Source organism: Vitis riparia, chromosome 13 (genome assembly GCF_004353265.1).
Source record: "Vitis riparia cultivar Riparia Gloire de Montpellier isolate 1030 chromosome 13, EGFV_Vit.rip_1.0, whole genome shotgun sequence".
Classification (NCBI taxonomy): Eukaryota; Viridiplantae; Streptophyta; class Magnoliopsida; order Vitales; family Vitaceae; genus Vitis; species Vitis riparia.
In genome coordinates, this window is record NC_048443.1 from 23,199,046 (window position 1) to 23,252,652 (window position 53,607).

Consider the following 53,607-nt stretch of genomic DNA (forward strand, 5'->3'; position numbering starts at 1 on the left):
AAAAACACAGAGAATCCGTTGATATGGACAATATTCATGTTGAGACAACCCAAATGGAGACACCACCATTACTTCCTCGCCCAGAAATCTGTTTGCAGTACTCGTGGCAGCTCTCCTCACATGCATGAATGGTTGCCCCTTCCACTTTCAGACACACCGGCATGCAGTCCTTGGCACACAGCGGAACTTCCTCCCCTGGGGCCTCATGTGCCACCACAATCGCCATTATAGAGATCAGAAGAACAGGACTTGTCCTCTTCATCATGGCCATGGCATTAGCTAGTTTTCTCTCCATTGTTGATCACTTCTTTTGTCAGGGTAGAATGGCAGGTTCCTTTATGCGTAAATGGAGGCAAGAAGGTGGAGCTACCCGCTATATGCTAGGAAAGAAATCTGCCATTCCTCGGTTTTAGGTGGATTGGAGCAAAGCATGGAGAAAGCCCAAAACATACAGATTTGTGGTGGGCAATTTTTGAAGGTTTCTAACTTTCTAAATAAAGGCTTTGAGTTAGGATTTGAAATAATTAAGCGTCAGATGACCAAGTAAACATGATTGATTACAATGCCAATATTGGAACAATTTGTTTGTATAACTTTTATTGAGATAGCAATGACTTTGCAATCCTTGTTATGTTTCCTTCAGTGAAACCAAACTTCTTGAAAGTATCCAAATAAGCCCCACTGGCACCAAACTCCTCCACCCCAACCACCACTCCTTCCTCTCCCACATACTCCCTCCACCCGATGGGGGAGGCTGCCTCGACGCTTACCCGCTTTGACACGCTTGGTGGCAAGACAAACTCCTTATACTGTTGTGGCTGCATGTCAAAGAGCCGCCAGCAGACGAGGGAAACCAACCTCACTGTCCTCCCTTCTTGTCTCAGCATTTTGGCACTCTCATAGCAGAGGCACAGTTCTGATCCGGTGCCAATCAGTATTATGTCTGGCAACTTGTCTTCAGAATTATCACTCACAATGTAACCACCTCTTTCAACTGAAGCTCTTGATGTTCCTTCCAAATTTGCAGCCACCTTTTGCCTTGATAATGCAATGAGGCTTGGTACATTGCGATTGGCAACAGCCACTTTGTATGCTCCAGCAGTCTCATTCCCATCTGCAGGCCGGAAAACTAGGAGCTGTGGCACTGCCCGTAGGCCAGCAAGCTGTTCCACTGCAGGTCGGTGTGTTGGTCCATCTTCCCCCAGACCAATAGTCATGGGTCATGATGTAGATGACCCCAGCATGGCTTAGAGCAGAAAGTCTAATGGAGTTCTTCAGGTAGTCGGAGAAAACGAGGAAAGTGGCTGCAAATGGATCAAGCCACTTCCATGCAATGCAATACCATATGAAATTCCAGCCATTGCATGCTCTCTAACCCCATAGCGAATGTTGCAGCCCCATGGGGAGTTAGGCTGGCTGAAGTCTTCATGGCCGTGGAGGTAAGCTTTGTTGGAGGTTGCAAGGTCTGCACTACCACGGATCAACCCCGGGAGCACTTTAGCAAGCTGGTTTAAGCACTTCTCAGAGTACCCTTGAGTGGCATCCACCGGATCCGATGTAGGAAACTTCTGTTAAGATCATAATAGAAGTTGTTACACAAATAAAACCTGTATACTATTGGCTTACTAAGTATAAAAGGAAAGGAACTGCAACAGGTTCCTCCAAAAGATGTGAAAGGGCAAAGGAACTGCTATAGCTTATACTTATACAAATCCAGCTGACTAGAAGCATAAAATTGGTAAGTGTATCTGAAAATAAATTAAGAAATATTCCAACTATCTTAACATGGAAAACTGCTTGTCTTCACATAAGAAGATTTCTAAGATACATCACCTGAAATCGGACTTGAAATCACATGGTGAAGATAGATTAGAACCCATCGGATTGAGACCCACACCATTAAATATGAGGCACCTTTGATGGAAGTGAAGAAAACTCCATGGAGGAGTAATGAAACTTGAAAGGACTCTAATCTGGACTTCATTCTATCCATATGTAAATGTGACAAGATGATCATGAGATGAACCCCATCGAATAATGAAAGTTCCACTACTGAATTTATTTATTTTTCTGAGGATGCATAGCATGAACCTTTTGAATTTGTCTGAGTTTTAAGATCATAACTTTTGACCTTACTATTACTAATGTTCAAGCATTATGAGAAAGTGAAAGAACATGTCATAAAATTTGAAATATTCAACTTCACTGTTCTTCTGCCTGTTAGAGTCTACTTGATGCGGTCCATTATGACCAGAATCCATGTTTTCAATAAGTCACTTCCAAGTAAAATGTGTTCAAGTTCGCTTACTTTGCAAGTGCAACAAGTGATCGAGAACATGGATGGTAAGATCAATAAACCCTCCTGGTATACTCTGAAACACAAATTTCCTTCAAAGTTGCAGATCAATTACCGGTAATGAGCTTTCCCAGCCAGGAAGCAAACCACCATCAAGGAGAATCTTGAATTCTACAAACTCTTGTGGATATTTGGTCTGGTAATAACATAGCCTTGAATGCCATTCTTTCCCCATACTCTGTTTGTATCTGCATTTCCCTGCAGCAGATTTAAATACAAGCCTCATGACTGTTTCTTTCAAAGATTAAAATGCTGAAAAGAATTAATTAAATAAACTCAATTTTCGCAACTAAAAAAACCTATAGATCATAGGAATGACATGGAATGGTTCTCGATCACTCCAGTTAACTTTCCGTCTCATTTTCTTCACATCCTTTTCATCAAAAGTACCATGATGAGCTTTGGAAGTTCCTTTCTTTTCAGACAATTTACCTATCAGTCTTCACCTGTGAAAAATGAAAAAAAAGTAAATAAATATGCACATATGCCTCTAAGGAGAGAATTCATTTTCAGATAATCCCACAAACCCTTATGAAAGTTGGTTTCTCTGTTTCCCTAAAAGCAGAGAGAAGGGCATTCTTGATGGCTTCCATGTCATTGTGTGTATCATCCACTGTGATTGTGTTCCACCCAAGAGCCTTAAATCGTGCCGATATATCTTCAGAAAAAGCTAGGGAGGTGGCTCCATCAATGGTATTAAGGTTATCATCATAAATTAGTGTAAGCTTGTTGAGTTTCCAATGTGCAGCCAAAGATGCAGCTTCATGTGATATCCCTTCCATGACACATCCATCACCCATGATGCAGAATCTACATTCCCAAATCATCATCATCATCACAGAAAATTACTACCACTTACATATACCGAGTTACTAGCCATCCAGATAAACTAGCCAGTTCACTTACGTCCTGTGATCAACAATGACAGCATCGGGTTTGTTGAATCTAGCAGCAGAATGAGCTTCTGCCAGGGCAAGGCCAACTGCGTTAGCTACACCTTGCCCAAGGGGGCCTGTCATTGGAAACATGTGTGAAATATAGAGCAACTTTAGAAATCAATTAAATAATATTCTCAAAGATGTATCAGGACACTAAATTTCCCTAATTACTTTTCAAGCATTACTTTTTGTACCTGTAGTGACTTCAATGCCATCGGTAACCACATTCTCAGGGTGACCTGGGGTCCTACTACCAAGCTTGCAAAGCCTTTGCAGGTCTTCCAGCTGAAAGAAAAAAAAAATGTCCAGAGAAAAAAAAAGGATCATACAATTATAGGAATCACCAATTCTATAAGCAATCAAGGAGTTAGAATAATTCCTCAGAAAAATTAGATATAGAAGAAGGAAATTGCCCACATACTTGAACTGATTGAAATCCAGCAAGATGAAGACAGATATACTGGAGGAGGCATCCATGGCCAGTGCTCAAAACAAACCTGTCCCTGTTAAACCATTTAGGATTTCTGGGGTTGTACCTCATCACATGCCTGTACAGAATATACCCAACTTCGGCCATGCCAAGAGGCATTCCCGAGTGCCCAGACTTGGCGGTTTGCACTGCATCCACGATCAGCATCCTAACATTATCCACGCATCGCATGTCAACTAATTCCTGGAAGAATTCGTTGTCTTCTTCATCATCTGCGTCCAAGTTTTGGTTGGATAGTTGGGGTTGGAATGCATGTTTGAGCTCTTGTAGCCAGGAGAGCTTGTAGTCTTTGCAGAGGTTGGCGGGTTTGCCTATGGGAGCATGGTTGGCTCTGAGACTATTACGTGGTGGGGGTGTCAACCCAATTCTGAATCTGTGATTTCTGCTGTTCTGGACTGTGGGTGTGGGGACAGAGAGAGGTTGGAAGAGAAGAGAGGAAATGATGGCTATAAGGGGATTGGTTTTTCCGGGGAAAGAGACGGTTGTGTTGGCGGCTCACAGTGGCTAGGGGTTTTCTGATGAGTGCGTGGAGCCATGGAGGTGAAATGTGATGTTACTTGTAGGTCTGTGGCTTTGACTGGTTTCCGTGTACATGGCACGCATGCAAAGCAAGAAACAGGTGCGTTGGCTATGCTTCGACTTCACTAGTAAAAATAATATCTTAAGCACTCTTCGTAATTGTTTTCGAATATCTATCCGTTTTCAAAAACAGTTTTTATAACTGATTTAAAAAAATCTGTTTGATAAGTTATGATATTTTCACCTTGTTTTTTAATATGTTTAAAAATAATTTTTACATGTGGCTTAATTATTTTTTATATTTATAAACATTTTTTTAACAACCAAAAACAAGTGAAAATAATTAAAAAATATTATTTAAACATGTTATTTTTTTATTTTTAAAATTAGAAAATAGTTTTATGTTTTTTTGGTGTGAAATGTGTTTTCTTATTTTTTTTGTTCCTAAAAATAAAAAACTATTTCCAAGAATAGTTATCGACAGGCTCTAAGATTTTAAAAACACTCCTCCTTTCCCCTCCCCTCTCTTGAAAAGTATGTCAACAATTTTCAAAGTAATCTTAACTTTCTATGGATTCTTAGATCTCTAGGTTGTGATTGATGGTCTCTCATATCTTTCAAGGCCTTCTTAGGCTTAAGGGTTTATCATCTTAGGCTATCCTCACTACAAAAGACAGTTCAAATGTTCAAAAGACTGCTCCATCTATAATTGGGACTTGATAAAAAGGTATCAAAGAGCTCTTAGGGGCTTATAATTCTCATTGAGCGCTTGAGGACTAATCCAGGTTCTGGTGCTTTGCTAATGCTCCCACTCATGCCAACAACTATAAATAACCTTTTAATGCCCCATTTCTCATATTCCTTCATCTCAAATCATTGCTCATGCTCTGTCTTTAGGCCTCTTTGTGTTCTAAAGGCTTTTCATGTAAGTTTTCATTCATTTCAATTCCATAAGAATGTTTCTAACTACCTTTTAACCTCTTCCTGCGGTTTTCAAGTAGCTTTTTGTTTTCTATGTCTTTCCACTTTTCACTTTAGGACTAGTATCTTAGGTCATAGATGCCTAAGGATCGGAGCCACCTCCTATGCCTTCATCCTTTGAGCCTATCATAAGCATCCCTATACAAGGTCCTTTTGACTTAGATGATCTTCCAATTGAGTGTTTCTTTTTTTAGGCTCCTCAAGACTGGTACAATGCTTAGTTCTTTATTTATAGGCTTGAGATCAAGTATGGTATTACCTTAAATGCTTTTCAAGATACTGATCCTCCTATTATTTTCCATGAGAGAGGTTGGGAGCCTCTCACGTCTCTTAATGGGGTTGTGTATCCTCACTATGTCTACATGTTCTATGCAAATATCCATTCTGATGTGGTTTGGCTTACATTTCAAGTCTCTATGTACAACCAAACCATTCTGGTTACCCTTTATTCTATTCGTCGAGTTCTTCGCATGCATGCCTTATTGGAGACTCTACCTCAATTTTTTTTTTGGTTGAGGTTCAAGCCCTTACTCACTCTAAGCTTGTCACCATTCTCATTATGCTCCTAGGTGAGCCTCATTTGCTCCATACCTATATTTCCTTGGTTGACTTCACCAAGTCAACTTTAGTCCTCGCCACATATTTCTCCTATGCTTTCTTTCCTTCCATTGAACGTAGATTAGGCTATTAGTTGCCCACATCCATGTCATTCTCTTTGGGCAACCGATCAACATCACTTAGGTCATTCTTAACATCATGGCCACATACTATAGTCTTCTTGTCCTCACAACCTTCCTTTAGCCCTTATCATCTCCCACATGACACCAATTTTGAGATTGATCAATAGTTAGGTATGTCTAGCTTGCGTGATCTCATTAGCGACAGTTCATGGTCCAAACATGTGAGCCATGTCTTCGGGCTAATTGCTCCAGAGGTTGTGCAAGAGAAGGAGATCCATGCAATGGGGTAAGATCCACTTATCGAGTCGAGTGACAAAGCCCGTACCTAGAGGGAGCAATAATCTATGGAGAGCAAGCTCTTCATGATCATCCTCTAGCCCCTAGGCCCCAACCTTTAGCGACCTTAGGCTTTTGTGAGTGAGAGACTCTATGGACCAACTCCACTTGCGGACAGATGCATGGAACACTCACATGGACACACACCTTTGTGAGGTCACAAAGCATATGGATGTTCATTTTAAGAGTCTCAAGGGGTAGCTCTTGTCTCTTACTTCATAGCTGATGTCTCGGGGTTCTTCTAGTTCTACACTCCCACCTCTATTTGATTTAGATTTTTAGTTGCTTTATGGTTTTTCTTTTTCTTTTTCTCTGTGGATCAGTGTTTTTTTGTACTAAAGTCATTGACCTAGTTTATCATGTATTTTGTTGGTCTGGATGCACCTTTATTTCTTTATCTCTTGTATTTAGAATAGTTTGATTATATATGAGTATTAATTTCCTTCTTCTGTCTATATTTTCCTTGTGTTTATTGTTTTATGATTATCATTTTTGCGACAAAAGAGGGAGATAATTTATTCTCGATTGATTGATTGTTAGATATCCATTGCATGCATGACTCACATTCATCTTGATTTGATAGAATTGATGAGTTATCTTTTTTCCCACAAACCACTTTACTTTGGTATTTTGTTGGTTGGTGTGTACAGACTACAAGTATTGGGGTATTGCTAACTTTTGGATGATGTTTATAGTAATTGGCATGTTAGAGAATGAATTGGTTTAGATGAGAGTTATTGAGACATTTGTTTACTCCATTTGAGAGTATTGAGGGTTTATATAATCAATATTCTATCCAATGTTTTCAAAACCGGACCGGTCATCGAACCAAAAAAGTTACCGGTTCACATTTCATTGGTCGAATTGGTGACGTCATTAATATATATTTTTATATATTATTAAAATTTAAAAATAATAATAATAAATAAAAATAATAAATTCTATCTAAATTTTGACAGTATCTATTATGTTTGTTGATTTTTTTCACAAAATTTTTTATCTATAGTTGTCAATCAACCTAATATTTTCAATAATTTCAATAAATAAAAATGTCAATATGCAATAAATAAAACAAATATTAAAAAAATAAATATTAAACATATCACAACAATTATAATCAATAAAAAATTAATAAATTAAATATAAAACATCAAAATTAATTTCCAGGGAGGGGGGGAGAGAGAGAGAGAGAGAGAGAAGTAACCTAACAATAATATCAAACCCAACGATCAAAAAGAGAGAGAACCAGCAAAAAGCATAACCAGAACATCAGAACAGAACCATTACACTAAAACACCCATCACCAAATTCTAAATCTAGTTCCTCTAGTTGCCACCCGAAGAACCACCACTCCTAGAGTAGCGAGATCCACCATCTTCGTAACTACGGTCCCGACTACCACCACCATAACCACCACCGCCGCCATAACCTCCACCCCCACCATGGATGTATCCACCATCGCGGCGACCACCTTCACCGTAACCACCACCACCGCAGCCGCTGCCACTTCCACTGGACTGAGCCTCGTTTACTGTTATGTTACAACCATCAAGGTGAGGAGGTGGTGCGGGGTTCCCAGAGCCGGGGGTGCTGCCAGCGGGATAATGCTCCAGGTGACAGTGGAGGTATTGCTTCCGGTTGGATGACATTCAAGGTGATAGTGGGGTACCAACCGCATGGGGAAGGGGAAGAAAATGAATTGCTGGGTCCAGAGGGAACCGACCGGTTCTTATTTTGGCACTTTTTATTTATATTATACTAAAACATCTTGGTTGTAATAAAATTTGAGAAAAAAAAATGAAAGAAAGAAAATAAAGAAAATAAAGTAAAAGGAAAGAACAAATGAAAAAAAAAAAAAGTTTCTATTTTTATTTTTTTATTCTACTTATTTAAAAAAATGATTGAAAAAAATAAATTCGTAGTCAACAAATAAGAACTAAAAAAATGCAAACAGCCAGGCACAAGGAAATAACTCAACCAATTTATAGAGGATTTATATGAAAACTCGGAATGAGTACAAAGTAAAAATTCAGGAAAACAAAAGCAACCTACACCCAATAAATGGATCCAGGAGCTAATAATGCACGATGCATGATCATTGGGCAGGGAGTAGAACCCGCCACAGGAAAAATAACTCTACTATTATTACTTGTGAAATGGAGAAGATCCCGGGTGAGAGATAATTCTAACTGAAGTCGGGCTTCTCTGGGTAGGTGCAGCCAGACCTTTGGATTATAACATGTGAAGCATAGCAACCAGCTCTCACACATTCTTCAATAGGCTTCTCTTGAACCAACTGAGACAAAAAACCTCCAACGAATGCATCCCCTACCACACAGGAAAAATCAAATTAAAAGAAAAAAAAAAAGCAAAGCAATGCATTATATTTATAACAAGGGGCAGCCTAATTAGCAGCTTCCACTAGAGGTGTCCATGCTTGCTTCTTAGGAGTTTACGTATTTAAGGGATCGTTCCCCTTGTCAAGTTTGACAAGGACAAACCTCTTGAGGTTGCACGAGAAAACACATTAATAAACAATTACAACTACATTGCTCATAAGCTCATCCTAATTCAGTGCATGACAATACCATTCTCACTAACCCTTCTTCACACCCTAGAAGACAGGAGCACTGAATCTCAATATGATGCAAACCTTTATGAAGGTTGGTCATTTTCAGCACTCTAGGCATGAATAATGAGATAAGAGAGTTCATACCTGCTCCATTGGTATCAACCAGCTTCTCCTTGGGCAGCAAGATCACAGGGAATGACTTCACTTTTCCATCCTCTGCAACTACAACAGGATCTGCACCTTGAGTGATCACAGTAATTCTCTTGTGTGTCCCTGATGCTTTTGGCCATTGAGATATTTTTATTGCAATCTCCTCAACGTTATCAGTCTGATCACAAAAGACAGCCAAATGAGGAAATTCCATTTTTTTCCTTCTTGTAGGGGGCAACAATCATCAAAAACAAATCCAACACCAAGTAATCCCTACCTCCCAGCCATGAACCCTGGAAAAGGTTCTTGCTTCCGTTTCATTCCCAAATACATAATCCATGTACCTTTATCCAGAAAGTATCAGTTTTGCAATTTTAGCTAAGAATATGATAAAAAAAAAAGGGGGCATAGAGCTTACGGTAGAGCTTTCTCCTGTTGATCCTTGAAGAATTCACAGATGAATGGAGCAGAAAGGTTCATCATGAAGACCTGCACATGAATGAGAAGATAATGGACATTGGGTTGCAGAAGCTATTGAAGAAAACAACTGCGATGAATCTGACTTAAAAAGAATTACCTTATTGTTTGCAGCTGCATGTTCAGCTACGAGTAGAATTGATTCAGGGGACACAGTCAGGAAAAAACCAGCAATATAGAAATATTTGGCCTTTTCAACTGTCAAAATAGGAGTTTAAATAAAAAAGAAAGTTCACCATATTATATAGCAACAAACAAGGAATAGAAGCATCAAGAAAGAAAATAATACCTAATGCCCAGTTTTCAGGCCTCTTCAAGTGTTCAGACTTGTAGCAATTTGCAGCCGATAAGTTGGCAATGAGTGACCTGCATAAATGATAAATATAGGACTTGATGCAGCAAAGTTTGGCAAATAAACAAGTGCCAAACAATCAATACTCGGTTTCTTGCTCTTCTTCCTATTAAAGATTCTAAAATCATCGTGGGATTATCAGAGGCTTGGATGCAAAATTTTTTTTTTTTTTGATTGGAAACGACACAAAGATATATCTTGGATGCAAAATATTGTTCTCAAACAATATGAACGCCCAGGAGAGACAGTGGTATTTTGTACCAAAGCACTTGGGAATATGCATAATTAACATGGAATGAGATGAAGCAAACGGCCACGTAAGGTTGAAATCCAAAGAAACCCAGAACATAAATAAACTAAAAAATACAAGTGGGTGTGTTTGCAAAGTATATACTACTGCAATCCACCCATCAGATAACAGACAGTCTACAGATTCAATGAAATGATTAACCAACATTCAACTAGTCACTAGAGGCTTAAAGAGTAGGAGCCGATTTTTATAGCATGTGCTGTATGATAGAAATTTTGGAGCACAGACTAGCCAAAACTTTGTTCTTACTTTTTGGATTTTATGAATGAACTGGTCCATTCCACACCATAAAAAATAAACTGGGGAGAGGTGAACAAAAATCATACAAAGGAACATACTATGTTCATCAAGAAGGAAAATCAATTACATTCTTTAAAGCTTTTTAGAAGAGAGCACATGGACAGGTTGCTGGCATATGTTCTGAAAAAATCACAGGAAAATATGATGACCCTTGACAATGACATGGGAAGCTCAAATAAAACCAAATGAACACCTCAAATGGACTTGTCAAGGAAGATCTTGCATTCCAAAAATAAATAAATTGATGGAGTATTGTAGCTATTTGAATTCTACATCTCACTGATGGATATTACTTTCTTCCAAATTTGTGGGTTAGGAACTCACCTCTCACCACCAACAACGCAAACTGCACATGTACCAGTTGGTGCAGTCTCATCCTCACGATAGTGAACCTGATCATGGATTGTTAAGAGGTCTCAGTAACAAAACAACTAATCTAAAATGGAGAGATGGATAACCATGGAAAAGCTGTAAAAGATGTAAAGAAGTGAAAAAACTTACGTTAACACCAGCAAGTTTTGAGTTTTTCTTCATTTCCTCCCCAAACTTGTCCTTTCCAATGCATCCCATATAGCTTGTTGCTCCAGGGATTTGAAGCATCCACTGCAAAACACACACAAGGCAAGGTGAGAAAATGAATGAAATTTCTTAATTAGAAAATACAGATGAAAGCTAAGCTCAATAGTAAATATTTTATGTACCTGGCAAACTCTAATCGAATTTTGAGTAGCACCTACACATAACATCATGGAACAAAAATGATTAGCATATAAACATGAGCCATCAGAGACATATATCATCCTCGAACTAGTTGGTATATCAATATGAAATATGAAACCATTACAGATCCAAATCAGAGATTTTAAAAATACCTCCAGCAATATACTCCACATTATACTTGCTAGCCATTTCATCGTACCTGAGAAAATCCATCCACATGAAATTGATTCAAATATGCAGTACTACAGCATGAAGCAAACCTTATAGAGGACAAACATACGGTTTAAAGCAAATCATAGAGAAAGTTCACAAAATGTTATGTAGGCCAACACAAGGCAGAATAAGGTGTTTTAAAATCAAAAACCATAGAAGAATAATAAAGAATTCATTTTTCAACAATTTGGGTTAAGGGATTTTAAAATCAAACACCACAGAAGAAGAATAAAAAATGCATTTTTTAATAATTCATGTTAATCAAACCAAAAGTTAAAAACAAATAAAAAGTTTAAGGGGAAAAATGCAAATAATTAGAAAAAACAAACTTACATGGGCAAGTGTTTGTCCTCAGCAAGAATAGCATTATTCAACTTGATGTCATATCTGTTAACATGCCAGTAATTTCAGAGTCACCAAATGATAAATTCAACAGTAAAGGAACAAAAACTTCATAGGAAACAAATATAACAAAATTCATATTAAGTAACTTTGTGGATGAAAAAACTATATTTTGTATTCAAGCATGATGATGATGAAGACAAATAATTGAAAAAAAGGACAAGTAATGAAAAACAATCATAAATGAAAATCACCACATAAGCCTGAGATATAATAAAATAAACAATAATTATCAATCATTGTTTCTTCTAAAAAGACAGTCTCACAACATATCAGAGAAAATAAATGAAACCACACAAGTAAAAGCTATAAACAACAGTATGACATGATCATAACCTTTGGTTCCATGGACCATTGGCTCCAGATCCAAAAATAAAAAGATAAAACAGTGGAAATACTTATATTAGAGAGTGAACTCTCAATATTGTATGGACAAATAGATGACAAAAGAAAATTATCGTGGCAAAATACAAGCTCCAGGAATTCTAAATACCATGAGTAACCAAGATAGATCTTTAAGAAAATCACAATAAGAAGATACAGAACAGAATGCAAATGAATTATTTGGAAACAGAATTGAGAATTCATAGGTATTCATGTAAGCCCCAACAGTAGATTAAATTTTTCCTGTTTGCAACTTACAAAGCTCGTATTATAAATGATTTGAGAGGAATTCAATGATTTCTGCATCCAATTCTTATGACCCAAGGAGAAGATGCAAAATTGAGAGAATATATTGTCCTTATTAAGATTATTTTTCCATGTCTTTCCCATTACACTCTCCCATGGGCTCCAATTGGAAAGTGACTTTAAAGTTCTCCAAAAGAGCATTGTTCCTGACATTTTACATTAAAAATAAATGCAGATTGCAAATAAATGGATGGCATGGCATGCTAATCCAACCATTAAAACTTTGATTTTCCACAGAAAACCCATTTCTCCATATTTTCCGTTGTGCTCATATCAAATGCAATGTAAAAAATATCCCTAAAACACATTTTTGGAAAGATTTCTATAGGAGGAGCAACCTCTCAATCTCTCCTCCCTGCCTATCCCAATTCTCGATATGAAGTAATTCTTCTATAGCTAACATTAGCACAGGTCTTGACACCTCCAGTTTTCTCTCACTTGGAATTTCCCTTTTTCAAGAAATCACATTTCTCACCTGCCTAGCATAAAGAGCTCTTGTTTTGTCATTTTCCTAGTTCCTGATGTGACCGAGAGATAAAGATGTTAAACTACGCATTTTTGTTGAGCCTAAATATATTATTTTTGGGTCATCATCATTTTGTGATAGAGTTCTATCATAGTTACGATTCTTTATATCAATATTAAAATTAGTCCCATACTAGGAATTAATTTTCTCTTGACTTTGATTAATAATATTCATAATTATTTAGATTTTTTTTTTCTACTTTTATTTCACTAATCTATATACTTTTCTCTCTATTGTCCTACATTCCAATACTTCCTCTTCTCTCACTTGGAATTTCAAGTTTCTGAGAAATCTGTTGGTCTCACCTGCCTGACATATGTATTAGGCATTAGCATAGTTCTGAAAGGCGTGCCTAGGCTCAGGGCGGCGCGACACCATCCTCCGGCGCCTCGCCTAAAGGGAGGCGACGCCCCATCACGAAGGCGCCGCTTAAGCGCGCAAGGCGCGAGGCGGTCGCCCGAGTCGCCTCCAAGGGTCCGACCAGGTACGCACTCTTCCTTTCCCTTCTCCTTCTTCTTCTTCTTCTTCTTCTTCTTCTTCTTCTTCTTCTTCTCCCTCCTGCCGTCGAGTTGTAGAGAGGAGGCGGGGCCGTGGGAGCCCTAATTTTTTTTTTATATGCAGGGCCCAAAACGACGCCGTTTTGGACCCTGTTCATTTAAAAGAACAGGGACCAAAACGACGTCGTTTTGGGGCCTGTTCTTTTTTTTAAAAAAAAAACAGGCCAAAACGACGCCGTTTTGGCCTGTTCCTCCCATCCAGCCCCCCTTTTCTGGCTTTCTCAACCCGAGACCACTGCCATTCTTTGCCCTAGCCTCTTCCATGCTGGAGAAGTGAAGAAGAAAAATAGGGGGAAAATAGGAGAAAAATAAAGGGGAAATAGTCATGTACCTTCCGGACCTCGGTATTTTTCTTTTTTCTTCACTTTTCTGCCTTTTTTTCCATTCTTATCTCATAACTCTCATTGGTAATTTATTTTTTTTTAAATATAAATATTATATTTTGAGTTTTTGACATGAAAATTTTACAAAATAAAAATAAATAAATAAAAAGCACTCATATGCATATTTATTGTTAATGTGATATTTGATAATGTGATATGCATTTTTTTTTCAATTTTTTTTCTTAATTTAATTATAATTATTTTCTTGTAGAGCATAGATAATTTGTTTGCAAGATGGATAATGAGAGTGAAACTCAAGTGGACTCTAGTGCAAGTGGAAGAAGAGATCCGGGGTGGAAATATGGTGGTTTGGTTAATGAAAAAGATTTGAACACCATCATATGCATTTTTTGTGATAAAGTAACCAAATGAGGCATATATAGACACAAACAACATCTTGTTGGTGGATATAGAAATGCTAAAAAGTGTAGAAAATGTCTGGAACATGTTAGAGAAGAAATGGAAGAGTATATGAGTTCCAAGAAAAATCAAAAAGAGCAAATGAATATGGGGAGCGAATATGTTAATGAAGATTTGTTTGGTTTGGAAGATGAAGATATTGGTGAGGAGATTAATAGTAGAACGAATGTCACCAACATTTCTAGTGGAGGTAGTAACCGAGGAGGAAGTGGTGGTGGGACGTTTTCTTCAAAAAAACCAAGACAAAAAGGTCCTATGGATCATTTTTTCACTCCTAATGCAGAGATGGTTGTTCAAAATCGAAGGAGTGGAAAGATGAATCAAACTACCATCAATGATGCCTACAAAAAGGAAGCAAGAGAAAGAGCTTGTATGCTTATCACAAGATGGATGTATGAGGCTGCTATTCCATTTAATGCAATCACATATCTGAGTTTCCAACCAATGATTGAGGCTATTGGCCAATATGGTGTGGGTATGAAAGGACCAACTTTTCATGAGGTAAGAGTTACTAACCTTAAGAAAGAATTGGCTCTCACAAAAGATTTGATGAAAGATCATATAATGGAATGGGGGAAAAATGGATGTTCAATTATGTCGGATGGATGGACCGATAGGAAAGAGAGAACTTTGGTGAACTTTTTGGTTAATTATTCAAAGGGAACCATGTTCATGCAATCCATTGATGCTTCTTCAATGATTCAGACGGGAGAAAAGATGTTTGAGTTACTTGACAAATGGGTAGAGCAAGTTGGTGAGGAGAATGTTATTCAAGTTATAACAGATAATCACTCAAGTTATGTGATGGCAGGTCATAAATACTATTTCTTGAATTTTTATTTACTTTTAAAATTTGAATTATTTATCTTGAGAACTTACGTAAATTTATTATCTACAACTTCATATAGGGAGGTTGTTAAAATTAAAGCGCCCACATTTGTATTGGACACCATGTGCCGCACATTGCCTTGACTTGATGTTGGAAGATATTGGAAAGCTACCAAACATCAAGAGGACATTGGAGAGGGCTATATCATTAAATGGGTATATTTATAATCGCTCAGGGATACTCAACATGATGAGGCGGTTTACTAGACAAAGGGAATTGCTTAGGCCTGCTAAGACTCGGTTTGCAACTGCTTTCATCACATTATCACGATTGCATGAACAAAAAAACAATTTGAGGAAGATGTTTACAAGCTCAGATTGGTCAGATAGTAAATGGGCAAAAGAGCAAAAGGGGAAAACTATAGCCAACATAGTTCTAATGCCTTCATTTTGGAACACTATTGTGTTTTGCTTAAAGGTTTCGGGTCCCCTAGTTCGTGTGCTTCGTTTGGTTGGTGAAAAAAAAGCTCCTATGGGATACATCTATGAGGCCATGAATAGAGATAAGGATGCAATTGTGAGAAGTTTTAATGGAAATGAAGAGAAGTACAAAGAAATCTTCAACATCATTGATAAGAGGTGGGAGATTCAGCTTCATCAGCCTTTGCATGCAGTAGGGTACTTTTTGAACCCAGAATTCTTCTATGATAAGCCAGAAATAGAGCATGATGCCAAGATTATGAGTGATTTGTATAAATGCGTCTTAAGGCTAACAAGAGACCCTGCTAAGCAAGAAAAAGTTGTGGCCGAAGTGAGTTTGTTCACAAATGCCCAAGGACTATTCGGGAATGAGTTAGCTGTTAGGACAAGAAAGACTAGAGCACCAGGTTAGTTATTTAGTTTTGTTTATTTAAATGATTAGATTGTATTTTTGCTAAAATAGGTGAATTGTTTCACTAAATTGTTAATATCTATACTACAGCTGAATGGTGGGCTGCATATGGAGCTTTGGCTCCAAATTTGCAAAAGTTTGCAATGAAAGTCCTCAACTTAACATGCAGTGCATCAGGTTGTGAACGGAATTGGAGCATCTTTGAAAATGTGAGTAACCAAATCCAAAATAATTGAGTCTTGAATGTAACTTAAAAGTTAAAACTTTAAAATATATTTATGAGCTTATGAATTTTTACAGATTCATAGCAAGAGGAGAAATAGGTTAGATCATCAACACTTGAATGATTTGGTGTACATCAAGTATAATCGAGCCTTAAAGAGAAGATACAATGAACGTAACACCATTTACCCAATTTCCTTGAAAGATATAGATGATAGCAATGAATGGTTGATAGGGAGAATGGAAGATGAGGATTCTCATGGAGGTGCACAAGATGATTTTGTATTTGATGATGACAATTTGACATGGGGTGATGTTGCTAGAGCTGCTGGAGCTGAGGAGGCCAGGTTTGATATTAGAGCTAGAGCTAGAGCAAGCTCAAGCATAATACCACCAACAAGGGGGATAGCTTCAAGTTCTAGAACTTTGCCTTCTCATTCACTAATAGATGAAGATGAAGATGGAGACATGGTTGATTCAGCAGATCAAGAAGATGGGGAAGGCTACAAATGTGGTGATGGAAATGATGATGATGATGATTTGTTGATTTAGAGGAGGAGTGATGATTGCTTGTTGTGGACAAATTTGTGATTTAAGTGTTTTTTAATGATGTTTTTGAATTGTGGACAAATTTCATGTTTTGGACCTTTAAGTTTGGAAACTTTGGATTTGGATATGTATTAGGCAATTAGCAATATGGATTTGGATTTGTTTTTATGCTTGGAGTTCTTTATTTTTATGTTTTTTGTTTATTAAATTGAAGTTTTGGATGATATTTGATGATTTATGTGTTTAGGACAAATAAATGATTGTTAAATTTGATTATATTATATAAAAATATATATGTAAATTAGGGTGCGCCTCACTTCACTAAAGCCCGCGCCTTGAGCCTTAGGCTCCAGGACTACTTTGCACCTTGGTGCGCCTTGAGCCTTTTAAAACTATGGGCATTAGGAATCTTTTAGGCTTTATTTAATTCATGGAATGACATTATAGGCTTGCGTTATCCATTCCTAGAAAGTAGAAACTAGGAATCAACTTTTCTTACTCAATATACAACAAGGACAAGATTCAAAATCATAAATTTATTTTCCATTTCTGTTTCAATATTTGTTTGTATAGGAATGAAAACAAATTTATGCTAAATTTCTACGAATATGCTTTCAAGTCCACATGCTCAAATAAATAAATTATTCAAAAACCTATAAAATACAATGTATGCTATTATAGAATATCACATTATAATAAAACCATTTAACAAGTCTATTTACAAAAATACCTTTAAATTTAAATAGCCATTTAAATGATTATAACCCCAATACCTATATAAACATATAATAAAATATAATAATATCCATAATTACCTAATGCATAAATATCATCCTAGCATTTTCATAATAAAAACCAATTGACAATGAAGAATAAAAAATAAAAATTTCAAAAATAAATTCAAGATTAAACATGTTATAAAAATCAACAAGACTTCACAACTTATATTTCGTTCCATATACATTAAAATGAGTTCAAATTTTAATAGTAATTATTAAGGATAATAATAGTTTTTAGGCAAAAAAAATTGAAAAAGCAAAAGTGATTGATAATAACACCATTGATATTTTTTTCATGTAAAAAATATTCTAAAAGTACGATTTATAGTAATAATAGAGAATAAAATGTGAATCTACCCAAAATTTGTAAAATCCTCTCATTTAAATTGTCTCTCTCCCTTTCTTTTCTTTTTATAACCGAGGAACTTTCCATGACCAAGCTCTTAGGACTCTCCATGGGGACTCAAACCTTAGGGTTCTAACCGCTCCCACAACAACTAGCATCGAGTAAATTTGGGTATCATCTTATAATTGATTCACAAATGAGTCACAAATGAGTAATTTATCTTAATTGATTCATTGTCTAGAACATCTTATAATTCTGATTTATTCTGATCTATCAGTATGCAAATGAAGTTGACTTGATTGGTCAGCTTGAATTATGATAAAAACCTTTCCTAGTACTCCTTTTAGCAAATTCACATCCCTTGATGAATTTCAATCCCCCCAAAAAACCAAATGTTTGTGCACGAGCCACACACTTAAATGGCTGGAATAAGAATTCAACAATCATTCCCAATTCACCATTTCAGTAACCAAACATGGCCTTAATGGAAGGGATTATATGGTAATTTTCATAAATTTCTTCAAAGAGGGAAGGACCCAGAGTGCTGGTTAAAAAGGATACAGTCCTAGGGGAAGGGGGTTTGTTTGTGCATTTTTCATGTTTACATAGAGCACCCAATCAGGTACCGAACTGATTGACCAAGAGGAGAGCACATTTTTGCCCCTTGACAGATAATCCCATCCAATTTTAGCTTTTAAGATTTCAGTATCATCTAGGTGTTTTTGTATCACCCTTAGTTTCACCAAAAAGAAAAATAAAACATAATAAGTACATGCGTATATATATAAAATAACCAGCATATAGTAATTTATATGACCTAGAAAAAAACAACAGACGATATCTCAATCATGTCAAGTTAGCAAAAGGCTATGATTAAACCATGGTAGGAATAGAACGGATCATAGTTCCTTGTGCACCAACATCCCATGAACTTGAGACCACTGTAGAGTTTATATGTAAAAATTTTAGCAAGCAGAGCACACATGGGTATCCTAAATATTTACCAACAGTAATGAATTCCCTAAGGAATAAAAGATGAGCATGATCAAATTGATCACATGTAGCAGTATGTCCATCATTTACCAAAAGATTGGTGTTCAAACTAAACTAATCCTTAGGATCCTTCATTTCCTAAACTAAATAAAAATAGAAACTAGTCCTAAGGATCCTTTATTCCCTAAACTAAATAGAAACTAAAGATTGAGGTATCAGATCCCTTAATCAGGCCGCAACACCAATTTGAATGGAATCTATGTTAACCATTGAAATCTTTTAAAGCAACTCTTAAATCTTTTCCATATAAAAAGGAAAAAATATACAAAGTGAATATCACTATCTCTACATCGATTTGATCCCGCTAAACTCCAATGTCATTGTCCTCACCACCACAAAAAAAGGAGAGCAAAATGCAGATCCAAGCCTATCAAACTAATATCTATAGTACCAATTCAAGCAAAAATATGGAATTCAGATCCATCATTAAAACAAATAATAATCGAATAAAAATAATCTAGCTTAGTTTCGGTGATTACTTCACTCCCCAAAATATTTCATTTCAATCCCTTTCCCTTTCCTCAGTACTCTCAGCCACCAACCAGATCTGAGAACGCTACCAAACACATAACCCCCAACCAGTCAGATCTAAAACACAACCAAAAGAACGGATCCAAGAACAAAAACAGAATCAAAACGCAGCATTTGAAAGCAGAGGACGACGAACCGCAGAACAAAGGAGAGTAGAGTTACCTTTGAAGGAATTCTTCGTCGACGACAGAAGAAATGTCGAGAAGGGGGTTGCCCATGCCCAGGAGGATTCCTTCGTAAGCCATTGAAGAGATCCAAGAGGGGGTTGGCACGAGGCGAGAGTGGCCGAATAGAGGAAAAGGAGGAAAGGAGGCAGTGGTAGTTGGAAATGCGATCTGTAAGGGGTATTTATCGGTGAAATGTTGGTAAGGGGTCGCTGCGTCACCAACCCCAACTTCCCCCACTGGATTGAAAAATCGGAATTTATGGGCGATATTTCGCCGAAATATCGGATATCGGTCGGCCTTTAACCCCGATTATCAATTTCCAGGAATATCGTCAAACAAAATCGGAAAATTGCCGATATTTCGGAGAAATATCGGTGGATGACCCATAAATCGGAGATAAATCGCGAGTGATCTGACGTGCGGAGCAACCGGAGGTGGATTTCAAAATATCGCCGATATTTCCTACCAGTCCAGCCCGCGCACAGGATACAGAATCTGTCCATTTTTTTTTAAAACAAAAAAACACAAGATGCTATTTGTTAATCTGATCATGATTTGCAGGCAAAGGTTGTGTTTTTCAGTCTGGCTCAAAAATCGTGGTTTTAGGGTTCGTGAAATTTAAATCCAATGGCACAACAGCAAAGAGACCCCTAAAACAGATCCAGAAAACACAGGGAGCAAAAGAAAATCAATTTTTTTGGTTTTCCTTGGGGTTTTGCATGGATTTTCTCGGAAATCAAACGAAGATGAATTTTCCCGGAAATCGAATGGGGGATGGATTTTCTTGGGAATCAAACGGCGGTTGCAAAAAAAATAACAACAACGTGATTAGATTAGTACCTGCGAGGATTGAGAGTGGCAGAGGAAAATAGGTCTTTTTTAGGAGGTTGGAGGAGAAGAGAGGTGATGATGGCCATAAGGAGGTTGGTTTTTCCGGGCAGAGAGACGGTTGTGTTGGCGGCTTACGGTGGCTAAGGGTTTTCTGACGAGCGTGTGGCTTTGATTGGTTTCTGTGTACGTGGCACGCATGCAGAGCAAGAAATAGGTGTGTTGGCTATGCTTTGACTTCAGTAGTAGAAATAATATCTTAAGCGCTCTTTGTAATTATTTTCGAATATCTATCCGTTTTCAAAAACAGTTTTTATAACAGATTTAAAAAATTCTGTTTGATAAGTTATGATATTTTCACCTTGTTTTTTTATATATGGTTTAATTATTTTTTATATTTATATATATTTTTTTAACAACCAAAAACAAATGAAAATAATTAAAAATAGTTTTATGTTTTTTTTTTTGTGAAATGTGTTTTTTTCCTTAAAAATAAAAAAACGGTTTCCAAAAATAGTTATCTCTAAGATTTTAAAAACATTTCCCCTCCCTTCTCTTGAAAAGTGTGTCAAAACAATTTTCAAAGTAATCTTAGGTTTCTATGGATTCTTAGATCTCTAGGTTGTAATTGATGGTCTCTCATATCGTTTTTACATATTTGGGTTATCAAAATCATATATTTTCCACATCGATAGGCCAAAACCTAACTTTCCCCGGCTTATTATATTATATAGGGAGAATTATGTTTTGATGGGCCAATTTGAGAATAATAACATTTTCGGAACCCAACTTTCCGCAAGATATGTCCACTGTTGGGAAAAATATTAAAGGAAACCTGCATTCTGGTCTGAGGTGTTATTTTATACCGAAAATACCCCTCCATTGTTCATCGTCCCTGTGAAAGGTCCCGATATTTCCTACCAGCCCACGCAGGATGCAAAATCTGTCCAATTTTTTTTTTTTTTTTTATATAAAAAACATAAGATGCTATTTGGTAATCTGATCATGATTTGCAGGCAAAGGTTGGATTTTTCAGCAAGGCTCAAAAATCGTGGATTTAGGGTTTGTGAAATTTAAATCCAATGGCCCAAAATCAAAGAGACCCCTAGATCAGATCAAGAAAACACATGGAGGAAAAAAAAAAGCACTTTTTTTTTGTTTTTCTTGGGGGTTTTGCATGGATTTTGTCGGAAATCAAACGAGGATGGATTTTCTCGGAAATCAAACGAGGATGAATTTTCCCGGAAATCGAATGGGGGATGGATTTTCTTGGGAATCAAACGGGGGTTGCAAAAAAAAAATTAATAACTTGATTAGATTAGTACCTGCGAAGATTGAGAATGGCAGAGGAAAAAAATAGGGCTTTTTTTAGGGATTCTCTCGTCTGGAGGCCAACTTCAGAAAAGGGCCTCGGAAATCAAACGAGGATGGATTTTCTCGGAAATCAAACGAGGATGAAATTTCCCGGAAATCGAATGGGGGTGGATTTTCTTGGGAATCAAACGGGGGTTGCAAAAGAAATAATAATAACTTGATTAGATTAGTATCTGCGAGGATTGAGAATGGCAGAGGAAAAAATAGTGCTTATTTAGGGATTCTCTCGTCTGGAGGCCAACTTCAGAAAAGGGCTCCTTGATGCCCGAGTGAGAGACGATGTTGTGAGAGACGGTGGCTGCTGACAGGGACAACTAAAGGGCAATTTTGGAATAGCATTTTAAAACAGTAGATAGTGCATGTTTCCTTTAATATTTTTCCAAACAGTGGACATATCTTGGATTATGGAAAGTTGGGTTCCGAAATGTTATTATTCCCAAATTGGCCCATCAAAACATAATTCTCACTATTATATAAGGTAAAACTGTGTATTATACTTTTGAATAATGAATTGGTAATTTAAGGTTTCTAACCCGTGATTTTTACATTTTCATATTTTATAGCTAGTTTTTCATTTAAAAGATTCAGTGCATCCTGTGTTGATTGTTCTTTGAGCTACCCAAAATTATTATTATCATTTTTTAAAAAAAATAAGTAAAATAATTAAAGCTATTTAATTTTGGGCTAAAAGGAAACACTTATTCATTTCTCTCTAAGTGTTACCCATACTTAGATCATATAACTGTCAACCTTATTCTAGTCTACCTCTATTATATATAATTAAAAAATAATTTAGCTTTATTTATTTTTCTTTTTTAACACAAAATAATAAATTATTTTTTATAAAAATAAAATATAAAAATTAATAACATTCATTTATTTATAAATTTTATTTATTTTTTAATATAATTAAATTTTGAAAAAAAAAATTAAATTTTCCATTGTTATCCAACTCATCCCTATGTCATTGTATTTGGTTATAATAGAAATTATTATCCCCATTGGTTTTAATGATGATAATAATAAGATAATATTTTGGCACTTTTTATTTACATTATACTAAAACATCTCAGTTGTCATAAAATTTTTGAAAAAAAATGAAAGAAAAAAAATAAAAGGAAAGAACAAATGAAAAAAAAAGTTTTTATTTTTTATTTTTTATATTACTTGTTTAAAAAAATGATTGAAAAAATTAAATTCGTAGTCAACAAATAAGAACTAAAAAAATGCAAATAGCCAGGCACAAGGAAATAACTCAACCAATTTTTGGAGGATTTATATGAAAACTCAAAATGAGTACAAGTAAAAATTCAGGAAAACAAAAGCAACCTACACCCAATAAATGGATCCAGGAGCTAATAATGCACGATACATAATCATTGGGCAGGGAGTAGAACCCGCCACAGGAAAAATAGCTCTACTATTATTACTTGTGAAATGGAAAAGATCTCGGGCTACATGAGAGATAATTCTAACTGAAGTCGGGCTTCTCTGGGTAGGTGCAGCCAGACCTTTGGATTATAACATGTGAAGCATAGCAACCAGCTCTCACACATTCTTCAATGGGCTTCTCTTGAACCAACTGAGACAAAAATCCTCCAACGAATGCATCCCCTACCACACAGGAAAATCAAATTAAAAGAAATTAAAAAAAAAGCAAAGCAATGCATTATATTTATAACAAGGGGCAACCTAATTAGCAGCTTCCACTAGAGGTTTCTATGCTTGCTTCTTAGGAGTTTATCTATTCAAGGAATCGTTCCCTTTGTCAAGTTTGACAAGGACAAACCTCTGAGGTTGCATGAGAAAACACATTAATAAACAATTACAAGTATATTGCTCATAAGCTCATCCTAATTCAGTGCATGACAATACCACTCTCACTAACCCTTTTTCACACCCTAGAAGATGGGAGCACTGAATCTCAATACAATGCAAACCTTTATGAAGGTTGGTCATTTTCAGCACTCTAGGCATGAATAATGAGATAAGAGAGTTCATACCTGCTCCATTGGTATCAACCAGCTTCTCCTTGGGTAACAAGATCACAGGGAATGACTTCACTTTTCCATCCTCTGCAACTACAACAGGATCTGCACCTTGAGTGATCACAGTAATTCTCTTGTGTGTCCCTGATGCCTTTGGCCATTGAGATATTTTTATTGCAATCTCCTCAACATTATCAGTCTGATCACAAAAGACAGCTAAATGAGGAAATTCCTTTTTTTTCCTTCTTGTAGGGGGCAACAATCATCAAAAACGGATCCAACACCAAGTAATCCCTACCTCCCAGCCATGAACCTTGGCAAAGGTTCTTGCTTCCGTTTCATTCCCAAATACATAATCCATGTACCTTTATCCAGAAAGTATCAGTTTTGCAATTTTAGCTAAGAATATGATTAAAAAAATGGGGTATAGAGCTTACGGTAGAGCTTTCTCCTGTTGATCCTTGAAGAATTCACAGATGAATGGAGCAGAAAGGTTCATCATGAAGACCTGCATGTGAATGAGAAAATAATGGACATTGGGTTGCAGAAGCTATTGAAGAAAACAACTGCGATGAATCTGACTTAAAAAGAATTACCTTATTGTTTGCAGCTGCATGTTCAGCTACGAGTAGAATTGATTCAGGGGACACAGTCAGGAAAAAACCAGCAATATAGAAATATTTGGCCTTTTCAACTGTCAAAATAGGAGTTTAAATAAAAAAGAAAGTTCAGCATATTATATAGCAACAAACAAGGAATAGAAGCATCAAGAAAGAAAATACTACCTAGTGCCCAGTTTTCAGGCCTCTTCAAATGTTCAGACTTGTAGCAATTTGCAGCCGATAAGTTGGCAATGAGTGACCTGCATAAATGATAGAAGAGAGCACATGGACAGGTTGCTGGCATATGTTCTGAAAAAATCACAGGAAAATATGATGACCCTTGACAATGACATGCGAAGCTCAAATAAAACCAAATGAACACCTCAAATGGACTTGTCAAGGAAGATCTTGCATTCCAAAAATAAATAAATTGATGGAGTATTGTAGCTATTTGAATTCTACATCTCACTGATGGATATTAAATTCTTCCAAATTTGTGGGTTAGGAACTGACCTCTCGCCACCAACAACGCAAACTGCACATGTACCAGTTGGTGCAGTCTCATCCTCACGATAGTGAACCTGATCATGGATTGTTAAGAGGTCTCAGTAACAAAACAACTAATCTAAAATGGAGAGATGGATAACCATGGAAAAGCTGTAAAAGATGTAAAGAAGTGAAAAAACTTACGTTAACACCAGCAAGTTTTGAGTTTTTCTTCATTTCCTCCCCAAAATTGTCCTTTCCAATGCATCCCATATAGCTTGTTGCTCTAGGGATTTGAAGCATCCACTGCAAAACACACACAAGGCAAGGTGAGCAAATGAATGCAATTTATTAATTAGAAAATACAGCTGAAAGCTAAGCTCAATAGTAAATATTTTATGTACCTGGCAAACTCTAATCGAATTTTGAGTAGCACCTACACATAACATCATGGCACAAAAATGATTAGCATATAAACATGACCCATCAGAGAGATATATCATCCTTGAACTAGTTGGTATATCAATATGAAATATGAAACCATTACAGATCCAAACCAGAGATTTTAAAAGTACCTCCAGCAATATACTCCACATTATACTTGCTAGCCATTTCATCGTACCTGAGAAAATCCATCCACATGAAATTGATTCAAATATGCAGTACTACAGCATAAAGCAAACCTTATCGCGGACAAACATACGGTTTAAAGCAAATCATAGAGAAAGTTCACAAAACGTTATGTAGGCCAACACAAGGCAGAATAAGGTGTTTTAAAATCAAACACCATAGAAGAAGAATAAAGAATTCATTTTTCAACAATTTGGGTTAAGGTGTTTTAAAATCAAACACAATAGAAGAAGAATAAAAAATGCATTTTTTAATAATTCATGTTAATCAAACCAAAAATTAAAAAGAAATAAAAAAAATTTAAGGGGAAAAATGCAAATAATTAGAAAAAAACAAACTTACATGGGCAAGTGTTTGTCCTCAGCAAGAATAGCATTATTCAACTTGATGTCATATCTGTTAACACGCTGGTAATTTCAGGGTCACCAAATGATAAATTCAATAGTAAAGGAACAAAAACTTCATAGGAAACAAATATAACAAAATTCATATTAAGTAACTTTGCGGATGAAAAACTATATTTTGTATTCAAGCATGATAATGATGAAGACAAATAATTGAAAAAATGGACAAGTAATGAAAAACAATCATAAATGAAAATCACTACATAAGCCTGAGATATAATAAAATAAACAATAATTATCAATCATCGTTTCTTCTAAAAAGGCAGTCTCACAACATATCATAGAAAATAAATGAAACAACACAAGTAAAAGCTATAAACAACAGTATGACATGATCATAATCTTTGGTTCCATGGACCATTGGCTCCAGATCCAAAAATAAAAAGATAAACAGTGGAAATACTTATATTAGAGAGTGAACTCTCAAAATTGTATGGACAAATAGATGAAAAAAGATAATTATCGTGGCAAAATACAAGCTCCAGGAATTCTAAATACCATGAGTAACCAAGATAGATCTTTAAGAAAATCACAATAATAAGATACAGAACAGAATGCAAATGAATTATTTGGAAACAGAATTGAGAATTCATAGGTATTAATATAAGCCCCAATAGTAGATTAAATTTTTCCAGTTTGCAACTTACAAAGCTCGTATTAGAAATGATTTGAGAGGAATTCAATGATTTCTGCATCCAATTCTTATGACCCAAGGAGAAGATGCAAAATTGAGAGAATATATTGTCCTTATTAAGATTATTTTTCCATGTCTTTCCCATTACACTCTCCCATGGGCTACTAAATAGAATCTAAGTAAAATGGAAACTAATCCTTAGGATCTTTTATTTCCTAAACTAAATAAAAATAGAAACTAAAGATTGAGGGATCGGACCCCTTAATCAGGCCACAACACCAATTTGAATGGAATTTGTGTAAACCATTGAAATCTTTTAAAGCAACTCTTAAATCTTTTCCATATAAAAATGAAAAACGAAAATATACAAAGTAAATATCACTATCTCTACATCGATTTGATCCCGCTAAACTCCAATGTCATTGTCCTCACCACCACAAAAAGGCAATGCAAAATGCAGATCCAAGCTTATCAAACTAATATCTATAGTACCAATTCAAGCAAAAATGTGGAATTCAGATCCATCATTAAAACAAATAATAATAGAATAAAAATAATCTAGCTTAGTTTCGGTGATTACTTCACTCCCCAAAATATTTCATTTCAATCCCTTTCCCTTTCCCTTTCCTCTGTACTCTCAGCCACCAACCAGATCTGAGAACGCTACCAAACACATACCCCCCAACCAGTCAGATCTAAAACACAATGATAAGAACAGATCCAAGAACAAAAACAGAATCAAAACGAAGCATTTGAAAAGCAGAGGAGAATGAACCGCATAACAAAAGAGTGTAGAGTTACTTTTGAAGGAATTCTTCGTCGACGACAGAAGAAATGTCGAGGAGGGGGTTGCCCATGCCCAGGAGGATTCCTTCGTAAGCCATTGAAAAGATCCAAGAGGGGGTTGGCACGAGGTGAGAGTGGCCGAATAGAGGAAAAGGAAGAAAGGAGGCAGGGGTACTTGGAAGTCCGATCTGTTAGGTGTATTTATAGGTGACTGCATCACCAACCCCAACTTTACTAAAAAAATATTATTACCAAAAAAATAATATTTACCATTAATTACTAATATTAAGATTGAACTAAAATTAAAAATTAAAGGAAATCTAATTTAATATTGGTACTTTTTTTTTGCTTATTCAATATTTTTATTTTTATACTTATTTTTTATGATTTTATTTTTTTGGATTTAACTAAATCATAAAAAATAATACTTTTAAGCTACTATTGTTTTAGTGATGATTTAATATACCAAACATAAGTTTTAAGTAAAGGATCAACTATCTTATATTTAGTTATTTAAAAAAAAAATATTAAGGTATTTATTTGATATTTATAAAAATCTTAATCTTCACTTTTGAAAATACATAGAAAAATTTAGGTTTCTAAATGTAGTTATAAAGAATAAGACTAAGGTATAAATAAATAAAATTAAATTATAAAACATAAATAAAATCAAATTATAAGACAATGAGACATTAAGGTGCATATCTCTTTCATTTGAAAAATATCAAAATTTATGATAAAAATGATTGAATTCTTTGAAATAATTTCAAGGGTTTTTGCTACAAAATGATTCAAATTATTGAAAATTTCTAATGGTTTTTCTTTCTTTTTTTATTTCTTTTGAAATTTTCCTTCCAATGTTTAAGAGTATTTAAATTTTTAATAATAATTACCACTAATTACCTTAACTATAATATAATATTTTTCTCTTTGCCCTTCTAATAGATGTCTCAGGCTCAACCACTATTTCATTCATTTATTTTCTATAAGCTGAATCATTCATGTTGGATTAATATTCCTTTTGTGGTTTAATTCTTGTCAAGGATGAAAATATTGGTTTTGATAAATATATCAATAACTCAAGTTTACAGGTATATAAAAAAAATATCATCGGATATTTTGACACAAAATATCGATATGACAAAAATTGATCAAAACTCATAAAAATATTGAGAAAAAACTCTAAAAATGATATAATAAATAATAATAGACATTTTAAAGTTATTTTATTAAATAAAATGATATATGTATGATATAATTTATCATATTTGATAATAATATCATGTGTGTCGATAAAAAAAAAATATGAATTTTATAAGTGTATATTTATTATTAAGTTATATAAGATATTATTTAATAATAATATTGTGATATTTGATTATAATATGTCTAATTTTAAAATATATTTAATATTGAAATTATGATCCATTTAATTTAATTGTATTTAATGATATAAAATAAATGATGATATATGAATTATTTTTTAATATTAAATTAATATATTAATGATATTAATTTTCCCATCCGCATAAAGTTGAAGTCTTGACTGCATTGACTAGTGGTGAAAAATTGGCAAAATGAAGATATACCATCAACATTTTTCAATATTTTAATTCTTGATTCCCAATGAGGCGTATGGGTGAATGGATGGTACATAAGGAAAAAATACTTCACGTACTTGTTTCGATGGATCAACAATACATAACTCAGTTAGATGAAACAAATATCGAGCAATTATGATTTTCAACAAGATACTAGAAACATTTTGTGTGATGATTCTAATATGATTAGTATGTCCAAAAATCTTGTTACTTTTCTTAAGATAAAAACACATTAAAATTAGAGATCATTTTATTTGGGATCTAATAGAAGACAAAGTTATCTCTTTAGAATATATTGTTATTGAATGTGAGTATGTTGATATCATGCATCTAGGTTTAAATTTGTTGGAAAAACTTTAGGTTTTTGTTCTTTGGATTGATGTCATTTATATTGGGTTTAACATCGTCAGTTTAAGGAAATAGTTAATTTAGCATTTGACAAGATATGATAAGATAAGATATGTAAATTTTAGGATATCATATCTCATTTGATATAAAATACATATCTAGAATATGATTTCAATGGGATATGATATGATATTCTAAAGTAGCATATCTCATAGGACATATATATAAATAAAATATTTACACACACACACACATATATATATATATATATATATGAAAGTTTTCTTATATGTAACAATATTCATAATTAAAATATTTAAACTTTATAAATATTTTTTTTTATATTATATTATTTAATATATAAAAATAATTTATATGTACATCTATTAAATAATGCATATATTAATATTATTTTACAATATATTTTATAAATATTTTTTTAGTTCTTCTTTTTTAACCATAAATTTAATTTTATAATAAAAAATTATTTTGCAAAATAAGCAATATAAAAAACATTAAAATAAATTGATAAAAATAAATATATTTATGATACATAGGATATGTATATCTCACATCTTCATTTAGGATTATCGTATACTATATAGAAGAGATACAAAAATAATAATGGATAATATATTTCACAACTTATTTTATATCTTGATTGAACATAAGATATGATAAGTGATGAGATAACTTGTCATATCTCATTACCAATTAAATATGAGATAAAATATAATATCTCATTTTTTTATATTATCTCATATTATATTCGGTCAACCAAATATGATTATAAGGCTAAATGTTGTATATCGTCTAAAAAATCGTCTTAAGTTTGACTCTTATGTAAAATTACAATTCAAGTAAACCATAAAAATCATGTCAATTCATTTACATATTTGAAAAATCATGTTTGATTTTGTTCATAAAATAAATTTTCAAAAGTGAAAAAGACTACCTTCATTGTATTATAAACCTATGTCTTAAAATGAAGAGTGAATTCATCATTTGCAAAAATGAGAATTACCTGTTTGTAGATTCTTACACTGGAAAGCTAAATTTCAATAATTAAGAATCATAGCCTCCACATTATGTCATGTGATCAACTGACATGATCTAATGAAGGATTTGAATCAATTAAATGAATCGTTTAAATCAAATAGTAAGTTGGTTGCTTAGACAGTAATATATTCATTTGATTTTATGATTATCAATATCAATTTCATTTTTAAAATCTTCTAACTTCTGACATGGAAATTAATATGCCTTTAAGATAATTTTGGGAAGCAAGTACATAAATGAAGTCAATTGTATGTGAATTACTCTCACCTTTTATTACTATAATTTCTTAAGTATTAACAAGATTAAATTTTGCAATATGATTGTTTGTCATCCTTGTACTTAGTGTTGTTTTTCACAAGTTTATAAGGTTTCGTAACCATTTTTACATAAATAAAAAAATTAAAAAAAACCCCACATTTCCATCACTAAATGGGAGTTTCAAGCACTCGTGTCATTAGAAGGTCACCTGAAAAACGAAGAGTGTCAAACTCCAAAGGAGTGCTTGAGCGTTCTTTAAGTTGTATCCAATGCTAGGAGCACTTTGTGTAGCATTAAGCTCTCGATCCTACACTCATTTAGTGACTCTCTAAATGCTACCTTTTTGTTCGGTTTTTGCTAATTCAATCTAAGGTAAACACCCAAGATGGAGTAAATTAGATGTTGGTTAATTGTTTGCATCTCAAAATTGTATTTTCATTATTAACCAATCCCCAAATGCAAAGGCTTTAAATTTATAATGTCTAGTAAGTATTGAGTAGTCAAATCCAAAGGAAGTGGTTGAAAAACTAGCTCAAAAAGAAAATTGAGGGAGGTTTTTTGGTATTTTTAGTTGTGAATTTTTGAGGAATGGGGTTGAAAAATTAGGAAATCAAACAAACAAAAAATAGTTAAGGTTCAAGGTTTTTATTTTTTATTTTTTTATTTTATGCATTTTCCCTTATAACACTATTTTGTATAGATATCACACCATAGAATTTTCACTCTGTGCCCATGTCCCTTCTCAAGACACCAAGGACTAATTTGAGTTAAGCTTCATGCTTACAAAATTTGTGACTCTATGATGAACACCACTACAAAAGTTCTCCCCCCTTAGTCAAACTAAGCTTTGATGAATTAAACGAGCATCTAAGTTTACCCTCACCTTAAACCGAAAACTTATTGTTATAATTGAGGATTAGTGTAATAAGAAAATTTCCAAAAACTTGAAATATAAAAATCTAAAAAGGACTTTATCCAAGAAGGAAAACTTTTTATTTTATAAGGATTCTTATAAAATAATTTTAAAGAAATATTTTTAAATCCTTTAAAATAATTTTTCGAAAGGGAACTTTGTTCTCTTAATTTTATTTTCTCAAGTATTATGTTCTTAACCTATATTATTCCAAAATTTAATAAATGATCTATTGGAATCCATTATTTTCAAGAAATAGTTAATGACAATATAAAATAGTTATGACTAGATTTATTTAGTGACATTATATAAATGAAGCTAAATGCCATTATATGAAATAGTTATGACATAATGGAATGTTACATCAACTTCAAATATGAATTCTAAGGAAGCCATTATTTTCCTATGAATCCCAATGTCCCTACTTGAGCTTATATTCTTTGTTAGTAGAAAGTTTGTAGGTTTTATAGAGAATTAAACATTTATGTACATAAGAGCATTTTGATAAAAATGCAAGGTTGCACAAAATTTTAAATTAATTATTTTTTGCTTATGGACATGTCTAATTAATTAATTTAAACCTGATAAGATTAATTAATTAATTAGATCCTAGTGTTGTACATTAAGTGACCTAAACTTAAAATGGACTCGAATTACTTAAACCCACAAAGAGGTCTATATATACCCCGTTAGGGTTTTAGAGTTAGACACACTCTTAACTATTGTTTTTTAGAGAGCTTTCACTCTCCTCTTCCTCAAGAAAGTTATGTAGTCATCCTACACAAGTATCAAATATTAGAGAACGAATGATAGGGAGAAATATCATCATGGTAAACAAGATTGTCTTCTTTGATCAGAATCTTAATCTAAAAACATTTTAATCATAGGTATGTTTTTAGAGCCTTAAATCTACAATTTTGTTTTTAATAGTCAATTTGGCTTCCATTGCATAGATCGAACTTCCCTAAGTTGGTAAAGAGCCTTCAATAATGTAATCAAATTATACTCCATAAGCAACACAAACATTAGTCTTCTTCAATTGGAATCTTAATTTAGGAACATCTAAATCATAAGTATGTTTTTTGAGCCCTGGATCTATAGTTTTGTTTTTAACATTCAATTTGGCTTCCATTGCATAGATCTAGCTTCCTCAAGTTAGTAAAAAACATGCACCAATGATCCAAAAGTTATCCCAATATTAAAAAGCTCAAAATAATAGAAATAGAATTAAATAACGTAATCAAATAACACTTCACAAGTAACACAAACATTTAAGCAAAATCATCAAGAACACTAAACAATAACTCACCAAATATAACTTAATTGAAATTTAGCGTAACAATTTACATCAACCTCATAATTCTCTTCAAAGACACAAAGTTAAAAGAAATTTGAAGAGTGAAGAGTGAAGAAACAATTCTTAATTGTTGATTAGACGATTATATATATATATATATATAGTTCATAATAAAGAAATTGGTGAGAGGTATTTTTGGAATTAAAGAGTAAAGATATGGGACATTGTTTGAATAAAAAAAGTTGACAAATGCCCCATATTTTTATTACTATTGTAGTCTTATAAGAAAAATCTAATTTGCTAACGTAGAAGTTTTCAAAATTGATTAACTCTTATTTAAATTTTTAAACTTTTCTCTTTCATAATTTATTACTAATTATTTATGTAAAAAAACCATACAATTTTTTAATCTCGTGAATTTTACAAATACAAATATAATTAAGTTTCTCAAACAATTCATAAGGAGAAACCGTTCCTCAGATTCTATGTATTCTAAGAATTCATTATTGTTTCAATTGCCACTTCTTGGTTATTGCAAATCATGGGCAATTTGGATTAATATTTTAGGATAGGTATTATCTCTCTTTTTCCCTTTTCAACAAATTGAAATTAAATAATTTAAGTTTTTCTATTTGGTCCTAGTTGCATATTTACAATACAAACTAGGCAATAAGTCGGACTTTTGATTAATTAATATCTCTTTTTTTATCAAGTATTCTTGGTCCATAATTAAAACATTATTTGAAATTTAAAACTTTAAAGATTGGAATATGGAAAATTGATTTCTCTATTTTAATTCTCTTAATTTTTAATTAATAATAATTAACATCATTTAATTATTATAAAATATGAGAATTTGTAGTATTGTAGTAACTTGTCAATATTCATCTATGAGGATATATATCTCTTTGTGACTCTTTACAAAAGGGGAGACCTCTAATAAAAATTCATTGAGTTTTCTTTCAACACTTTATTTTATCTTTCTTGTTTTCTTCTCCTAAAAATTTATTATTTCTCTTTTTCGTTTTGTTCTCCTTCCACTTTATTATTCTACAACATTAATGATGATTATGATGATTTTATAACTTCTATAGTTAGAGAGTGGATGAATTTCCTTATTCATTATAACTTACTTTCCATCAAAATAAAAGTTTAGAAGAAAATAACTTTCTAATGAAACTTGTAGGTTATTAAATCTTATTTATTAGTCATACTAGTGTGGACCAACAAATTTTACAAATGAGCCATACTTTTAACAAAAGGAATATACACATAGACAAATATAAATATAATAATAAATTATCAAAATTAAATTTTGGAACTATAAAGAATTTAAATTATGTAAGAAATATTTGATTAAAAATTATATTAATAATACACATATTTGGAAAAAAAAAAACTTTTATATATTAAAAGTTCAGAAAAAAAAAAAAAAAGGCTTCGGATTATCTTATGAAATATCTAAAATCCAGATTAGTTGTTTCATCGATAAATTCTCTACCCCAAGTTGTGAATGGACTACAAAATTTTGAGAACCACTCTATTTTATATAACACAAATATCATAACCTTCTTTTAAAAGAAGTAAAAAAAAAAAAAAAAAAAAATTAAGAGAGAAAACTTTCTTGATATTTTTTCAACCTTTCATTTTTATTTATATATATATATATATATATATATATATATATATATATATATATATATATAGGGGCAGTTTCAACTCCAAGAAACTATTCCCTCATCTCTCTTTTTGTTGGATTGGGTCGAGTCAACCTTACTTAGGCATCCAAACTCAACTCCAACTAAAAGTTACACATATAATCTTATTTTAGCTTTTTATCCTCGAGTTGAGAAAAAGGGCTTGGTTGCTCGTAGATCTTAAGAGAATGAGCTTTCAAGGATTGGGGAAGATGGGTGGATTATAGAGCTAGGGGCAAATCAAAGGTTTGTCCATTGGGATTGGGCATGGACAAGCCTCGACTGGGCTAACATTGATGAAAAAATTACAAAAGAAAAATATCTCTCATCGTACCATTCATCGGTGTAGGATTAAATATCAGGTCCAGGATTCGAGTAAAATCGACCTTCCCTCTCATCTCAGGGTGAGGCAAGGAATTCAATCAAATGTTCGTTGTTCAATATGTCGGCTGCTCAAGAAGTTGGACTAGCTGATCCTCCAACTCAAGGTGATTCTGTCAAATTTGTAATTTTCAATGCTCTTTTTAATTAAATAACCCACTATATAAATTATTACTACATTAATATAATAATTGAAATTAATTAAAAAAAAAACTAATGGATTTAGGAGTGGCTTCCATTCCTCTTGTTGTGCTCCCAGAAATATCGTTAAGTGTAAGGGTCATATAATTTAGGGAGAATTACCGGATATGGTGGGTTGGATGTGATAATTACTAGGAAGGGTCACTTATCTCAAGAATTTCTATGAGACAATTTTACCCTTAGATATGTTTTCTATATTATCTATAAATAAATTTGAGATTGTCAATAATGCAAGGCCATGCATGATAATAAGTACAATCAATAGTACATTTCTTAGGCTCCAAAAAAATTGTTCACTTTTGAACAATCAATTAATTGTTTAAAAATTTGTTAATTTTTTTTTTCAAAAAATTTGAGATTTTTTAAAGAACCTGGTAAAAATAAAAAATAAAAAATCAATATCTCATAATCAAAAACCACATCTTAAGGTTATTATTTCGTTTTATATATGGAACATACAATTAAAAGCTTTGTTACCATAATAGAATGAATAATTATTTCTCACGAGCACTCATCAATTGAATAATATATAAATATTTAATTGAATAACACACAATTATTCAATAGAATAACATGCAACTATTCATTAGGTAATATAGCAAGTGAAAAAAATTAAAAAATAAATAAATTAAATTATGTTGTAATATATTGTAACGTTAGTATATTTATATTGTAAGTATAATGCATTTATATCGTACTCATATTTTATTACAAATGTTTATTCATACCCTATTGATATTAACACATCGTGTCAATATATTAACATCATTCATATCGTGCATTAAAATTATTTAATAATTTTGTATATTAAAAAAAATTACAAGTCTTGTAAATTCAAATTAGTATTTCATTTGGTTTTAGAAATGATTTATAATATAAGTATGTTATGAAATATTGTATGACCATACAAAATTATTACTTTTATAAAAAAATTCAAAATTTTCTCAATTAGGTTTTATTGTAATGTATTGTAATATAAGTGTATTTATATTATAATTATAATATATTTTTGTTGTACCTGTATTTTATAATAAAGGTAATAATCTTAAAGATCACTTTTTATACCTCATTAATATTCAACACATTAAATGTATTAACATCATCCACTCAATGTAACGAGAAAAAAATAAATAAATATGAAATTTTAAAATAAAAAAAAACACTATGCAAAAGGAAAAAAAAAGATAGAAAAATCATTTAAATTTTTAAAAATTATTTTATTACAAAAAATAAAAATTGATTAAACATTCTCCATCATTTTCTTTTTTTTTTTTTAAATAATCCAAATGAAAAATTAAGCATTTTATTTTCCTTGAATTTAATACAAAAATATAATTTATCAATTTAAAATAAATATATATATGAAAAAATCATCATTTTATTATATAATTATAAAACTTGTTTTTTTCTTAATAAAATTAAAATTTAGAATAAAAATAAAAAAAAATGCCAAAAAAATACATTAAATGTTATTTTGAAAATATTTTTTAGAAGTGTTTTTATTTTAAATAGTAAATTTAAATAATAAATTATATTATCATTATATTTAATAATTGTAGCCGTAAAACCCAAAATTTTGATTTAAAATTTTAACGTGAATAATAACAATAAATGCGAGACACATGTATTATAAATATCTTAATAAAACAAATGAAGTGTTTTAAATGATTTGGATGTTAAAAGTTTTACTTAAAAGACTTTGGTATTTAAGCCACAAAAATTATCAAAAGACACCATCATTCCTAATAATTATCCCATCTAATGCACCTATCCGGTAATTCTCAGACTTGCCCAGCCCCAGCCGACATCCCTTCTTTGTCAGGCCCGTATGATTAAAACTACATCTATGCTAATTTTGTGTACCCTGTGCATTGATAGCAGTAGATGAACAAATCAACATGTCACCAACTTCTGCAGTCGCTAATAAATGACTACTCATTTCGAATCGAAGTGGGGTCGGTGGGATGCTTCTCTCGATATGATTCGAGGTTGGCCAAATGAAGATTTTCGCAATATTTATATATCTATAAATCTATGATGATTCATCTAATATTTCAAAAGTCCACTCATAGACTTTTATCATATATCTAAAATTCTTTGTTTTGATTTTATTACTGAAAACTGAATTTGGTCAAATTACAAAGGAAGATGAAAACACAAACATGAAACGGAATGTTTGATACCACAGTTTTCAAGTACAGAAATGAACAGTAAACCCCATTACAAATGTTGAGGGGAAAAACCATGAAAAACAATATTAAGTGTAGGGAAAGGGGTGTCTAGCAGATTGGGAGAGGAGCTCCATTCCACTCCTTCAAACAATCCAGCAGTGGATCAATGAGCTTCCCTGCACACATAGCTGTGAACACCTTGTCACACTCTTCACCGGGTGATGTAGTCTTCTCTCCTGTAAGGAAACTAGCTCCCAGTTCTTCCCTCACAAACTTGTACAGAGGGTAGGATCTGCAGTCCTTGATTCTGTTGGAAATGGCAGAATTTCCGTTCTCGTAGTCTATTCTTGTGCTCTCTACTTCTTTGGGCAGAAGGGCTTTTAGCTCATCCTCGAAGGCTACGATCTTTTGGAAAATGGAAGTGCTAGAGTTCTTCTCTCTTTCACCATTGATCAGGGCATGCTCGACTAGGACTTGCCTTAGCTTCTGCATTAATGGATAGGTGGAGCTGCAGGGATCATCAATGTATGCGAAAACGTGTTCTCTATCGACAATTTTGAGCAAGTCTTTTTCGCAGAACCTGGAGGGGTGAAGCTCACCATTGAAGCCAATGGTTAGGACTCTCTTGGCCACTTGGCTCACTGTGTTCTTCACTGTGTTCTTGAGATTCTCCTCCAAATGCCTCAGATCAATGGCTTGGGATAAGGCAATCAAGAAAGTGGAGGACATGAGCTTCAATATGTCCACGGCTTCAGCAGTTTTTCTTGAAGAAATGAGTCCCAAGGAGTTCACATCTTGGTTGTGTTGCTCTGCGCTCTGGACATGGTTGGTCACAGGATTAGCAAGGAACTGGAGCTCGGAGCAGTAAGAGGCCATTGCAATCTCGGCACCTTTGAAGCCGTAGTCCAAGCTTGGATTGCGGCCACCCGACAGATTTGAAGGCAACCCATTGTTGTAGAAGTCATTAACAAGCTCGGAGAATTGTGCAAACATGAGCTTTCCGATGGAGGCAATGGCAAGCCTAGTGTTGTCCATGGAAACACCAATTGGGGTCCCTTGGAAATTGCCCCCATGTAGAGCTTTATTCCTTGAAACATCGATCAAGGGATTGTCGTTTACCGAGTTTATCTCCCTTTCAATGGACTTCGTTGCTGCTCTGATCACTTCAATCTGGGGGCCAAGCCACTGGGGAGATGTTCGGAGGGCGTATCGATCTTGTTTAGGCTTCTGGAGAGGGTCCATCTCATGCAACTTCTGAGCTGCTTTAATGTAAGAGCTTCCATCTAGAATGTGTTCCATAATAGCTGCAGCCTCAATTTGGCCGGGATGATGCTTCAATTTATGGGTCAAGTGGTCTGTAAATTCGGGTTTTCCTTGCATGACTTCAGCAAAGAGTGCAGATAGAACTTCCGAAAGGACTGCAAGGATGTTTGCTTCAAAGAGAACCATGGAGGCCATGCCAGACCCAACAGCAGTGCCATTGACTAGAGCAAGCCCCTCCTTGGGCTGCAGTTCAAAGAATCCACCCTTGATTCCTGCAACCCGGAAGGCCTCCTCAGCACTGAGGGGCTCCCCATTGGGCCCGACAGCCTTGCAACTGGACCTCCCAAGTAAAAGCCCAGCAATGTAGGAGAGAGGAACAAGGTCACCGGATGCGCTGATGGTGCCCCGGAGAGGCAAGCAAGGGGTAATGTTGTGGTTGATGAGCTTGGTGATAGCCTCCAATATCTCAAATCTAATGCCCGAGTATCCTTGAAGAAGTGTGTTGATCCTCACCAGCATGGATGCCCTTGTTGCAGAGTGAGGCAGTGTGTGGCAAGATTCCGTCCCGTTTCCGAAAATTCCGGCATTCAAAAACCTGGGATGATCAAATTCCATCAGCTACATTCTTAGCAACATTGAAATGAATACATGATCAACATTTGAATCAGAAAGTGCTCCAGGGAATGGGCTTGATGTCCCAGGTGGGGAAATGCCAATTTGGGCTGGGCTCAGCTTGGTTTAGGTTTGGGCTTGCCAAACCAATTTGATCTTGGCAACTACCACCACTTACCATATATATATATTTCTCTATTTAATAATTTGGTAGGTGGGTCCACTACATTTATTAAGTAGACAATGACACGTGGATGACTTTCGAGCCAGCTAGGAATTTAATAGGGCCATTTTGGTCAATCCAAGACTGTCTTCTAAACAGACCCAAAGCCAAGAAAAGCGGCCAGTATTAATCCATTTATTAATAGTATAGTGACAGAGCCGGCCATGCTAGAGTTAGTTTGGCCGGCCCAACAATAAATTTGGCACAACAACAAAATAATCAATCATATATACATATTTTAGCCCTTATTTGAAATTAATTAAAAGATGAAGTAAATATCAAGCATCTTAGCATATGAAAGTTTTACTACGTGGGAAGTAATGCAAATAACTTTCCACACAATAAGTTGATCCAAAAAAATAAATAAATAATGGCTCGATTTTAAGAATAATTTTATATTTTTTAAAATAAAAAAATCGAAAAACATATTTGATAATCAGAAATTACTTTTTATTTTTTTTTCTATTATCAGAAAATAATTTTTAAAAAAATTGTTTTAAAAATTAATTATACAAATATATAATAATTAAAAATAAAATTACACAAATATAAAATTTATTTTTAAAAATATTAAAAATAGGTTAAAAACAATTTTAGGTTTTCAAATAAAGTTTTATTATATAATAGTTTTTAAAAACTATTCTTAAAATATATATGTATTTTTTTTGAGAACCAAAAACAAGTCCAATATTATCTTTCTCTTTTCGGTCCGCAGTTTCTGAAGCCACAAGTTTTGGGATAAAAGTCTGACGCATTTAGCACTTAGTTGGATGGCAGCTGAATGAGTCATTATCATTTCAAATGACAATATGTCACTTCCTAAAATATTTTAACCGTTTTTTTAACCTCTTATTTCTTTTCCTTTTCATTCAAATTACACACTGAATTTGGTCTTTAATGCTATTGAAATCGACCTTTTGCTTTATTTACAAGCCACCCAAAAGTAGCGTGTCCTATTTATTATATATCTACCCAAAAGCCAGGATAAAAATCTACTGAATCCATAATTTTTATAAGCAAAATATTTTCCTTCTTATTTGGGGTAGCATGTTGTCACCCCCCTCTTATTTTTCATGGTAAAAATTAAATTCACGTCTTCGGGCCCACCTAAATCAAGTGGCTATGCCACCAAGTACCCACCTACTCCAAATTGAAAGAGTCCACCAATGAAATTTCCGGATTTAATCCTCTTTTAATCATAATTAATTATTAGCATAAATAAAAAAGAAAAAAGAAAAAAAAAGAAGAGAGATTTTTCCTTTCATTCTCCTCGTGCTGCTTCTCTGTAGTAGGTAAACAACGTAGGCTCTTGAATAATTTCTATTTATTTTTTAGTATTTTACGATGAATTATTAGTTGGGATAAAATTTAAAGCTAGCATTATTGTTGGAACGGTGAAAGATATCGGAAATTACCTGATGAGCTCCTTTTGGAGGGCTCCGCCTTGTTTGGTTCTTCTGTGAGAGGTAGCACCGAAACCTGTGGTCACGCCGTAGCTGTCTGTACCATTGTTCATGCTGTCCATGACCCAGTCACTGCTGGCCTTTACTCCCTCTCTCGCCCCCTCCGACAGCTCCACCGTCACCCCAGTATCGCGGGAGGCCACCGCGGCCACCTGAGATATTGTGAGCGTCTCACCGCCCAGCTGCACCACCTGCCTCCGGTACTCCTCCACCATCCGCTTCACCTCATCCAGGTGACTCCCCTTAAGGGACTCCGCCGCCATGTTCCAGTTGAGGGGATCGGCAGCAGCTTTAGTACCAGTGCCTCCCATGCAAAAGCTCTCAATGGAGGCCTTCCCATTTGTGTGGCAGTGGTTTCCATTTGAAAGTTCCATTTGATGATGAGTGGCTGTGTTTGGCGGTGGGGAAAGTGTAAGGGAAAATGGAGGGGAGGAGAGATAGGAAAATTTCAATGAGGGGTGTGGGATTGAGATTTTCCTGAGTCCGGTCACCCACTTTTGGGGTGTTTAAATAGAGCGGGTGCCATCGTTTTGAGTGTTGGGTGGGCATGCCTATTTCCAATGGGGTTAGTTGAAATCTGCACATGGCCGTTGGATCTTCATGCTCCTTATCCGTTAAGATCACGCCACGTTTCCAACATGTATCGCTTCCCTTCACACTAAAATCCTGCTCCCCTTGGGTTGGGTTGGTGGAGGGATTTTGACGGAAATCATGACGTCATCCTTCTCGTGACCGTGCGAAATACCACAAAATTACTTAAATGCTCCTGATATAATTTAACCAGTTTGGTTATATCCATATGTTATAAAATTATTTTTTATTATTATTATTATTTTATATTACTTATTTTACAAAATAAAAAATTTTCATTAAAATTAGATCTATGGTTAAAAGAGAAGAACTAAAAAATTATTTATAAAATAAATATTAATATATGTACTATCTAAAATAAATATATAATATACTAAAATAATTATTTATAAATTTTAAATAGTTTAAACATAAATACTATTAAATATAAAAAAATTTTATATTTTTTAATAACGTATATTGAAATATAATATAATTTTCATCTTAATTAATTACCACAAATAATATATATTTCATTTCATTTTTTATTTATTTTAAAAATTAAATATAAATATAATATAATATATCTAATTACCGATTCTATCATAAAATTTTATATCTCATTAGAAATAATATATTGAATATGATATCTTACGATAAACATATCTTATCTTATCAACCAAACATTAATTTTTATGCATAACAATATGTTCATAATTTTCTAAAATTTACAAAAAGTAAAATAAAATAAAATGTAATTTTGTTTTTTAGTCACAAATTCATGAAATAAGGCTCAGCTGAAGTCCAAATTTGTTTGGATCACTCGTTTTTTGAAGCTGGATATTTTTTTGTCTTTTTAACTCTCTGTGGGTATGTTGAGTTGAATTTATTTGACTTTGTTCATTTTTCAAATTTTAGCCAACCTTCATTGCGAGTCAAAAAATGGACGCAAATTTCGGTGCAAGTACTGAAGGTATTAATAAATGGCTTTAATAATTTACCTTTTTCTTTCAAGGAACCTATAAATAAAGTTAATTTGATTAATTTTGAAGTAGATAGGATACTAACCAAATGTGATATCTCAAATAGAATAAAAGAAAAAAAATTATATATATATATATATATATATAAAAGTTCTCTTAATTTTAAAGATGCGTTTTAAAATTGTGAAGATCTCATTTAGGTTTAAAGTGAACAATATGTACACGATTGGATGTGGGTCGTTACAAATGGTATTAAAATTGATTCTCAATTTTAATGTAGGAGTTTGTTTAATTTCATAAGAGGTGTTTAAATCTATGAACACCTCATTTGGGTTTACAATGAGCAATATCTATATGGTTGAATGTGAATAATTACAAATGATATCAAAGTCGATCATCAATCCTGATGTAGGGATTTATTTAACCTCATAAAGAGTGTTTATCCATTTGACCTCATTATTTCATGAATACAACGGGAATATTTTATTTATACAAAAAGTTATTGACATTATATATGTATAGGTTCCTTTTAACCTTATAGATGTATTTAAAGTCATGAGAACTCCTTGAGTTTAGAGTAAACAATATCTATATAATCAGAAGTATGTCATCTTAAAGAGAACAAATATGAGTTTAGCAAAAAAAAAAAAAAAAAAAAAAAAAATTATATTTTTTTATAAAATAATTTAAGATTGAGCTAACCCACCTTGAAAAAAAATGTAAGAAAAATAAACTAAAACTAATAATCAAATTATAGATAAATAATTGGATCACACCCACTGAGAACAAAAAATAAAACAAAATAATGGATTAAATTAAACTTTGGTCTGACTTATGAACATGGTGTTTGTCGCTCTTTTGTTTATCCACTCACACCTCTTGGTGTTGGTGGAGACGCTACCAACCCCATTCTTATTTGTAATTGCGCCTTGTTGGTAGGATGTTGTCAAAGAATCTTGCTATTTTTCCTACCGACCTTCTCCTCCATGTCCCATTTTCTTTCTCTACCCCTTCAGCTTTATTATTAAGCTATAGGGCAGTCCTTTTGCTAGAAAACACAATCAATGGGATAACCACGACTGAATCTACTGCCACCACATGCTTCAACTTACTCAATATTATAACGAGGAACGATTTCCAAGGATGCTTTATTCCTCGTCTTGCTCTCAAACAATTGTAACCAAACAGTAGCTTAAACGAATGAAGAGTAAACAAATACAAGTGAAATTTTGAACCTATAAAAAAAGGAAAAAAAAATAAATTAATTTTCCACGATGTTGTTGTGTTGGATACTCAACATGTTACATGGGTGTCACTCATTGATTTGGTTGCAATAATTGTTGAGAATTCGTACAAAGCAAATTTAAGATTTTGTTTTATTTTATTTTTTATTGACTGAGCAATCTGACGTTGAAAGGCTCAGTGCTTCATTGTATTTTTCCCATCATAGAAAAAGATAAATTTTGAGGGGTTGTTAAGCTTACACAATTCGTATGCTCACTCCCACCAACCACCACTTTTTTTTTTTTCCTGAGGGGGTAGGTAAGCCGCAAGCCCACGAGATATTTATGAGATTTTGGTGTGTCTTACTCTTCTCTTATACTTACCGTTTGATTTCGTGATAATTTGGAACACGTATCCTTTTCTTTTTCCAAAATTTTGACTTGGTGGGAGGCCCTACGTTGAAATTGTCCTATGCCGGGCATTTCGATTTGGCACATACCCTTGTCTAGATGTTCATGTATCAAGCGGCATACGCATTTGATCATGTTTCATGTTTTACTTCTGAGAAAAAAAACTACCCATGTTTTAGGTCCTTTAGTCATGGAAAATCAGATCCAAAAATGAAACGTGAGGAGACCATCAGCCGTCATGTCATTAAATTGGATAAAGATTTTTGGGTAACCAATTTGTGACGGCAAAAGGGAGGTGTTAGCCAACCCACCTAACATGGTTTCGAGATATTTAGACCATTGATTCTTCCCCTATCCTAATCTTGGGTTGAAATTCTGATTATCCAATCAAGCAAATTTTCCCTTGTTTGGTTAAAAGTTCTGTGGTGTTTGGTGTGGAACTTGTTTCACCAACCCACATGGAGAACTGGGCATGCAAAGCGGTAACTGGTAAGCTCCCCATGGGAGGAAAAGTTTGAATGCCTGGTCTTCTTCGAAGCCTCATCGCACGCGGTTTTCGCCAAACATTATGTACCCTAGCCTTGTTGGAAGTTCTTGGTGGATTTGGTCTTGATGTTTGGTTTGGTCATACTGAGCCGTCCTCTAGGAAGGTAGAAGTTGTTTTATTTTAATTTATTTCCATTTCTGACGTAGCTAGAGAGGAGACACACAGACACTACAAAAGATTGAAATCATGACCACGAAACCAAAGTGGCAACACTGCTCTAAACTTTACATCCAATCAAATCTGGAAAGGGCTATAACAGAAAGATTTGAGAGCTAAGCTCTTATTAGAAGGCAGCCCCAAATATTTGAGAGCGCTCCCAAAGGTAAGGCACCTTTTATCCCAAGCCACAAGTATTGTCATTTGTCACCCAATATTAGGCCAGGTTATGGGAGCCCATATGCCCACATATCCATATATATGAATCTTCACTCGATCTAGACCACAAAATCAGCCCCAAACAAGAGACAATTCATACATTTAAAACTCTTTCTTTTATCCGATTTCACATTTCACATCAGATATCGCGATAGCTAATAGTAGGACCCATGAGGGGCATTAGAGAGTGGAGGATGGTAGAGAAAAAGTGAGCACCAAACCGGGGGTTCAAGGGGAGGGGAGGGGAGGGGAGTGGAGGATGGTGGGGGCTCTGCCCTTCTTCCACTTGTATCTGCCAATCAAACACTCTGGCTTAAACCTACCACTCATGGGGATTGTGGGAAGTGGTGTGCTGTCTATTTAGTTTGCTAGTCACGTGTTGGAATTGATATAAATTGGAAGATGTCATTGGTGAAGTACGATACCCAAAATCTGCAAAGACAACAGGGAGGATTTACTTGGTGGAGCTTGAAAATCACATGAACAGTGACAATGTCTGTGTGAAAACGAAAACTTCTGATATTTTTGAAATTGACTTCCTTTTCTCTCACCCTTGTTTAGAGATTTAGCCAATGAAAAGAAGTCGGAAATATCATTGAAGTAAATTACAATGACCACGTAGGGCGGCATAGTTTTCAATAAAAATTTAAATTTTCATTATTTTGTTTTTATTTTTATTCATGTTCTTCATAAAATTGATAGAATAAATAAAGCCAAGTCATAGAATGCTTTCAAAAACTATTTTCAAAAAATAGTTTTTATAAACATTTTTTAAAATTAGTTTTTAAATATTTTTTAAAATAAAAGTTTGTTTTCAACTTGTTTTTCTATTTTCAAATATTTTGAAAAATAAATTTTATATAATATTTTATTTTTAATTATTCTTCGTATTTGTCTTATTAGTTTTAATATAATCATAAAAAATTAACTTTCTGGTTGCTGGAACATGCTTTTCTATATTTTTTTTATCAAAAAATTAAAGAACAATCTTTTAAAACAATTAACAAGTAGACTTTAATGTTATGAGTAGTTCTGGAAAAATTTGAGAGGAAGAAAATAAAGAAGAAAAAAAAATAAATCAATAAATTATTTTTATATACTACTTTAAACACATTTCACTTATTTTAATTTTTCAATATAAAAATTAAATAATTTTAAAATATATAAAATTTTAATTAATTTTTATTATATATGTTTTGTTTTAGTATTTTTCATAAGACAACTAGAAAATTATTTCTTTTAATATTTTTTTTCATATTGTTTTGGAACCAAATATAACTTTTTTTCTTCAATTTTTATTAAATTTATATTTGATTTCTAGAAAGAGAAGAAAAAATATATATTTTTTTTAAAATTTACAAATGACACCAAAAAAGTGAAGAAAAATACTAAGGAAGACTTTAAAAAATGCTTAAAAAAAAAAATTCATTTCAAAAGTAATCAATACAAAAACTAGATTTTTTGAATTATTTAACAAAATAAAATTTGAAATTAAGAGAAAAAAAATTATATTTAATATTTATTCAATTTATCATAGAGATTATATTTATTCTTACATTACATTATATTTAATATAGGTTTTTATTAATTTTAAACACAATTTAGACTTAAGAGCGTTACATAAACTCAAATTAATGGTCTTTAGGTTCAAAATAAACACAAGTCTAGAAATGGGTTGAGGACTCAAAAAGACCATTAAGTTTGATCAAAACCGATTCACAAAAATCGAATCAAACCAAACCTAAAAAACTTAGTTTGGTTTCGGTTGTTTCATTCCAAATTTGGTCGGTTCGATTTCTATCACGTATAAAACCGATTATATTAGTTCAATTCATTTTTTTACTAAAAAATTGACCTTATTTACACTCTATTTAAAAGTATTTTTAAAAGAATTACCTATAAAATATTTTTCTAAAAAACATTACAAGTAATTTTTTGGATTTTTAAAAGTGTTTTCGAAATTTTGTCAAATATTTAATTTTTCTTTTAAAACACCTTTTAAATTAAAAACGTTTCCTAAAATTATTATAAAATGGAGTGTTAGAAAATTTAATTGAAACCCTAACATTACTATTAAAATTTAAGAGTCTACAATCCTTTGCTAAAAAGCTAGACCTCTTTTGAGCTTTATCAAATAATTTATATACACGTATACCGAAGATAATCAAATTAATCTTTAGTGTATGCCATTGAATAGTTCTAAAAAGGAACTCAAAAGCTTAGCCCATTCAAAGAGAGTGAAAGGATAAAACAAATCATAGTTCAAAGCTATGACCTCAGGACATGTCCAACTCCACCAGGCCATCACCAAGTACCTACTTCATTCTTAGCTGCCTCCTTTCAACATATCTTCAATTAATTTAACCCCATTCTTCATGTCAATTTTTTTTTAAAATTAGATTAATTTGCTCTTTTCTCTATTAATTATTAGTATGGATGTGGCTTTTTTGCTTCATTTTTATTTATGTAATTATTTTTTATAATGATTTTGAGATAATTGTATGTCAGTTTGGCTGCATGGATTAGGTGAAAGGATCATGGATGAAATCATATTCTCTTATTGAATATTCCCAAAAAACAATGTTGCCTCTACAAGCTCCATCATTGTCATTCACTCGGGCCCCCCACCCACGCCCCCTCACATCTATACATACCTATCTCCTCCAAAATAGTTTGGTTTTTAAGCTGAAACTAGATATGGTCCCTCTGCCATGAAACTCCTCTGGATTTATGCCTAGTTATTGCAGGCATTAATTCTTCAGTTCCTGATTCATTTATGAAACACCTTCACCAACCAGTGCCTCACCCTCATATCCACCACAAAAATTTTATCCCTCTCCCCTCTATGCCCTTCTTTCTGACATTGATTAATTATGCCGGTGGTAGGCAGAGAATGTGATTGTACATTTCAAATGATACTTTGTATTTTTCCTAAAAATTTCAAGTTAGATATCATGACAGTAGGACTAAGAAGATAACCATGGGCCATGCATTTTGAACCTGTATCATTTTTGGCCCCCTTATAGTACTACTGACCAGCCATTGCCAAACATGAGAGAGTGGAGAAACAGATATGTGGCCTTGAATCTTTGGATTCTCTTGCTGATGTTTTACACTGTGTGAACTCCTTTTGGGTTGTGGCCACGGTCTCACTATTTTCAGGACCTTTGGGACCTCTAAGACGTGGAAAACATGTTTATGGGAAAGTAATTTACGAAAAATTTTCTGGTCTTCATAGAAAAAAGGGGAAATGAATGGGACATTGAATTCGGTCCGTGGTATTGATGTGACATCTCACATCGGATTAGAGCTGATCTTCGACCTTGATGTGAGAATTTATTTAGCCCTATAGGGGGTGTTTGTCTGTTTGACCCCAAAATTTCATGGGACTCAACGATGACATTATGTTTTCATTTAGGGGAGGAAGGTGTTTGTAACATCTCACATCGGATAAAGGGAAAAATTTCTAGCGTTATATACGCATGAGCTCATTTTAACCAAGTAGACGCATTTTAAAGCCGTGAGGGCCCCTTTGAGCCCAGAATGGATAATATCTACATGGTTGGGTATAGGTCGTTACAAATAGTATTAGAGCTGATTTCTGACCCTTGTGTGGGGATTTATCCGTATGGAGTGTTTATCTATTTGACCCCGCAATCTCATAGGATACAATGAGGACATTATGTCTGCATTGGGGAAGAGAGGTGTTTATGACATCTCACATCAGATATGGAGGAAAGTTCCTAACGTTATATAAGTATGGATTCCTCTTCACCCTATATACGTGTTTTAAAGTTGTGATGACTCTTTGATCATAGCAAATAATATTTACACAATTGGGTACGAGTCGTTACAAATAGTATCAAAGTTGATCCCCAACCCTGGTGTGAGGGTTTGTTTGACCCCGCAATCCCATGGGATACAACGGAGATGTTGTGTTTACATAGGAAATTTTTGTAACATCTCACATCGAATAAGGGGGAAAATTCCTAGTGCTATATAAGTATGGATTCCTCTTAACCTAATAAATGCTTTTTAAAGTTGTGAGGACTTCTATGAGCTAAAAGCGGACAATATCTACACCATTTAGTGCAAGTAATATAAACTCCTTTTAACCTTATAGACACATTTTAAACCTGTGAGGACCCTTTGAGCCTAAAGTAGATAATATCTATACGGTTGGGTGCGGGTTGTTACAAATGGTATTAAAGTCGATCTCTAACCCCGATATGGAGGTTTGTTTGGCCTCATAGGGGGTGTTTTTCTATTTGACCCCGCAATCCCATGATACATAATGAGGATGTTGTGTCTGCATAGGAGAAGGAGGTGATGATGCTTTTGACATCTCATATCGGATATGAGAGAGTTTCTTATGCTATATAAGTATGGACTCCTCTTAAGTTTTAAAGTCATGAGACTTCCTTTGATCCAAGAGCGAACAATATTTATACAGAGTGCGGATTGTTACAAATAGTATCAAAGCCGATTCTCAACCTCAATGTGGGGGTTTGTTTGGCCCCTTATGTGGTGTTTGTTTATTTGGTCCCGTAATATCATGAGACACAACGAGAATGTTGTGTTTGTATGATAGAATGTTTGTGACATCTCATATCGGATAGGAAGGAAAGTTCTTGTATTTAAATTTCTCTTAACCTTATAGGCATGTTTTAAACCCATAAGGGCTCCTTTGGGTCCAGAATGAATAATATTTACACGATGGGGTACAAGTCGTTACAAATGGTATCAAAACTAATCTTCAACTCCAGTATAAGGGTTTGTTTGGCCCCATAGAGAGTTTTTGTCTGTTTGACCCCATAATACATCCTATATCAGATATGGAGGAATATTTTTGGCGATATATAAGTATGAGTTCCTCTTAACCAAATAGATTCGTTTTAAAGTCGTGAGGGTCTTTTTGGACCCAGAACAATTAATATCTATATAATTAGATACAAATCATTACAATTGAAGCAGTAATTGAATTAAACTTGACTACTAAACCAAGAGTAGACTACACCCTTCACATAATGAGTTCATTATTCAAGTGCTTACCATTTCAGGTAAGGGATACACTCCCACAGCAATTTCAAGATTGGTTTGGTCGAAGAAACTATGGTTGTAGTAGGGGCGCCAACACGTGGACACTGGGGGAACCATTCCAAGCCTCCGGTCATCGTTATTCCTTAAGATAAGACTCGGCCATGGAAAGCCAAAATCTTCATCATTCATTGCATATTTAATGCGTATTAAATAGTAGCATGGGGACATAATAAGCCTGTCCTTGTCACTGACCATGTTGTCAAGTGGGCAGCCCAATTGCGAGATTTTAGCAAAAATAATTTGCTTATAAAAAAAATCTAAAGAAAAAAATTGTGCCCTTCAATGATTTTATATTTTTTTTTAAAAAAATCATTCATTATGGTTTTGTAAAAAAGAAAAGAAAAAAAAAAAACAAACAAACTTCACCGACAAGTTTATTTCTAAAATTATTTTCAGAAAAATCTCACTGAAATTATTTATAATTTTATTTCCAAAATAATCAATCATTTATCCACCACATTTACAAAAATCCATTGTTCATCTTATAAATCTCACATGTACTGACATAATATTCAGCAAAAAAAAGAAGAAAAACATATGCTAAAATAATTACATGCAAGAAAAAAGAATGAAATTTATGTTTTTTAAATGGGAGAATTATGTTTTAGGGGTAGATGGACCCCAAATTAATAAAAGGTTCGTATAACTCTTCAAATTGAGTTGAAGGATATGAAATAGTAATGGACAAATATACCCTTTAAGAATACATATAAAATATTTTATAAAATTAAGTTAAATAATTTTTTTTAATAATTTTTTTTCAATAATTTTTTTTCAAAAATACTAAATTAAATAAAAGTGGTTTTCAAAAATATTAAATTAAATTTTTTTTCAAAAATATTAAATTAAATAATTTTTTTTCAAAAATATTAAATTAAATAAAACTATTTAAAAAATATTAAATTAAATAATTTTTTAAAATATTAAATTAAATAAATTTATTTTAAAAAAATATTAAATTAAATAAAAGTATTTTTAAAAAATATTAAATTACATAAAAGTATTTTTAAAAATATTAAATTAAATCAAAAATATTTTTAAAAAATATTAAATTAAATAAAAGTATTTTTCAAAAATATTAATTTTTTTCTCAAAATCAATAAAGGGCATTTTTAGAAATACCGAAGGATAATATCCTTCAACTCAATTTCCATATTTTCATTGAGTCTTAGACTCAATTTGAAGAGTTACACGGACTTTTTATTAATTTGGCGTCATTTATCCATAAAACATAATTCTCTCTTTTTAAATTCCACCTGTACTGACACGTAACATTAAAAAAAAATGAATTTTTTTAATTCAACCTGTACTGACGTAACATTAAGAAGAGAGAGAGAGAGAGAGAGAAATCCATTTTTTTTTTTTTTTAATTCCACGTGCTCACATAATATTCAGAAAAGAGAGAGAGATTTAAAAGAACCCAAAGCTAGAAGTCCAAATTTTTAAATCAATCCAAACCAATATGGACCAAATTAATTAAGCAAGCCCAAGCTATTACCAATTCTTCCAAACAGAAAACACAAGCCCATAGTCAAACAATCCAAGCCCAAAACCACAAACAAGTACTATTCAAATCAAAGACAACTTTCCATGCCTTACCCATCTTTGAAAACCCTAGAATGAAACCAAAGCATGCAACGACGGCTATAGACGTCGATAGTGAGGCAAAGATAGAGAGGACGTATATGGGTGCAGAGGCCCAGAGGGTATGGATGGATGACCATTGTTGAGTTGGGCCAAATATTGGGCTGAAGGCTACTCCCTCTACTTGCGCTTTTCGTTTGAAATGATGAAATTCAGTTCTTTCAATCAAATTGGGGGCTCTACTAATTATGTTCCCAGAACTTTAATGTTCTTTTTCCTCTATATTTAAATAAATAAATAATATTATTCTTCTTTTTACTTTTACCATATATTTTTACAATCTACTTGTATCTCAAATGGTGATAGCATATATTAAAAAAATAATTAATATGAATCAAATGATAAATTTTGGTGTCTAATAATTACTTACTGTCCAACAAAATGGTAAAAAAATTTAAAATAAAAATAATAAGTAATAATTTTGCTGATGGTACTTAGCTTGTTGTTATCAAGTTATCATTAAGTTGTTGAAAATAAAATCATAAGCCACTAAGCTCTTGGCGCTAGATCTTGATTAGACCATTCTATAATTCTTCTTTCAAAGTTGCAATAATAAATCATTCCCCAAAAACTTCTTTCATTTAGGGTTTTTCTGTGACATTGTATTAGAGTTTCTTTTCTCTAGCAATGGATTCTTCATCACTCTCCACCACGGATGCTTTATCATCCTCTTCGAAGTTCATTCCTATGACACTTGATAATTCAATCTCAGTTGGGCTTGATAACAACAACTTCATTCTTTGGAGGAAACAAGTTATAGTTGCAATCAAGGGTACAAATTACAAGGCTTTATTTCAAACATGAAATCATAGCCATCAAAGTATCTTACTCAATAAGATTGAGCTCACAATAAGATAAATTTAGATTTTTTTGGATTGAGAACAACAAAATCAACTTCTTGCATCTTGGTTGTTGTCATCAATGACTAAAGGGGTTCTTTCTAGAATGGTCAATCGTGATACAACAACTTAGATTTGGAAGACTATAGAACAACACTTTCCAACGCGAAATCAAGTTAATGTAAATCAATACAAGATTCAACTTTAAAACATTAAGAAAGATTTTTGAGGAATGAAAGATTTTTTGTTAAAGATTCATAGTCTGATAGATCATCTAGCTCTTGTTGGTCATGAACTTTCACCAAAAGATCATATCAATGCTATATTTGAGAGTCTATCCTCAGAGTATGACACATTCATCACAGTAAGTAATTCACGTATTGATTCATATATAATACATCAGGTTGAATCCTTGCTAATTGCACAAGAAATTCAGATTGAAAAGAATCAAAAGAGGTTGGATTCAACATGGTCAATGTTGAATATATAAACTTTAATTCTAGTGGCCAATCTTAGAATATTTGAAAGAAGAAGTTAGGTAATTTCAACAACAATCAATTTGGTGGTTTGCATCTTTATGAAACTAAGTACATAATAAACCTTTTGTCCAATTCTAAGATGCAAATTGATATAAGTGTTAATGCTTTAATGGCCTTTGAACTCGATTTAATCATGTTTGGCAATGATTTTGAGGAAAATGTTTGGTTATATTGAAGCATTGTAGGAGCCTTATAACATGCAACTATAACAAGACTTGAAATTGCATTCAATGTGAATAAAGTGTGTCCATTTAGAAAGTAGTGAAAACTGAAAAAAAATTCTCAGGTACTTTATAACATGGTCTATATCTTAAAAAGTTAAGCAATTTGAATCTAGTTGGCTTTTGTGATGTTGACTAGCATTGGATCCTATTGATAGATGATCAACCTCAGCCTATCGTGTTTTCTTAGGCTCAAA

General features: G+C 33.4%; 5 protein-coding genes across 6 annotated transcripts; all 5 read right to left on the reverse strand.

The window, feature by feature from the left end:
* Positions 1-487: 487 nt before the first annotated feature.
* LOC117928718 (transketolase, chloroplastic-like) lies at positions 488-4,279 on the reverse strand (the record flags this gene model as incomplete). Its single annotated transcript, XM_034848711.1, is given in 10 exon segments — positions 488-1,212; positions 1,214-1,316; positions 1,319-1,568; positions 2,412-2,523; positions 2,525-2,554; positions 2,656-2,798; positions 2,878-3,166; positions 3,263-3,368; positions 3,489-3,579; positions 3,716-4,279. Coding segments are annotated over 10 exon segments (2,304 nt in total), but the record flags the coding sequence as incomplete, so codon positions are not given.
* A 3,346-nt stretch (positions 4,280-7,625) lies between these two features.
* Positions 7,626-7,949, reverse strand: LOC117928436 (glycine-rich RNA-binding protein GRP1A-like). Its single transcript, XM_034848317.1, has one exon. It carries the CDS (start codon positions 7,947-7,949, stop codon positions 7,626-7,628), a length of 324 nt encoding a protein of 107 aa, XP_034704208.1.
* A 312-nt stretch (positions 7,950-8,261) lies between these two features.
* Positions 8,262-20,010, reverse strand: LOC117928055 (adenosine kinase 2). Its single transcript, XM_034847822.1, has 12 exons — positions 19,735-20,010; positions 11,728-11,781; positions 11,334-11,380; positions 11,163-11,194; positions 10,963-11,064; positions 10,786-10,853; positions 9,789-9,865; positions 9,600-9,697; positions 9,441-9,511; positions 9,300-9,366; positions 9,017-9,200; positions 8,262-8,628 (listed from the first exon to the last, which is right to left on the reverse strand). The coding sequence occupies exons 1-12, from the start codon at positions 19,815-19,817 to the stop codon at positions 8,486-8,488; spliced, it is 1,026 nt and encodes a 341-aa protein (XP_034703713.1). The 5' UTR covers positions 19,818-20,010; the 3' UTR covers positions 8,262-8,485.
* A 3,182-nt stretch (positions 20,011-23,192) lies between these two features.
* On the reverse strand, positions 23,193-27,641 carry LOC117928054 (adenosine kinase 2-like). 2 transcript variants are annotated; one of them, XM_034847820.1, is made up of 12 exons: positions 27,487-27,641; positions 25,990-26,043; positions 25,593-25,639; positions 25,422-25,453; positions 25,222-25,323; positions 25,045-25,112; positions 24,715-24,791; positions 24,526-24,623; positions 24,367-24,437; positions 24,228-24,294; positions 23,945-24,128; positions 23,193-23,555 (listed from the first exon to the last, which is right to left on the reverse strand). In XM_034847820.1, exons 1-12 carry the CDS (start codon positions 27,567-27,569, stop codon positions 23,413-23,415), a joined length of 1,026 nt encoding a protein of 341 aa, XP_034703711.1. In that variant the 5' UTR covers positions 27,570-27,641; the 3' UTR covers positions 23,193-23,412. The 2 variants fall into 2 exon arrangements, with proteins under 2 accessions (XP_034703711.1, XP_034703712.1); XM_034847821.1 differs by having other exon boundaries at positions 25,990-26,054; positions 27,487-27,569.
* A 9,669-nt stretch (positions 27,642-37,310) lies between these two features.
* LOC117928585 (phenylalanine ammonia-lyase G1) lies at positions 37,311-41,435 on the reverse strand. The gene is made up of 2 exons (XM_034848504.1): positions 40,911-41,435; positions 37,311-39,255 (listed from the first exon to the last, which is right to left on the reverse strand). The coding sequence occupies exons 1-2, from the start codon at positions 41,330-41,332 to the stop codon at positions 37,506-37,508; spliced, it is 2,172 nt and encodes a 723-aa protein (XP_034704395.1). The 5' UTR covers positions 41,333-41,435; the 3' UTR covers positions 37,311-37,505.
* Positions 41,436-53,607: the final 12,172 nt, after the last annotated feature.

Bases quoted from the DNA above. Each gene is read 5' to 3' on its own strand.
- LOC117928436 (XM_034848317.1), bottom strand. From the start codon at position 7,949: ATGTCATCCAACCGGAAGCAATACCTCCACTGTCACCTGGAGCATTAT.
- LOC117928055 (XM_034847822.1), bottom strand. From the start codon at position 19,817: ATGGCTTACGAAGGAATCCTCCTGGGCATGGGCAACCCCCTTCTCGAC. The intron at 9,698-9,788 runs GTATTATTTTCT...CTATTTTGACAG, and splicing joins GCCTGAAAACTGGGCATTAG to TTGAAAAGGCCAAATATTTC. The intron at 9,367-9,440 runs GTAAGCTCTATG...TTCTGGATAAAG, and splicing joins CAACAGGAGAAAGCTCTACC to GTACATGGATTATGTATTTG.
- LOC117928054 (XM_034847820.1), bottom strand. From the start codon at position 27,569: ATGGCTTACGAAGGAATCCTCCTGGGCATGGGCAACCCCCTCCTCGAC. The intron at 25,640-25,989 runs GTAAGTTTGTTT...GGATTTTCTCAG, and splicing joins GAGGACAAACACTTGCCCAT to GTACGATGAAATGGCTAGCA. The intron at 25,454-25,592 runs GTACTTTTAAAA...TGTTATGTGTAG, and splicing joins TGTGGAGTATATTGCTGGAG to GTGCTACTCAAAATTCGATT.
- LOC117928585 (XM_034848504.1), bottom strand. From the start codon at position 41,332: ATGGAACTTTCAAATGGAAACCACTGCCACACAAATGGGAAGGCCTCC. The intron at 39,256-40,910 runs GTAATTTCCGAT...TGATCATCCCAG, and splicing joins CTCCAAAAGGAGCTCATCAG to GTTTTTGAATGCCGGAATTT.